The sequence below is a fragment of the Meles meles genome, chromosome 19 (genome assembly GCF_922984935.1).
Source record: "Meles meles chromosome 19, mMelMel3.1 paternal haplotype, whole genome shotgun sequence".
NCBI lineage: Eukaryota > Metazoa > Chordata > Mammalia > Carnivora > Mustelidae > Meles > Meles meles.
Genome location: NC_060084.1, coordinates 21,252,156 through 21,324,244, shown reverse-complemented (window position 1 = coordinate 21,324,244; position 72,089 = coordinate 21,252,156).

The following is a 72,089-nucleotide window of genomic DNA, read 5'->3' as shown; positions in this document are numbered from 1 at the left end:
TTCCATGAATTTATTATAAGAGACTGTGGAAGTCTACCCAAATCTATCAGATCTAAATGGCCTGGAATCTTTTATGCAGATAGCAGTTGAAAGGGTGAATACTTAAATTTGAACCAAGTCATAGCCATGTAGAGACAACAACCCAGTGAGAACAGAAATAAAACTCTTACTAATAATTCTTTCTTGTCAAATATAACAAATAAGACTGATTCTGTGGTTAATCAATTTATGATTAATTGACAATTATGATTACTTAATAATGATTGCATATAATTAATCAATGGGTGCTGGAAATACCTGGGAAAATTATCTATTTGACTTAAATATAGGTAAATATTTAGTGTATAAATATATATAAGTATTTATTTATAGATATTCATATAGATATTTATATAGATATCACCAAACCCTCCATTAATTAGTGACTTAGCAAATCTATACCTTCCAAAGATTCTACATCTACAGATTCCACTAGTGTAACTGAAATCTTTATTATGATATGTGTTTGAGGAACAAAGGAGATAATATCAACACATATATTCTGTCCCACATTCCACTGTTTCTTATAGAATGGATTATTCCAGGAGTAGGGAGTCCATTTTGCTCATAGGAGCTCATATATTACCCCAATATGTTACCCCAAAAGTATGGCTCAGAAACCTAAAAATGGAGGATATTAATTAAGTCAAATTATGGCCTTAGAAGTTTTAGATTAAAGTATCAATCTATCTATATTATCTTTGTAGGAAATTCATTTTCCAAGCCCTTCAAGCTGTTTTACTATTATTCCATCCTCTCTTTTATTTTAATTGTTTTTGATTTGTTTATTTGGTTTTATTTTTTGTTTGTTTAGTCTGGACTACCTCAGGCACGCCCTCTTTATTTTCCATCCTTTACACTGTTGTTACAAGATAAGACAACGTGCTGATATAAAAAACATGTATAGGTGCCCATTTGCCACAGTGTATATTATTATCCACCTAGGAAGATCTTTGGCCACTGTAAGAACTAAGGACGTAAGAACCAGGGGAAGGACCCAGCATCTAGAGACCTTTTCATATCTGCAATATTGACAGGGGTAAGCTTCTTCTGTGGCTAGAATGTGGAACTCTAGAATGCCAGTAGATTTTACCTCATGTATCTACTTGGGGCAAAAATCTGTTGTGGTTGCATGTTGCACTAGCTTGAGAAAGGTGTCAAGGCTCAAGCATATTCAAGAATAGAGTGCCAAGCACAGTTAACAATATTTGCCATGTTTGTGCCAGATATTTGGCAATCCTCAGATCTTCACTCTTAGGTCCTGGTCTCTACCTTTATGCCCTTGAGTTCTGCCTTGAGTTCTGACCAGTAGATCAACAATTACTACCCTTTCATTTTAGATAATTTCTCCATTGTTGTAGAGTCTTGAGTTACATATTGGCTCACATTTCTTGTCATATCAAGGTGTGTAAGGACTGCAGATATTTGCGGTGCCCAGTCCACTGTGTGAGTACTGAATGTTCATGTAATCCGGCCTAGGACAATTAAGGATTATTTTTCAAGATCGAGATTTGGGTCACACAGATTCAATTAATCTTATTTTGAGGCTAGACTAATCCTGTGTTTGAGACTAGTGCTATAAGGTGTGTGAGAGACAAATCTGAAGACCCCGTTGCCTAGGAGAGTATTGGTTTAACAGCTCTAAGTTATCTAAACTAAGGAAGAAGCTGACAGCAGCCCATGAACTCTAGAAACTTCCTTTTTTAGTAAGCATTCATTTTGTTTTGCTTTGTTCCTGTTTTGGTTTTGTGACCAATGAGTTTTCATCACCACATAGGCACATAAATGTTCCCTGATTCTTGTCTTTGTGGCTATAATGTATAAGCATCAATGGTTGAATGAAGTTGTGGTTTAATAAGAGTTCATATGGATTGTGTACACCCTGTTATTCCTTTACGCTTATGTAAAGTACCAAAAAACCTTATGGTGCTAGTGATGTGTATCAGTGACCATGGGGTCTTATGGAAATAGGGCTATGGTAGGACTTTAGGAAATGCAGAGTAGAAGGATGGGTTGGAGAAAGAGGAGAAAAAGGAAAATTATGAGGTAATATTGTAGTAGGGGAGTCTTGATGGAAATAAATATAAATTCTCTTAAAGACTGAAACATTAATAGTTTTTCCTTCATTCCAAATTCCATGAGGACTGCTATCCTTGCCCTTGGGGTCCATGCAGTTCCTCATGCACACCATCTTTACTCTCATTCTCAGATTATTAGAATATGAATATGAAGGATGACTTCATGGCTAAACCCAAATGTCAATGCTGCTGAGAGCCATCCCCTAATCTCTCAAGCCCATATTAATCATTCTTTTATTTACACTCAGAATTATGGTTATGAATTGATTAAAGATTAATTTTACTCTACTATAATTTATTACTAAGAAATTAGTCATCACCATACCATAAAGTTCCATTAAGATAGTGATTAGTTCTGGCATACATTTGTGTATACTAAAAATACTTTACATGATAAGATAAAAATTCAAAAAATAAAACTTTACTCTTAAGCACATTGGCAGATTTTTAAAATGTACCTTGACACTGTTCATACAATTATGCTATGAGAAGGTTCTAATTCTCATTTTATAGATAAGAAAACAGAATTTGGAAAAAAATTACCAGTTAACCATGGAACTCAGATTTAAATCAAGATCTTTCTGATGCCAGTGCCCAAGTAACTCAGTAATTCCTAAAATGAATTTTTATTCCTGGTGTGATGGTCTAACCAAGATGAAAGGCTGACCTTGGATCACAAATTCTGTTTAGATTAACATGAGATGAACTAAGCCATGGTTTTATTGATGATTGTTAATAAGACTTTGATAATCTCTGTAATCTTCCTTCCTTAGCAGCTTGGGAAATCTTTGCTCTAAGTATTTAAAAGGGAGTGAGGTTATCTTATCTTATAAACAATTCTCTGAATATCTATCTGAAAGAAAGAAAGGTCAAGTTAAAAACAAAAACAAAAACAGAAGCAGTGACATAGACATTGTGTTATGTCTCTGTGAGATCCTGTGTGTCAAATACTCATTGAAGAAACTGAAGGTGATATATTTATTCTCACAGTAAAATCAGAGGATCAGAGTTCATTGCATGTTCTTTGAGATTCCATTAATTTATTAATTGTGACCATTCAATTCCTGGCAATATGAAATCCCCTATGTTAACAATGTCAGAAAAGGAGAGAGAGAGAAAGAATAATAATCAAGGATTTCAGAAAACAAATTTAAATTATGCTTCAACCACATTTAGTAACCCATACATTCTGTACAAGCATCATGCCTTCCTACTTTTAATACTTGGTTCAAATGATTCCCTGCTGCTAAACAAAATTTATCCTTTCAAGCACAACTTAACACCTTTGCTACTCTGAGGACTGTCTCTACTGCAAGATCCAGCCCAAACAGTTAGTCCTCCAAAAGCATTTCCTTCTTTAAGCAGCTGAAAGGAATCATGTCATCTTTTAAATTTCTAAATCAGTATGTCCCCCCCCCCCTTTCTTTGAACTGGAAGGGAATGAGCACAGTTTAAACAAATACCCTCAGCCTGGAACTGACTTTAATATTCCTTTTGACCATTACCCACTTTTCTGACACTCAAATAGGACCGAGTGAGATAACACAATCATCCAAAACACACTTTTATTTTAATGCAAGGATTGAGATTTTACTTCAAACACTGTACATTTTAATTTTGCCATCATGTTGCCTGTGGGCTAGAACTATGAGCAATTGATTTTTGTATCTAACTAAAGCACTTATCACATGGCCCTCTGCGTGGCAGATCCTAGATTAAAGCAAACAAAATGTTGAAGCATATTATTGCTACACAGAAATATATGTGGTTGGTTTTACCTGTTTAGTAAGGCAGCCTCACAGTTTTCATCTAAAAATTAAAGCTGATTCTCAGCACATGCTAGCAATTCACTGGAGTTATTACATTGTTGAGAGAAATAAAACATCATACCTTTCCAAAACAAAATCCATATTTAAATATTTTAAGATATTAAATAATTTAGCTATTTTATTACTTCTTAACAGCCAGCTGTTAAGACACACTTATTCTAAATTAGTGAAGTTGATTCAAGTACCTGGGAGCAATCAGTTAGCAAGAATCATTCATGACCTTGCTGAGAATCAACTAAATCCCACCAATGATAGTATGTGTCAGAGACACACCAGGCCACCCAGTCCTTCTGGTGCCCTTTAAACCATATGCTTATTTGTGGACGATGTAAAGACTGTAACGGGAATGTATATCCAGCATGGATAGCACAGTAGTCTCAAAATGCCAATGGCAAAACTAAAAATCACAAATGCTTTGGAGCTTTTGGTGAAGTTACTGACAGTGTTAAACTCTACGGGGAGGTGGAGTCACCGTGCCAGGCAGTTAAGAAACCACTTCTGGGGTCCAGGGAAGCCTATAACTGGTCTAACAAATCTAAGGTAGTAGAAGACTGCACTTCTGAGACCTTCAGGAGTTCTGTACATATTTTCCATGATCCAAAAGAGCGCTGCTTAAGGTTTACCATACACTAACACATGCCCCCACAAGACCACAGGCAAACACCTTCCAGTGTTCACTTTTTCTCCCTCTGTTTTCCTCTTCCTCTTCCCCTCTTTTTCAGCATCTCTTAAGGGCCAAATTTAGATGGAAAAGCACACAAAGTGAAATCCACAGAATTTCTACAAACAAAAGAGGGTTATGTTTTTAACAAAAACTATTAGGATCCACTGAAAATGGGACTACATAAAAAGCTGGCAAAGATGTTTATCTACTGGATTCACAAAGGTACTGAAGAAGGAAAAATATCTAAAGACAGAGTACAATGCCTAGTACAGCATAGGATATTCAATAATTGTTCAATAAAGAAACGAATGAATGATGATACAGTATTGATGGGGTTTAAGTGTAAAGTCTTGTGATTGATTGTTTTATGAACTATGGGTGATTATATAACAGTTTAATCATATTATAAAGGCAGAGAATAATTTGAATAGTCATATTTGTCTGCTTATAGTTCTCCTTCCTTTGAGAACTGTGTTGTTTAATTACTACATTACAAAATGTGTAACGAACAAAAGCCAAATTTTATTTTCTTTCAACAGATTAACAAACAGAAAAACCTAAATTCCTAAGACAAAGTTGCTGGTTTAACAATAACAAGATCTTCCATCTTCCTGAATCATGACAGATATATTAGCACTTTCAATTTAATGTGATATATAACTTGTAAAAATGGGGTAAATAGACAACACGTTACTCTCCTTTTCAACCCAGGCCAGACAGCTACAAGCAGTTTCTGTCTGATGTGGTAGGTCTGTTTAGGTCTGATGTGGTAGTTACCAGAAGACTTCAAGAACCTGACTATGGATTTTAAGTTCATCACTCAAGGTGACTATTAGAGCTCCAAACATCATATCCGTGTTTTCAGCAGCATAATTGAAGAAGGAAAAAACAAACAAATATGACAAATAGAGGTCAAGTATTTCCCTATACAAGAATCAGAAACCCAATGACACTTCCATTTTCATCTCATTAGGGAAAACTCAATTACTGAGACAAAATTAGTAGAGAGATGTAGTCTTTGTTCATGATGAGCCTATGGCCAGCCACATATTAGTGCTTTTTCTTTAAAAAGATTTTATTTTTTTATTTGACAGAGAGAGACACAACAAGAGAGGGGACAGAAGCAGGAGGAGTAGAAGAGGGAGAAGCAGGCTTCCCACTGAGCAGGGAGCCCGATGCAGGGCTCAATCCCAGGACCCTGGCATCATGACCTAAGCTGAAGGCAGATGCTTAATGACTGAGCCACCCAGGCACTCCATATTGTGGTGTTGTTTTTTTTTTTAATTTATTGTTATTAAAGAAGAAGAGCAAAATAAATCTTGAGTCAAATAAATGTCTTGGTAACAGTAGCATTGCACAGAAGTTCTGCATCTTGGGCATTCCCTCCTACCAGGATAATACCTTAAGACGTAAACCCATAACTGGTTTTCCCTTGAATGAGAAAGATGAAGATCTACACAGTGAATCTGTGGTTGATGTGGAAGTTTTCATAACATGCCTTCTATTAGCCTTGTTTATTCTACAGGAAAACATCCTAAGGTAAAGCAGTGTGCTTCCCTTGGGCAAAGAATGGGAATAGGCAGCTGGTAAATCAGTGCAATTTGTGTCTTTTCTTCTTTGCCTATAAATCAAGTATTTGTTTTCTTGTTTTTATGCCTATGGGTAGAGCATGCTTATTTTAGTTAAAATGTGTAGTTTTGGCAACAAGATTTAAAATTGAATATTAATTCGTAATTTACTTATATAATCATTCCCCAGCATTAGGGGCACACAACAAAATTCTCAGAAACTCTCCACCCCTAACACACATACATATTAATTCCTTGAATGTCATAACCCCTTATTTGCCAAGGATGGAACTGAATGTTATTCAAAGAGAATAAAGTTCCCAGGTATTTGAGGTAATTAGCATCATTTAAAATCTTGTATATAAACTTTATTATATCTAAGAAAACAACTATAGGCTTATACTTCTACACAGGAGATAATTTGTGGTAGTGGAACACCCTGTTAAACAGTACTCCAAATTGCAGGCTTCTGGACTTGCCTCTGCCTCTAACTTATTCTATCTCTCAGGCAAATTAGATGAACTCTCTAGTGCCTGTTTCCTCATCTGTAAAATCAAGGGGTGCGTTAGTTTTCTTTGTGGCCTCTCAGCTATGACACTACATGGATACATGGACTTTTGTTGTCACATTCAGCCAAGTTTAATTTTCTTCAAGAATATATCTCTTTGCTTTTGGAACTTTGTTTCACTTTGTATGTCTTAAATTTATGTCTACACCTCATGGTCTCAATATTCCCCAGTCCTTATTCTTGTTTTATACATAGTATCAGCAAAGGGTCTATTTTTAGCAATTTCCCAGAAGAATGAGTCTCATCTTTGGCTCATTACCTCTGAGAGCCTGTTCACTGAAGCCTGCTGTTTTTACACTGTGTGCCCAGCTCCTGCCTGTAATTGTCACCAAGGTCAACACAGGTTCATCACTTCTGTCAAATGGGGGAATCAAAATGAGTTTTCTCATGTTGAAAACTGACTTGGATTTGGGTCCCTAGGGCCTGAGGTTATTCAACACTGACTAAGGAAATGCTACACTAAACAGCTAAAAAACACACACACTCCCACACAGAGACACATACAGGGGCTTAGTAGTTACACTTGCATTTCTACCTCTTTCAAATTAAAATTCTTAGGAAAAGGAACTCAGTGCTGACTCCAGATACAGGGTTTCATAGTACTTGTGCTTATATTGGAAGAGGCCAAGGAGGCACACATGTTCTTAAATGCAGGTTGTCTTCCATGTTTATGAAGTCATGAACTTGATCTCCTAATTGGAAGCTCAACTGGACAGCACAGGTGGAAATAAGAATGAATTAAAAGCAGAGGTCCCCATCAATGGATCTGCTGTTTGTTCTGTAGTCAAGACAAAGTAAACTGTGTAATCTATTTTATAGATATTAGACTATACATCCATAATAAAGCTTGATATACTCTCAAGCCATGCATACAGACTGACCATGCCATAGGCACTCAGCTGAGATCTTAGCAACCATGGTAACACCCACCCTCCCTCTTGCACCACCTTATATCTCCTATCTCTGTGAGCCCCAACTTATGTCTGCTTCTGGCTTCTAGATTTGAATTGAAGACTATTCTTTCACATATTTAACCTTGATTTTATTTTTTTTTCTCAGAAGATGTTGCTTTCTACTTGTGGATATAATCATGAGAAAGCTTTGAATATTCCGAACTGTTTTAGTAATGAACAGACATTGCACTTTGTAATTTGAAGTTTTCAAAGTGATGTTCTAGGTCAAAATATAAATCTGTGAGAATCTCTTTTACACAAAACTTTTATTGCCCTTTGCAGTAAAAAATATTTATTTAAGATATCTTGTGTTATAAGAATCAGCCAGATATACAATAAATATTCTTTCTTTAATCTTCACATAAATAATGAACCTGCTTTGCAGGTGATGAAATGAAGATGCTGGAAAATTATAAAGTTTAGGTTACTCAGCCCATAAAGGAACAGAACTGTATTTCAAACTAATGTGTGACTTAAAACCTGGGGTCTTGGCATCAGCCTGGTTATGGCAATTTTTTTTTTAAGATTTTATTTATTTATTTGACAGACAGAGATCACAAGTAGGCAGAGAGGCAGGCAGAGAGAGAGGAGGAAACAGGCTCCCTGCAGAGCAGAGAGCCCGATGCGGGGCTCGATCCCAGGACCCTGGGATCATGACCTGAGCCGAAGGCAGAGGCTTTAACCCACTGAGCCACCCAGGCTGGTTAAGGCAATTCTAACTTGCTCATCCAGTGTCACTTAGCCATGAAGTGATGGATACCATCTTTCTTTGACAGTATCACTAGCCACCTGCCCCACTGCTTGTTCTCTATGCCAGTCTACTATTACTAATCATTCTAGGGACTCTTTTCACTGATATCAACACACTGAGGGTTCTGCATTGGATTCTGCCTGTGATGTTTGGACCAGTATACTTGGCTTCTCTCTCTCTCTTTAAGATTGTATTTATTTACTTGAAAGAGAGAGAGAGAGAACACAAGCAGGAGGAGGGGCAGAGGGAGATAGAAGCAGACTCCCCATCAAGCGGGAGCCCAGTGCAGAGTTGGATCCCAGGGCACTAGGGTCATGACCTGAGCTGAAGGCAGATGCTTAACCAACTGATCCACCCAGGTGTCCCAACATGGCTTCTCTTGAAGACATGGAATCATTTTGCATTATTGGTATTTTGTGCTATTTCACATAAGAACTCCTGCTATCTCAAGACTTCTCACCATGTCATGACTATGACCTAGATTTCATTGGCCAGGTCTTTGCTGAATCAAGAACTGCACACCTGAAAAAGTGGGACAATTTACACACTGGCCCTACACCTTTTCTCCTTATCTATTTTTATTTATTTTAAAGATTTATTTATTTATTTGACAGAGAATTCACAAGTAGCAGAAGTAGGCAGAGAAACAAACAGAGAAAGAGGGAGAAGCAGGCTCCCCACTGAGCAGAGAGCCTGATGTGGGGCTCGATCCCAGGACCCTGGGACCATGACCCGAGCTGAAGGCAGAGGCCCAACCCACCGAGCCATCGAGGCGCCCCTATTTTTATTTCTTTTTTTTTTTTTTTTTTTTGTTCTGCTTTTTTTTTTTTTTATTTATTTTTTTTCAGCGTAACAGTATTCATTCTTTTTGCACAACACCCAGTGCTCCATGCAAAACGTGCCCTCCCCATCACCCACCACCTGTTCCCCCAACCTCCCACCCCTGACCCTTCAAAACCCTCAGGTTGTTTTTCAGAGTCCATAGTCTCTTATGGTTCGCCTCCCCTCCCCAATGTCCATAGCCCCCTCCCCCTCTCCCAATCCCACCTCCCCCCAGCAACCCCCAGTTTGTTTTGTGAGATTAAGAGTCATTTATGGTTTGTCTCCCTCCCAATCCCATCTTGTTTCATGTATTCTTCTCCTATCCCCCTACCCCCCCATGTTGCTTCTCCATGTCCTCATATCAGGGAGATCATATGATAGTTGTCTTTCTCCGATTGACTTATTTCACTAAGCATGATACGCTCTAGTTCCATCCACGTCGTCGCAAATGGCAAGATTTCATTTCTTTTGATGGCTGCATAGTATTCCATTGTGTATATATACCACATCTTCTTGATCCATTCATCTGTTGATGGACATCTAGGTTCTTTCCATAGTCTGGCTATTGTAGACATTGCTGCTATAAACATTCGGGTACACGTGCCCCTTCGGATCACTATGTTTGTATCTTTAGGGTAAATACCCAGTAGTGCAATTGCTGGGTCATAGGGTAGTTCTATTTTCAACATTTTGAGGAACCTCCATGCTGTTTTCCAGAGTGGTTGCACCAGCTTGCATTCCCACCAACAGTGGAGAAGGGTTCCCCTTTCTCCACATCCTCGCCAGCATCTGTCATTTCCTGACTTGTTAATTTTAGCCATTCTGACTGGTGTGAGGTGATATCTCATTGTGGTTTTGATTTGTATTTCCCTGATGCCGAGTGACGTGGAGCACTTTTTCATGTGTCTGTTGGCCATCTGGATGTCTTCTTTGCAGAAATGTCTGTTCATGTCCTCTGCCCATTTCTTGATTGGATTGTTTGTTCTTTGGGTGTTGAGTTTGCTAAGTTCCTTATAGATTTTGGATACTAGCCCTTTATCTGATATGTCGTTTGCAAATATCTTCTCCCATTCTGTCAGCTGTCTTTTGGTTTTGTTAACTGTTTCCTTTGCTGTGCAAAAGCTTTTGATCTTGATGAAATCCCAATAGTTCATTTTCGCCCTTGCTTCCCTTGCCTTTGCCGTTGTTCCTAGGAAGATGTTGCTGCGGCTGAGGTCGAAGAGGTTGCTGCCTGCATTCTCCTCAAGGATTTTGATGGATTCCTTTCTCACATTGAGGTCCTTCATCCATTTGGAGTCTATTTTCGTGTGTGGTGTAAGGAAGTGGTCCAATTTCATTTTTCTGCATGTGGCTGTCCAATTTTCCCAGCACCATTTATTGAAGAGGCTGTCTTTTTTCCATTGGACATTCTTTCCTGCTTTGTCAAAGATGAGTTGACCATAGAGTTGAGGGTCGATTTCTGGGCTCTCTATTCTGTTCCACTGATCTATGTGTCTGTTTTTGTGCCAGTACCATGCTGTCTTGATGATGACAGCTTTGTAATAGAGCTTGAAGTCCGGAATTGTGATGCCACCAACTTTGACTTTGTTCTTCAATATTCCTTTGGCTATTCGAGGTCTTTTCTGGTTCCATATAAATTTTAGGATTATTTGTTCCATTTCTTTGAAAAAAATGGATGGTATTTTGATAGGGATTGCATTAAATGTGTAGATTGCTTTAGGTAGCATAGACATTTTCACAATATTTATTCTTCCAATCCAGGAGCATGGAACATTTTTCCATTTTTTTGTGTCTTCCTCAATTTCTTTCATGAGTACTTTATAATTTTCTGTGTATAGATTCTTCGTCTCTTTGGTTAGGCTACTTCAATTTTTTTTCTTTTTTCAATTTTTTATTTTTTTTTCTTTTTTCAATTTTTTTTTCTTTTTTCTTTTTTCTTCTTCTGCTAAATTTTTTTAAAAACTTTTACCCTTTTCTTTTTTAACGTTTTTTGACTAGTTCATCTAAATATATATTTTTTTTCTTTCTTTTTTATATTTTTTTATTTGTTTTATTTTTTAATTTTTTTTCCTTTTTTTTTTTTTTTCTTTTTTTTCAGAACCTGTTTTTTATCCCCTTCCCCCCCCCACAATTTGGGGTCTCTTCTGATTTGGTTACAGCGCATTTTTCCGGGGTCTTTGCCACCCTTTTAGTAGTTTATTTGATCCTTCATATCCTCTTATCTGGACAAAATGACAAGGCGGAAAAAATCACCACAAACAAAAGAACAAGAGACAGTACCGAAGGCTAGGGACCTAATCAACACAGACATTGGTACTATGTCAGATCAAGAGTTCAGAATGACGATTCTGAACATTCTAGCCGGGCTCGAAAAAGGCATGGAAGATATTAGAGAAACCCTCTCTGGAGATATTAAAGCCCTTTCTGGAGAAATTAAAGAACTAAAATCTAACCAAGTTGAAATCAAAAAAGCTATTAATGAGGTGCAATCAAAAATGGAGGCTCTCACTGCTAGGATCAATGAGGCAGAAGAAAGAATTAGTGATATAGAAGACCAAATGACAGAGAATAAGGAAGCCGAGCAAAAGAGGGACAAACAGCTACTGGACCATGAGGAGAGAATTCGAGAGATAAGTGACACCATAAGACGAAACAACATTAGAATAATTGGGATTCCAGAAGAAGAAGAAACAGAGAGGGGAGCAGAGGGTCTATTGGAGAGAATCATTGGAGAGAATTTCCCTAATATGGCAAAGGGAACAAGCATTAAAATCCAGGAGATGCAGAGAACCCCCCTCAAAGTCAACAAGAATAGGTCCACACCCCGTCACCTAATAGTAAAATTTACAAGTCTTAGTGACAAAGAGAAAATCCTGAAAGCAGCCCGAGAAAAGAAATCAGTAACATACAATGGTAAAAATATTAGATTGGCGGCAGACTTATCCACAGAGACCTGGCAGGCCAGAAAGAGCTGGCATGATATATTCAGAGCACTCAACGAGAAAAACATGCAGCCAAGAATACTCTATCCAGCTAGGCTATCATTGAAAATAGAAGGAGAGATCAAAAGCTTCCAGGACAAACAAAAACTGAAAGAATTTGCAAACACCAAACCAGCTCTCCAGGAAATATTGAAAGGGGTCCTCTAAGGGAAGAGAGAGCCTAAAAGTAGTAGATCAGAAAGGTGCAGAGACAATATACAGTAACAGTCACCTTACAGGCTACTAATGGCACTAAATTCATATCTCTCAATAGTTACCCTGAATGTTAATGGGCTAAATGCTCCAATCAAAAGACACAGGGTATCAGAATGGATAAAAAAACAAAACCCATCAGTATGTTGCCTACAAGAAACTCATTTTAGACGCGAAGACACCTCCAGATTGAAAGTGAGGGGGTGGAAAACAATTTACCATGCTAATGGGCATCAGAAGAAAGCTGGGGTGGCAATCCTTATATCAGATCAATTAGATTTTAAGCCAAAGACTATAATAAGAGATGAGGAAGGACACTATATCCTACTCAAAGGGTCTGTCCAACAAGAAGATCTAACAATTTTAAATATCTATGCCCCTAACGTGGGAGCAGCCAACTATATCAACCAATTTTTATTTCTTTTTAAATCTTTTAGGAAAGTTTTTATCTCTATTTATTTAAGAATGTCAACTTTCAAAAAAATTTTTAGTCATTGCTTTGGAAAGCCAAGAAATTTTGCAGATTCGAATACAGCTGAATATCATAAACTAGAAATATCATTTTGTGGAAGAAAATTTATACATTTCACTCCTTTTTTTTTTATCTGTGTTGAACTGCAAAAAGTGGAAAATTGAATCATATGCTACTATCCGGTCAACAAATGTGCCCATGCTAGCAATGCTTTATGATGGCTTTTCAGAGCTGTAGCAAGTCCAATCCATGATTAAATACAAATTTTAACCTTCTTGCTTCACACGGAAAATGAGATTTGTGCCGTGGACTTTTTTCTAAAATGTTGAACCCAGCAGAAAGTCTCATCTTGCCATCCAGTTTTCCTTTCTACAATTTCTATTTGCATTCCATTAACATAATGTTGAAAAATGGAAGCTACCAGTTTTTTTTTTTCATAACTGAGCACTGAGAGAAATGGAATATTCTGCACACTTTTTAACTGCCTAGTACTTTAGGATGGGGTGGTGTGGTGTATTAAATGATTACAAAGTGATTTTCCTTGAGCTTACAGTCTTTCTATATTCCCCATTTCTAACCATACATATTATATGAGGAGCAAAGCATTCTGAAATGTATATTATCATTATGTGTAAACTCATATATCATTGAAAAGTGTGCACATGACATCTAATAAGTATCTTGCCTCTTTTGAAAGTCTGCTACTTAATAGGTCTTATCTAACATTCTATGTAGACATATTTTCTTGCCACAATTCACACTACATAGAGATTAATGCCCTAATCCAGCCCCAAACAAAATTCATTTATAGTGTTAAGACATCCTGATATGAGAACAGACATTTTAGAAAAGTCACATTTAAATAGTTAATGTAAGCTATAACATATCCAGGCTAAATAGTGGTTCCTTGATCATAAAAGCCTTTTAAAAAAAAAATAGTGCACTGTATTGACTAAAAATATCCAGATATTCCAAATGGATATATTCAGGACTTAGAAGGAATTTTCTTTCAGGATTACAACATTGAACATTTAATGAGTTCCTAATGGATCATAATAGTATGGCAGCATCTAAATTGTGTTGTGTCAATGTATAGATTTGCCCAAAAATGTGTATTAAAATTGAATATGTAAAATGGTGTGTGTGCACTGATTAGAATGCTAGTAGATATATGAGTTAATTTATGTGAAATGACCCAATGAATGTGCTCAATCTTCTTAAAAAAGAAAGAAAGAAAAACAATTGGCCATGATTTTATCATTAACTCAGATGCCAACATGTGATCAGTGCATTGTTCCTTGATCAATCATGAATACATTTACGTACTGAAATAGCCCTGTGCAGCTCCAGGTCTTTATTTGAAGTGGAATAGTCTTGTCTGAGCCTGAAAAGAAAGTAAGCCACAGCTCTAGCAGCTTCGCTGCAAGTGCTGTTTTTTTGTTGTCATTTTGTTTTCATTTTTGTTTCATTTCTTTTAACATATGTGAGTGTCTTGGGACTAAGAGATATGCAAAGAAGCCCCTTTTCCCCAGAAAACAAGTAAATAAAGCCCTATGAAATAGTTCTGGTAATACATCTGGTAATGGCTCACATCCTCCTAGAATGGGCCTCTCCAGACACAGGTAAGTGGAACGGTCTAGTGCTAAAGGCGGGGTCCCAGGAGCCAGAGCTGAGACATGCCACCCTAGTATTCATCAAAGCCAGTGTGGATTGGAAAGATTTGGAGGGAAGAAAGTAATCAAAAGACTCTGACTAGAATATGAAATAAAGTAACTGTAATAAAAATGAAAGGGGTTCTCCAAAGACAATGTCAAAGCTAGAAATGGGAGACAAGAACTAGAACTTGAAAGAACTAGAACTTAGAACTAGAAGAACTAGTCTCTCAACATTTTTCTAAGACTACCACACCTTTTTGCTGTATCACGCAGTCATCTGTTTGAGAATCACAGAGTGTCAGGACACCTGGGTGGCTCAGTCAGCTAAGTGTCTGCCTTCAGTTCAGGTCATGATCCCAGGGTCCTGGGATCAAGTCCCACATCAGGTTCCTCACTCAGCTGGGAGCCTGCATCTCTCCCTCTGCATTCCACTCCCTCCTTCTTGTGACCCCTCTAACTGACAAATAAATAAAATCTTAAAAAAAAAAAAAAGAGAATCACAGAATGTAAACAAAAGCAACTGGTTTCGAATGATATTCCATCCAGAAAAGGATAAGGCCTATTTAAATACAAGTGTTTGCAGCACTCTTTTTTCACCAAGGCCAGTATATTCCACATTGCCCTGGATAAACACTGACAAGTTCTTATTTTCTGACTTCTACTTGGCTAGTTTATTATGGTTAATGGAATCTTTCTAAACAGGATGACTGTTTTTCTGCTTTCCTACTCCCAATCTCTTTCTGGTCCAGCATCATCTGCTAAGACACCAGAAAACAGGCTTGGAAATTTAGTCACTTGTGTCCTCAAATACGTTGTTTAACAAGAGCCACTCATGAGACTAACACTGGACATTTCTATGCATTGTAGTAGGCTGGGCTCTATCAGAAGCAGATTCTGGTTGAAAAATTCAGGTACTATTCAGATGTATTAAGGAAATGCTCCCAGTAGGAACTAGAAAGGGGGTATGGAGGACCAGAATAGGAAGGGGAGAAGCAAAAGGTAAGTTTTTAGGGAAGTCCCAGATGCAGGGTGACCCCCAGTGGGGGGTTGAAAAAGAAATTACACCAGACTGTCCCACTTTAAGGCAAAGTAGATGGGCTTTTGTACTCTCCCACCAGACTTTGGTTATGAGATATCCTGAATTGGGGGAAGGATAGTAAAACTCAGATACTTCTGGGTCTTCACTTGATTACATAGGTTCATGATCCTAAGAGCCAGCCTCACAGGTTCTAGGTGCACGCTGTTAACAACAAGGCACACAGAAGCTGAGTGATGGGTTCAGAGGTGAGAGAATGGTTCTCATGGATGCAAGTGGGGTACAAACCAATTTTTACTATTAGGTATACTGACTTCTCAGAAAATTAGTGGTGGTGGAGGAGTAAACCATACTACAATATTTTATGCAGTTATTATATTATGATCCATATTTTCCAGAAGGTGGCCTATGTTTCAAACTGGGTAGCCAGTTTCCTAAGTCACACAGCTTAGGTCAGGAACAACATGCTGGACTGAATTAAGAACATGGAGGCTTTCCTCCAGGTCCCTGGGCTACTCTCCATATATGATGCTTGACATTCAACAGATAGCTATGTAGCTAGCTGTCAGAGATACCATTTAGAATCCTGAATGTCAGTGATATACATATGGTATAAGTAAGAGTTAACTGTGTCCTGATCTTCTGATTAACTCCCACTCTCTTACTTCAGTGGAAAATGACAACATCAAATCAAAGTGTATGTCAAAAGAAGGCAGTTGATTCTTGGAGAGCAGTTGATTCTAAGAGTGGTGGATTCTGAAAGCACATTGACTTTTTTTTTTTTTAACATCAGAAGTTTTAACATTTGGATCAGATTGCATAATAATTGACACAGTCTTTTTCAGATCAGAACACTGACTAATCATACCCTGTAAACTATCTTTCCTAGTGAAAAGAAGCACTTTAATTACATTAAACATTGATAGACAGATATCTTTGTGCAGAGAAGGTGACTTTGGAATGACAGAAGATCAGAGCCTGTACAGGTGGATAGCCAAAGCTGTCTTGTGCAGTACTGGAACCAGACTGGTTATTTTAATTAGGTTTGCAGGCTCATGTCTGTCTGTGAGGCGCTTGGGATTCCCCTCACTCCAGATGCAAAGGTTCAGAGAGTCATTACCATTTAGAGGAGGAAGATTTGGGGCCTATTTGACCCAGCTGATCCCACAGTCCCTGTAGGCAAACTGAGATTCAGAAATTAAAAATAACTTTACCACAGGCACATAACAAATGTGATGTCATCATCAGAGGTTCTTGCAAAGAGTGAGCTTTCCAACACTTATTTCTACTACGTAATGGCAGGCTTTACCATATTGCATTAGGATTCCTAAAACTTCAAACAAATTTCAAGTTCATTATCCTCCAATCCATTCTCCATATTGTACTAAGTACTAATGCTGGTCCTTTGGCTTAAATACTTCAATGGATTTATTTTATTTACTGTGGCTCTTCCATATCATGTACTTTTCTACCTCTCTTATCTCTCCTCCTAACACTACCTCCCTGTCTCCACTCCAAATACACTGATGTACAAATATATATCACAATTTTAATTTCCTTCCTGCTTCCAATCATAAACACTCTCTACCCTCTCTCTGGTTTTGTCTAGCTGAGATAAATCTACTAGGTAGAGAAATGCTTCTGCCTTTCATGTTCTCACAACTCCTGTGTATATTTCTACCAGAGGGCGTATCACTGACTATTGTGATATTCCATCAACATTGCTGTCTCCCTCAGAAGGGTGCATTTATTTTCAGAGCAGAACTCTTGTTTAATTCGTCACTAGAACACAGTACCTGGCATATACGAAACATTCACTAAGTGTACGGATTGTTAAAAACATGAAAATGATTCGCTTATGGTTCGCCATAAGAGACTATGGACTCTGAAAAACAACCTGAGGGTTTTGAAGGGTCAGGGGTGGGAGGTTGGGGGAGCAGGTGGTGGGTAATAGGGAGGGCACGTTTTGCATGGAGCACTGGGTATTGTGCAAAAACAATGAATACTGTTACGCTGAAAAAATAAATAAATTTAAAAAAAAAGAAAAAAAAAAGAAGTATTCCATTGTGTGAATATACCACAGTTATTTATCCATTCACCAGTTGATGGATATTGGGGTTGCTTCCAGTTTTTGACTATTATGAATGAAGCTACTAAAAATATTCTTGTACAAATATTTTAAAGGACATGTTTTCCATTTTTCCTGCATGAATGCTACAAAGGGAATTGTTGGTCATGCGATAAGTATGTGTTTAATTGCTTAATTTTAAATATAATAAATAAATAAAGTAAATAAAGGGAATTGTTGGTCATGCGATTAAAAAAAAAAAACAACAACATGAAAATGATAACACATACTGTTGACATACCATTCCTCTCTGGAGAGCCCAAAAGAGCCATTTGAAAGTGACAATGAAATGTGGGGGTCATGGATAGTAAGTTTAATGATCATCTGTCTTCTCTAATTCATTCTTTTTGGGATACAGTGATAGAAGATTCAGATTAAGAATCTCAATGTGATGCAGTTAATATATACAAATATTCCCCCCAGTAGACTGAAGGTAATAAAGGAAGGAAAGTAATGTTATCTAACTTTGTATCCTACATTGTTCAGGATATTTTTGGTCACAAGCAACAGACAATTTATAAAAGCAAAGTTCTTGGCTCATCTGACGAGGAAACCCAGAGCTGGCACGAAGAAAGTCATTGCCATATTGAGCACCTAAAGTAGTATCTCTCATGCTTATTTTCCCCTCTCAACTTCGATGCTCTTGGTTCACCTTATTGCTTAAATGGATTCTTTTCACATGGAAGAGAAGATATCCCTCAACAAACCTATATTCACCTACTCATAGTTTAAGAGGTCCCGTAGAAAAATTCAGTTTCCCTGTTATCTATGGTACAGCTTTCCAGGGAAAATCTGGTTGGCACAGCTTGGGGCTAAACTAACTTTAGAAACCATATACTAACTTCAGAAATCAGAAACTTCAGATTATGTACCTATCCCTTGTTGTATAAGAGGTTGAGATAAGGCACTTCCTTTAAGATCACAATGGTTGAGATGAAGAGAGATTCATCTTTGGAAGGAATGAATGGTGGTGTTTCACCAGGTATCTCTGGTGACTGATAAGGCACCTGACATGTGTGTTACAACAATATGGAAGGGAAAAAGAGGAAATAAGGCCAAGATTATCACTCTCTTAGTAAATAACTATTTAGGACTTTGTCTGCAAGCAGGTCCTGAACTGGACACATGGATTAGAATGGTCCTAATTTCAAAAGGACTATCAGTGAAGAAAAGGAATTGGAAGGCAAAAGATGTTTTGTTCCAATTAAAAGTTTCTGAGGCCACAGTTGGGTGCATCCTACTTATAGAGGGCATCCCCCAGCACACTCACATGAAATCATGAACACAGAGTGAATTTCTGTACACATTCATAGCTTTACATTATATCAGAGAGAAAATGCCCTATCATGAGAGATTGTTCAGTTTAAAAACATATGGCATCTTGGTGAATATTCAAGAGACCTGTTTGGGCCTATTATCATCTTTCTACTTAGCACATATGGGCATGTCATTTTATTTTTCAAGATTGTGATGATGTCAGTGAAAGGTACCTAAGGACATATATTCAGTGATTTAATACTGAAATATATGTAGTATGTCAGATTGTGAAATCTTGGTTTGGAAGCAGGTGAACTAGAGGATATAAAATCTTGGGCCAGTTATTAAAATGAAGCCATGTCTCAATTCCTCCTCTTACCAGTTATGTTACCATGAGAAGTCATTTTAACTCTTACTGGTATAGTTCTCCATCAATAAAACTGCCTAATGGAGTTTCTATAAGAAAGGGATAGTACCAGTAAAAAAGTGAAGAGAATTATAATACTGTGTGTATAGATTAGTGATATGTTTATTAATCTCAAGATTCTGGGGGAAATTTTTAATTCATACCCTCACTGGTTATTTATGTCTTGAATAATTTGATGAGCCTAGTGCAGATTTACCAATGTCCTTTACCATGTTTCTTTTTCTGGGAATAAGTTAAACATATTTAGAGAAAGAAAGAGAGGAGGCAAAAATACACAGAGGGGATAACTCTTTATGTATCTGGGACGCACAAAATTGCAAATATTCAACCTCATTAATATGATTTCCACTGAAAGCTCTTAGAAATGTGACAAAGTACTAATCATACTCACAGATTAACCTAATCACAACATGTTTGTGCTCAAATGACATTAAAAGGATCTAGTATAAGATAGGGAGAATGCGTAATATACATCTTGCTATTCTATTTTCTTCTCATGGCAGACAGCTCATCCATCTTTACATACTCTCCTTAATAGCTAGTTTTTACTTCTCCATCCAGTACTTCAGGCAATGTGACTCCTCCTTTAGAAAGCCAAACAAATAATACCAATCTGCTATACCAAACTGATCCAACCAGCACATGGGAGAGTTGACAATTCCAATAAAGGGACAATCCATTCTCTAGCTGCAAACAGCAAACTACCACTAAACAAAAGCAGAGTCAGAGTTAGAATATAGGCTTCCTGATTCTCAGTTATGAGTGAAAGGATTTAAAACAACATCACAGAACCAAAATAAATGTTAGGAACAAAAGTTCATGTGGTGACCTTCAGACATTAGCTCCTTTGGGCATCAGAAAAAAATCCTAGCCAGCTGCTATATTAGCGTACTATAGATAACAATGTCTGCCCTAGTTATGGAATGAGGATCTAACAAAAGTCAGTGTATATACTGTAAATAAACTACAAAGGAAAGAAAATGTTCAGCTACAATATGGCGTGGAGGGAAGTAGAATCAACCTTTTTTTTTTTTAAAGATTTTATTTATTCATTTGACAGAGAGAGAGATCACAAGCAGGCAGAGAGGCAGGCAGAGAGAGAGGAGGAAGCAGGCTCCCCACGGAGCAGAGAGCCTGATGCGGGGCTCGATCCCAGGACCCCGAGATCATGACCCGAGCTGAAGGCAGCGGCCCAATCCACTGAGCCACCCAGGCGCCCCAGAATCAACCATTTTTATTTAATGTTAGAGTTAACAAGGGAGTTTCTCTAAGCTGAGGGATTTTCTGATAAATTAGAGATACGATTTAATTATAGCACAGAATTTCTAAGAAGAAAAAAGTGACCTTGATAATGGTCCAACTCAATATTATACAGTGACAATGTGACTTAACTTTTTTTTTTTTTTTTTGAGCTTGTGGTAGAGATAGACACTGGGTAACAAACATATACCATATATCAACCTAGCAATTGTTATAATTCTAAAAATTTATAAATCTTACAAATTACTAGCTCTTGGGTGAGAAAATTATTCACCCAAGGTTACATAATAACTAGTGGAAGGGGCAGAGCATTGATTTACCTGATTCTGCTGCCTACACTCTCCCAATAATGGGAAAACACTTAGTCTTCCTTTCCTTCCTACTACGTGTGGTTCTGATGTCTGACTTGAAATATCTGTGGAAAATTCATACTCATTTACGGAGAGAATCTTCCAAGTCAATCTCATTACTACAGAGATAGATGTGGGGTTGAAAAAATCAACAGAATCAAGACAGCCTCAACCTAATACTGTGGGCAAATAAATAAGTATAGGATCTAGAATCTAAATCCTATAGTGTCAATAAACTAATTTATTTAAAAAATGCTCTCTAAAAAAATGATCTTAACATTAAAGTCTCTCTCTCTTTGTTTTTTGGGGAGAGAGATGGAGAAAAAATACCAAATCCAAGAGGGCAAAGAGAATTCTGCAGTTCAGTTAATTATTCTAACCGTCCTTCAGCCTGTTGACATATCTACTCAAATCCATCTCAGAGCTGAAAATGACAAGGCATAGTGCTCTTTGAAAATAAAATATTTCTAGATAGTTATATAACTGCTCACTCTACAATTTCATCTGCTGTATGCACTAATAGCTCTCTCTAAATATTGCTGAATTATTTGCTAAATTGGAAGGCACAGTAAGGCTTTATCTTCACTCCCTAAACTACTGGTAAAATGGCGGTGCTTTGAAAATATTTAACTGTCAGTTTTTATCAATTGATCAGCTGTAAGCAGTTTCTTAGATTAAATAAGATCAAATGGGATTTGTGGCTGTCAGATTTTCATTTGGCTTGTTCAATCATTATTTAAATTGGATATAACAATATGTTAATTTGTTAGACAATGCAGGCAGAAGTGATTTACGTTACATTTTAAAAATCAATTGAGTGAGGTAGTTCAATGTTGTATTCTCTTAAGTTAGGTATAAACTTCATAGTAAAATCTCCAAATGTTGTTAATGACAAATGGAATTCAACCCGATGTAGTTGTGCTTCTATAAACATTTTGTGCTTGCCTGTGCCTCAGTGATAATAGATTTTTAGCTCAATAAACATATTCATTTGTAATCATGGAAATGATTTTATGTCACCCATATCACGCAGTACAGCTCTACTAAAAAGAAGCATCTTTCCATTCTTAAAGCCAAGTTTAAACATTTGCCTCTCGTCTCTGCTATTCAGCTCGCCTGAAAGATGCGTTGCCCTCCTCTGAACTTTCACAGTGTGTTTCTCCCTCTCTTTTACACAGGGCAATTGTTATCTTTGGAGATAGTTATTTGTTTGGCAATCTTCTCTCTCCTACTAAAACATACAAGAGTCAAGGAATGCATAGCTCTAGAATCCTGACCATTGGATAAACAACTTGGATACACAGAGAGGTAATTTAAGGCTCCCCTTATCTCTCTCCCAACACCATGTACACAAATATAATTTATACAATTTCCCTTTAAATGTGCCAATTCTCAGAAACAGAACTAAATGTATTTAGACCACACTAACCCTGAGAGATTATCCTCAATTTGGAATAGTATGAATTCACTTCCTCAAAAGGTATTTTGGGTTCACCGTGGTTTTAGCTAGCATTCCCCTGGATTATCCACTTCCTAAAAAAAAGGCAATAGAAATATTCTTCAAGATAAAATAAATCTTAAAAATCACAGCGAAAAAATGAAAACAACAAAAACAAAGTCATATATACTACATTAAAGTTCTAGTTCATCCTTTAAAACAATGCACCGAGTAAAGTTCAAATATGAAAATACAGAACTATATTAATAAAATATTTTTTTAAGTTTTTTTTTTTTTTAATTTGACAGAGAAAGAGAGATCACAAGTAGGCAGAGAGACGGGCAGAGAGAGGGGGGGAAGCAGGCTCCCTGCTGAGCAGAGATCTCGATGCGGGGCTCGATCCCAGGACCCTACGACCATGACCTGAGCGGAAGGCAGAGGCTTAAGCCACTGAGCCAACCAGGCACCCAATAATGTTTTTATAATATGTTGTGAAGTTAAAAAAGCATATTGCAAACAGAATTGGTAGAGTGCTTAAAAAAAAAAGAGAACTCTGAGTATGTGTAAGTATGAACATTCACTGGAACGTGGTAGTTAAAAGCACATATTGGCATACTTAGGTTAGATATTTACTAACCAGAGAAAGTTACAGATCTCCCCTGACTCATGCTGATATTATATCTTGATAAACCCTTCCTACCATGAAAATTTCAGAAGTCAAAATACATTCAATACACCTAACCTACCAAACATCATAGTTTAGCCTAATCTACCTTAATTAAATATACTCAGAGCACTTATATTAGCGTACAGTTGGGCAAAATCATCTAACACAAAGCCTATTTTACATAGGGTGTTGAATATCTTATGCAATTTATGTATAAAATTTGTGTATAAATACTTACTGAAAGTGAAAAACAGAATGGTTATATGGGTGCAGAATGGTTATAAGTGTATTCGTTATTGACGCTCATGATCACGGGGCTCCCAGGCACCTGCAGGGAGCTGCTGCTGCCCAGCATCACAAGAGAGTGTCATGTGGTATATGGCTAGTATCAGAAAAAGATTAAAATTCAAACTTTGAAGGACAGTTTTTACGGAATGCATATCGCTTTCCCACCAGGGTAAAGTAAAAATTTGTAAGGTGAACCATAAGTCAGGGACCTTCTATATTTACTAACTAGGTATTGCTAACTAGAGAAAGTTACTTCATCTCTCTTTGCTTCATTTTTTTAAATTAATTTTAAAGTGGAAATAGTAAAGACAGCTAGCTTTGCAGGTGGAATGAAATTGTGCATGCAAAGTTTTATGAACAGAAACTTAGCCAGAAGAGCATTTAGTAAAAATTCAGTATTTGATAACTCATATATAAAAACTAAAAGATTATTTTATTAGTTATGGCTGTCAATAGTTATACGTAGGTGGTCATTTTTGGTATTTACCTTTACTTATATTTTTCCTTCTGGGCTTTCTTTTTTTTTTAATATTTTATTTATTCATTTGACAGAGAGAGAGGTCACAAGTAGGCAGAGAGGCAGGCAGAGAGAGAGGGAGAAACAGGCTCCCCACTGAGCAGAGAGCCCGATGCGGGCCTCGATCCCAGGACCCTGAGATCATGACCTGAGCTGAAGGCAGAGACTTAAACCACTGAGCCACCCAGGCGCCCCCCCTTCTGGGCTTTCTAACACTCACTAATAAATAGGCATTATTTTTCCAACCACAAAAATGTCTATAAAACACAGCCCTTTTAAATTTTTCTGATTCCATCTCAACTTAGGACTTTCATTGATTTCTACCAGGGATATATGCGTGTACCTGGAAAATACCTGTTACTCACAATAATATAATGCAATGTTCTATGGTAGATGACTAAGCTAATATGAGAGTCAAGTGACCTGCCAACAAGTTTAACTTTAGAAAAGATCAAGAATATCTAATCTGTAGATATTATCTAATGAACACCAGATGCCACAGTGTAAGTGAGCAAACTGAGTGTTTCTTAGGGAATCTACCAGGTGGCAGGCAGACAATATCGCTATTTAGAGCAATACTAGCTTCCTAAGGGGAAACATCTCAACACACTTAACTTTCCCACGGGCAATGGGTCATGTTTTGTCCTCTAACACCAGCAACATCCCGCACTATAAGTTCACTAAGGACATATTTAAGGAATATTTGTTGAATGAACAACTATTAGAAGAAAATCATACAAATGTGCATTACTTCAAAGATTTAAAGGGACATCAAATCTGTAATGCTGACATTTAGACCTTTATTTTTTTAAAAAATCTCTTCCAAGAATTTTAAATGATTTTTTAAAAAGATTTTATTTATTTGACACAGAGAGAGAGAGAGCATGTGAGAGAGGGAATACAAGTACAGGGAGTGGGGAGGGAGAAGCAGGTTTCCCGCAGAGCAGGGAGTGTAATGCAGGGCTCAATTCCAGGACCCTGGGATCATTACCTGAGCTGAAGGCAGACCCTTAATGACTGAACCACCCAGGCACCCTGGTTTTTGGATGATTTATCTAGTAAGCTATCTATTTCCTATATGGCCAAGTACATGGTTCTAGAAGAAATATGACTAAGGTTAAATAGCAGTTTTCAATTCTACAGTGTAGTGAATATAATGCATCAGGGAAAGGATGATGGTGAGAATTCAGTGATCTTGACCTTCCCATCACTAAAGCAACCACAAGAGAGACTTTCCCTGTAGGAATTAGTTTGTAAATATGAAATTGTTGGAAGTGTTTCTTTGTACCCGTGACTTTAAAATGCGCACAGATTAGGATGCCTGGGTGGCTCAATTGGTTAAGCATTAAATTTGATTTCTGCTCAGGTCATGATCTCAGGATGTGAGATCGAGACTTGCCTGTAGCTCCACGCTGGGCATGGAGCCTACTTCAGATTCTCTCTCTCTCTCCCTCTGCCCCTTTCCCTCTAAAAAATGCAAACACAAACACATACTAATCTGAAAGTATTGATAAATCGTGTTAAAATGTCTATCGAATAACTAAAGATGTAGGTTCTATGAATGCTTAATTTTATGTGTCAGCTTGACAGGCCCAAGAGGTGCATGAATATTTGGTCAAACATTATTTCTGGATGTATCTGTGCCCTCACAGATTTCTTGACTAGATTAACATTTTAAAATTTCTCTGGTTATTTGATGATGAGATTAATATTTGAATGGACAGACTATATAAAGCAAATTGTTTTCCTCCATGGGGACGGACTGCATCCAATTCATCAAAGGCCTAAAAACAGTCAAAGGCTGAGTAAGGAAAAATTCTTTCTTTCTGCCTCTCTTGGAACTAGGACATCAGTCTTCTCCTACCTGTGGACACAAACTCACATTAGAGTTTACATCATTGACTCTCCTGGTTTCAGTCCTGGAATTCAGACTGGAATAATACCATTGGCTCTCCAATTCGCCAACAAAGATCTTAAACCCCTCAGCCTTTATCACCATTCGAGCCAATTCCTTATAGTAAATCTCTTGGTATTTCCAAGATGTTTTGTAAAATAGATCGTATAATGCTAATTATTATGGACCAATCCCAAACTAGTCTCATATTCAGACATGGACTACAATTTTTTAACAATGGTCAAAAGTGCAAATAACACATGATTAATGAAATACATTTAAATTTCTATTTTATTTATTTATTTATTTATTTTAAGATTTTTTATTTCTTTATTTGACAGACAGAGATCACAAGTAGGCAGAGAGGCAGGCAGAGAGAGAGGAGGGAGCAGGCTCTCCGCTGAGCAGAGAGCCCGATGTGGGGCTCGATCCCAGGACCCCGGGACCAGGACCCGAGCTTTTTTAAAGGCAGAGGCTTTAACCCACTGAGCCACCCAGGTTCCCCTAAATTGCTATTTTAATTGAAAGAATAATCAAGGAAGTCCAGAGTCCTAAAGTTCATTTCAAGCTTTATGTAACAATTGTAGTTATTTTCCTCTGTTTAGAGGAATAGCATATTTGGGCTTAAATTTTCCTTATTTACATACTCTCTCCTCCATGGAATCCCTAGATATACATTCTGGGTCCAGATGCTCAGAAAGTGGGGTCCTGGACTGTTTTTGAGCCTATGGTCTATCTCATTTATATACTCATCTCCATCCCTTCGAAAAGATTTGGACATCACATATGTACTGAGAAAGCATTTGTTGAAGAAATAGACAAAATAACTCTCTTTACTAGACAAACATTGTTGAGAGCACTTGCTTAGCAACATAAAAGGTAATTCCATTTTCAATAGAATTTAAATAATATCTTGCATTATGTTGCATTTCTGGTTTAACCAACAGCTCTACTAAATGTTTTCTGTGTATGCCTGTTGTAGTTTAATCCCTTCATTCTAGATACATAACACTCCTACCCCCAACCAGGTTATTTGCTATTGAAATGGTTTTCTTTCTAAATAGCAACAACAACAACAATAATAAGTAAATTGCCTTCAGTGACTTAACTAGTGATTATGTTATTAGTCTTCATTTATTTTAGGTGACTTCGTCCATTTCAGGGGCTAGGAGACAGGCAGTAATTTGGTAAAAGAAAAATAAGCTCTCAATTCTGTCACTTACAAAGAGAATTATCATTGTGAGCACTCACAGTATGCCAGATAATGTCTTAGAGACATTTTAACATGAAACATAATAGCTAAACTATTGAGCACTGTGACCTGATACAAGACACCTCATACATGTGTAACTATCTGAAATTCTCACCCCAAATCATTTTAATTCTTTTTTAAAAATTTTTTTTAGAGCTTCCAGCCTTTACTAATGAGGGTTTTGAAGGGTCAGGGGTGGGAGGTTGGGGCAACCTGAGGGTTTTGAAGGGTCAGGGGTGGGAGGTTGGGGGAACAGGTGGTGGGTAATGGGGAGGGCACGTTTTGCATGGAGCACTGGGTGTTGTGCAAAAAGAATGAATACTGTTACGCTGAAAAAATAAATAAAATGGGAAAAAAAAAGAAAAAGAAAAAGTAAAAAAAAAAATTAAATTAAATACCAAAATAAAAAAAAATTTTTTTTAGAGATTTTATTTATTTATTTGTGGAGAGAGAGAGATCACAAGTAGGCAGAGAGGCAGGCAGAGAGAGAGAGGAAGCAGGCTCCTTGCTGAGCAGAGAGCCTGACTTGGGGCTCGATCCCAGGACCCCGAGATTATGACCTGAGCTGAAGGCAGAGGCTCAACTCACTGAGCCACCCAGGCACCCCCAAATCATTTTAATTCTTACTCTTTTGATGAGTAAATAGAAAAAATCATAGTAGTTACTATAATGTTAAGATCATATGGCTAGAAGTTGGTAAAATCATCTTGGGATATATATCATTTTGTTGTCAAAAGCCAGTTTCATTACATCATATGAACTTGTTTTGGCACTTGCTCAACTTGGATGCTCTAATGCTTTCAACAGGATAAAGTCTTTGTTTGAATTCCTGGCAATTTTCTTATTGGAAAACTACTAGGATGATGTCTTACTTGCATAGCTTTGATGGGGAATCTTTCTTTTATATCCTCTTATTTTTGTTTGCTAAGCAATTAACAGACTGATCTGCTAGAAAAATTCAAGACACAAGAATGCTAAAAAAATAAAATAAAATAAAAAAGTGCTGTGTGTTCCTCTTCCAGAGTTTCAAAGTAATTTCATCTCTATAGGCTGTTTAGGTCCATCTACTTAAATGTTTGTGTCAAGAGAATTAGAATATGCCCAGAGGTTATACCTTCACATCTTTCCTCTGAGAAGAAAGCCTGTGGTTTTGTGATTGTGAAGCAATATGCTTAATTATTTTGCCCTCAGTTTCCTTTCTTGCATCAACCTCACAGGCTATTTAAGAGGATACTTTTATTTTATTCTGTTTCAGTGTTACAAAATTCTTTGTTTATGCACCACACACAGTGCTCCATGTAATACGTGCCCTCCTTAATACCCACCAGGTTTACCCAACCCCCCACCCCGCTCCCCTCCAAAACCCTGTTTGTTTCTCAGAGTCCACAGTCTTTCATGGTCTGTCTCCCCCTCCAGTGTTTTGCATATGATAGTCACTTAAGAAATATCACTTTGCTCTTTTTCCTTCTTTGTAGGACAGTTAGTTAACTATCATTGATAGGCCTGCTTTTCTGTGTTTTTTGTTTGTTTTTTGGGGGGGCACATCACTATTTATGTTACTATATGATACAGAATATTCACTAAAATTATTCATTAATTTTGGAAGTAATCCTTGATGACAAGTGTCATACCCTTCATTTTACAGAGAAGATGGTTGTCACATAGTTGATTAGTGACACAATCAGGTTCAAAAGCACATGTCTGACTCCAAAGCACTTATTTAATATACAATATCACTCTTATGGAAAATGTAGTCACAGTTTTTTTTTTTAATGCCAGACCATAATTAACATGTTTCTTGATAAATAAATCTTCTAGAACTATTTAAACAGAAAAAAAATTTTTTCAACAAATTCTATTAAGAATGCCACATACTTGCAGTGAAGTAGCCAGGATCCATGTGCCTGCATAGACTTCTTTCTTATGCATTAGGAGCCAATAGTTTCACCCATTTATATCGTTGTTTTTTTTTTAAATACATTAAGGAGTGATTGACCCTTAATTACTCATCTTAATTAATTTCAGTGAGAGACATGTTACTTTGCAAATTCCAGATCCACTCTCAAAGGAGCAGAAGCTACCCAAATTATAAAAGACCACTTAGTATGTACCAGACCCTCTACATATATTATTTTACTTAATTCTGAAATATTCATTTGCTCATTCAATCAATATTCATTGAGTACCTTCCTTGTTTTCAGCACTGTTTTATGTCATAGGGATACAATTATTAGCAAAAAGAAACCTGGCTTTAACTTCATTCACTAGTAGTTAAATAGTAACAAAGACACTAATAAAATAATTATATACACAAGTGTAAAATTCAACTACAAAAGCCTTGTGATGATGGGGATGTTGGTGTGAGTGCCTTTTAAGAAAGGATTTCCCTAGTCATAGAGATCAGGGAGGATTTGCTTAAGGAAGCAGTGATGGGACTGAGATTAATAATTAGCAAAGTTAATTCACTGAAAAAATAGAGGGGGGAATTTTCAGAGAGTGGGGAAATAATGGGAAAGAAGTCTGTATAAGAGGGAACAAGTTGAGCTAAACAAAAGAAAGAGGATGGAAGGAACAACATAGGTTGGCATGACACAGTATAAGAGGAAGAAAAAGTCTATTCTCTTGGATCAGAAAAGGTTTCTTTGTGGAAATACCATTTAAATTGAGAAGCAGCATTTAATGATAACTTTTCCCCCCTATTTTACTTTTTAAAAAAAAGTACCTATAAGAACAAAACTGAAAACTAATTTCAATACACAGTGTGTAAGCAAATTAATTGTGCCATGAAAAAAGTCATAAGAATAATGTAATAAAAATGTAGGTGTTCATAAACCATTTAATAATATACTATTCAAGTAAAAGCCCTGGGATTTATGTGACATTAGGTATTCTTAGAAAGCTCAGACCAGCAAATGGAGAGACTTAGAAAGAGAAAGAAAGAAAGAAAGGAAGAGCCTTAAAAATAAATCCCCTTCTATGTCGTCTACCAAGACTGCTGGATATTTTACTGGTCAGGAATACACACCTTCTAATGGCAGATGATGGGAGAGAAAAGCTCCCATTCAGCAAAGGCAATTAATTTCATCAGTACAATAGAAGGAAAAATTGAGCCAGAAGGACAAAAACTTTTGTGTTTCAACTTGGTGAATCTCTCTCCAAGTCTCTTTATTCACCTGAGTATTGTTTATGTGGCTAGTTCTAATATTTTATGTTGTGATATTTCCACTGATATAGGTGAATTTAAAATGTGAAGTAATATAATTAGCATTAAACGTTGAAAATTTGGGGGCACCTGGATGGTGCAGTCAGTTGGGCATCTGCTTCATGGTTTCAGCTCAGTTTGTGATCTTGGGGTTGTGGGATTGAGCGCCGTGAAGGGCCCTATGCTCACTGCGGAGTCTACTTGGGGATTCTCTCTCTCTCTCTGCCTATCCTCCACTGCATGAATACTCTGTGTCTCTTTCTCTAAAATAAATAAATAAATCTTTAAAAGAAAGGGAAAAAACTTTAAAATTTCAATTTGAGGAGAGCCTGGGTGGCTCAGTTAGTTAAGCATTTGCCTTTGGCTCAGGTCATGGTCTCAGGGTCCTGAGATCGAGCCCCACATAAGGCTCCCTGCTCAGTGGGGAGTCTGTTCTCCCTCTGTTCCTCCCCCTTGCTCATGGTCTCTCTCTCTCTCTCTCTCAAATAAATAAATAAAATCTCTGTAGGCCAGGTTTGGCTCCATTTGTCCTTTACTGACATGAGAGAAAAACATACATGTGTATAGTTGGGAATGTAACTGGTCACCTGGTATAAGAAAAATGGCATCCTTAGTCTCTGGAGCATGACCAGGAGTTGAAAAAAGATGGGCTGTCAAGGCCTCACTTCTAGTTTCTTTCTTTATAAATAAATCCTTTACAGTAACAACCATATAATTGCTAAAAAAAGGAGAGAAAACAAGTCACCTTCAATCCCTCCACCCAGTCAAAACCAAGACAAATAACAACAACAATAGCAACAGCAATAATAATAACTGGAATTCACTGGGTACTGGTATGGACCTAGTGTTTCAAGCAAATTATTTCCAATCATTATAATGATGGTCCAAAGTATGTTGTAACTAATATCCTCCTTTTACAGATGAGAAAAGCAGCTCAGAGTGGTTCAATTACTTGTTGTACCATAGAGCCATTAAGGGCAGAAAACCAAGATTTAAAACAAGAACTACTTTACTTAGGCTTTTACTGAAGCAGGTGGCTTTTCAGTCATTTTTCCTCACTAAATATGTATTTTTTTATTTGCACGTTTGTTTTGTTCAGTTTTAAGTTTGCCATGACATTACATACTGATTTAAAAACCTTAATTTTTTCTTAAATCATCTGCTATTTAATTAACTGTGTTATTATATTATCTCAATCATTGTTATTAATAATACACACTAAAAACTCAAATGTATATATTCTAATATGTTTAACCAGTAATTTATATTTTAACCATTTTGCTTATTTTCCTTTCGTTTCTATATCAGGGATAATGATATAATAATAATATTTTTATATAAAGCTTTTTCTACATTTTGGATATTTATTTTGGATGGCTTTCTAGACAAGAATGACTTAGTAAAGGTGTTATTATTTATTTATTTATTTTTTTTTTTGAGAGAGAGAGAGAGAGCAAGCGCATGAGCCAAGAGGGGTAGAGGGAGAAGGTGAGAATCTTAAGCAGGCTCCACACTCAGTGCAAAGCCTGACATGGGGCTCATTCTCACAACGCTGAGATTATGACCTGACCCCAAATCAAGAGTCAAATGCCCAAATGACTGTGCCACGCAGGTGGACTTAGTTTTCTAGGATGCTTAAAATGTAAGGCCTAAGCATAAGACATATGTACATGTATATAACAAATTAATATTTAGTCATATTGATTAAACTCTATGATTCCAGGTTTTAACAATCCATCAACCACTCAGGCTATAGAAATTTACCTGATCAAAATAGATTCATATTTTATTATTTATTTATTTTTTATAAAGATTTTATTTATTTGACAGAGAGAGAGAGAGACAGTGAGATAGGGAACACAAATAGGGGGAGGGAGAGGGAGTAGTAGGGTTCCTGCTGAGCAGGGAGCCTGATGCACGGCTGGATCCCAGGACCCAGATTCATGACTTGAGCCAAAGGTAGACGCTTAAGGACTGAGCCACCCATGGGCCTCTGGATTTGCATTTTTACATGTCTATATTATTAATCTATACCGGGACTATTAGGGTTATCCTGTGTAAGTCCTTAAATTCAAAGCTACTCATCCCTTTATGAATCTAAAGAGATGGGCTATGTAACAAGCTGTCTGCAAGAACAGATATTCTATGTTCATTTGCATTTCCACTCGCCCATTTCTTTTTGCTTAATGACATTTTAAATTGCTTGAATTAATATGGGAGAATGAAAATGAACTACTTAGCTAAAGTCAGTAAAATATATCAGATCTATTTCTATATATCATGTAAATAAATGTTTTGTCCTTAAGTATGTTTACCTTAAATATGATAGCCTTAATTAATTTTAATACCTACTTAAGGTAGACAAATATTAAGTATATCAAACTACAGGCATTGCTTAATTTTAAATATTTTTAAAGAACATTAGACTTTATATGCATAGGTATGAGTATCTGTGTGTGTATGAATTCTCCCTTTAGATCAGATTCTTGTCTTCCTAAGACCACCCTGAATCAGTATTAATCTATCAACTGACATCTATTTTCTCATTCATTGCAGTACCTATTCTGTACTAGATACCTTGTCATTTCCTTAGAGCTATTAAGATAAAAAATAATTTATAATAACAATTATATTTTTGTCAAACTTGTTATTTTTACAACATTCAAATGCTTTAGTCCAACCTTCATATCACCACCACAGTGCAGGAATATAGTTACCCATCTCACAGGTGAAAAAAAACAAAACAAAACAAAACAAAAACACAGCTGCCCAAGATAGCATAGCCAGTAAGTCTGTAAATAAGGATATTCAAGTTAGAACTATATGGATTCACTGTGTGTGGTGAAAAAACAATGAGTACTGTTACGCTGAAAATAAATAAATAAATAAAATAAATTTAAAAAAAAGAACTATATGGTTGCAAGTGGCAGAAATATAAACTCAATCATGAAAGAAGTTCATAAATATCTGTATGATTGGGAATGTCAATAAAAAGGCACCTCAAAACTTAGTGGATTAAAATAGCAACCATTTATTATTGCTCAAAAAACTGTTGTAGCAGTGGCCAGAAAGGCCCTGAGGCAAGAAGTCGCTGTTGCTGGTAGCCACAAGTCAGGCATGTGTGTCCCAGAGGAATAAATGCTGAAGGGTTAAGGGAAAGTACAAGAAGCATTTGTAATTCATAGGACTGATTATTCTCCTATTAACTTCAGTCATTCAACACACTGTGTTGAGTATGTATCTTTTAGAATATTAATAGAGGTCAAAAATAAAAATAAGGATCAACAGAAAAATAAACTAGACTTTATATGCATAGGTATGAGTATCTGTGTGTGTATGAATTCTCCCTTTAGATCAGATTCTTGTCTTCCTAAGACCACCCTGAATCAGTATTAATCTATCAACTGACATCTATTTTCTCATTCATTGCAGTACCTATTCTGTACTAGATACCTTGTCATTTCCTTAGAACTATTAAGATAAAAAATAAAAAATATAAGATGAAAATTTGCTATTAGAGATTCAGGAAAATAGTGGCATATGGCTTTGTGATTAAACACTGGATGGTTCTGAGGACATAGAAGTCTTGGCTTCTCTCACTCATTCTTACACAGACAGGAAATGGGAAGCTTCACTCTTTGACACTCCAGTAGGAAGTTTACCTTGAAGAGGCTGCTTCTTAGAAAGCTCACAGATAACCAATGAAGAATGTTGGATGCCTCTCCACTTTGGAAATAATTACTGAAATAATTTTTAGTATTACTAAAGCCTAATTTTCACTAGGCTACTTTGTCACTTCAAATGTTAACTTCCCCTGAGTTAATACTTGAATGTATCTCTCATCAATATTATTTTCTATCCTCTTGAAAATAATTATATTGCAAAACTACTCAAAAGCTGTTAAAACAACTAGTAAAACATTTCAAACTAAATGCATGGGACCGTTTTATTTTCTTGGCACTGTATAACAGTAAAACAGATACTAATGATTGTTGATTCGTGGTATACTAAGTAGTTCTGAAATAGTTATCACAGAAAATATATAGAGGAGATATCTTCTGAAGGGTATTAAGCCTAAAGTCCAATTTGCTAAATCTTCCCTTCAGAGGGAATATAGGAAGCAATTGCAATGGACGCAGCAGGATGCAAAGTTTTACAGAATTGTTCTCACTATTAAAGAAACAATCCAACTAAATGGTTCTATTAAAGTAAGAGGCCAGGCAGGTTGCACTCAATTTAGGACCTGGATTCTTAAGCATCTGGACCTGTAAGAAAGGGAGTTTAAATTGCTTTTACTTGCCGTGTTTTACATATAAGAGAAATTTTTCAAAGTTGCAATAGAAGTCAGAGGTAAGACTGAAAAGTTGCACTGAGCTTCATCAGGGATTCCCTTTGGATGATTTTAGGGGTCTCAAATTTTGTTAGGAAGTGCAACAGTGACATTAGCTACTTGGTGTTTCATATGTAGTTGACAAACAACATATTAACTCCTGTGGGAAGAAGTGACATATTAAAAAGTCAGGAAGACTACAGGCGTTATACTGTGCAGCAGATTCCCAGAATTTATTCCTCCAGCATAATAGAAACTTGATATCCATTGAACTCTTCATTTCTCCCACAAAAACAAAGAGACATAAGGGAAATGAGTGAGATATTATGTCCATTCCCTTGATTATATGGCAGTATCACAGGTGACTGCATATGTTCAAACTCAAAATTTTATCCTTAAGTATGTGCCGTTCTTTGTATATCAATTATACCTCAATAAAGCTACTTTAAAAGTCAAGAAGATGGGGCGCCTGGGTGGCTCAGTGGGTTAAGCCGCTGCCTTCGGCTCAGGTCATGATCTCGGGGTCCTGGGATCGAGTTCCGCATCAGGCTCTCTGCTCAGCAGGGAGCCTGCTTCCTCCTCTCTCTCTGCCTGCCTCTCTGCCTACTTGTGATCTCTGTCTGTCAAATAAATAAATTAAATTTAAAAAAAGTCAAGAAGATGGCAAGTATAATATTGCAGGAAGAACAAGACAGTCTTCATTGAATATGCCTACTTATTTAAACAAACGAACAAATGAAGAACCTACGAAGTATCTCTCATTGTTCCTGATAATATAAATGATGCAAAGACAGTTATTGTTCCTATCTTTATTATTCAAACTGTTTTTTCTGGAGTTAGAAAACAAAAGTAAACAAAGTTGATCTCAGCATTATTTTGTTCTGATATTTTATTAATCTTTTTTAAGAAATTGAAATTAAAGCTACTGCTCTTTCAATTTCCAATTTAGACTCTGCCCTCAAGTTTTTTCTCACCATACTATTAGAAGAAATCACTGACTCATTTGATCTTGACATCTCCTTTATATTTTTCTTATATTTTTAGTCTTTCTCAGTCTGTTTTACTTCTCCAGATATTCAGTCTCTCCCCCCCCCCCTTTTTTTTAAGATTTTATTTATGACAGAGAGAGATAGGGAAAGAGGAAACACAAGCACAGGGAGCTGGAGAGGGAGAGGCAGGCTTCTCGCTGAGCAGGGAGACTGATATGGGGCTCCATCCCAGGTTGCTGGGATCATGACCTGAGCCGAAGGCAGATGTTTAACAACTAAACCACCTAAGTGCCTCAATATACAGACTCCTAAATGGCAGACAGCCATGCTTGATTTGTGGATGGGATACTTGCAAAATGCAGGATAGCTTTATTTTGCTTCTAGCTTTGTTTTGTTTTTACACTCATGGTATCTTGAGCTTGAATTTAGGCGATTTACTACTTGGATGAATCTTGGGCAATTACTTTTTCATAAAACTTAGTTTTTTGATTTGTAAAATGGAGATTATAATTTCACATAATCCATTTTTAAGTGTAAAATGAGGTTATACCTATGATGTGCTTTAAACGATATCCAGTACATGTTGGTCATTCAAAGAATGTTAGGCGTTTATATTAACTTGGTAACAGTATTATGAAGCAGCACTGCATCATGTATGGAACGATCATAATAATCATCGTGAAACATGTGGGCCATATTTTAGAACACATTTTGGAATGATCATAACGCTATTAGAGGTATTTTTGGTGCTGAGACTAAGGACTATCCAAAATGAATATACGAATGTTTCATTTTTAGTGACTAAAGTAGCATTTCTTTCTAGGACCAATCCTCATATTCTCTTTCCACGGTATTATTGAAACTCCAGTCATACCATAATTTGTCAGCCCTGAAGCAAACACAGCATCTTAATACCTCTAGAATCTCCACTTACACTGTTCTCCTAGTCTTCTCTGTCCTCCTTTCCCCCTCCTTTATTAAAATCATTTAAATCTTACCCTCCCTCTGTTCTCTTTTTTCTCTCAGAAGAAAGAAATCCTTCCAGTGAGCATTCTTAAATTCTTGCTTCTTATTAATACAGGGTGCTTTCACATTTGCCTTATATCAGAGTATTATTTACATAATAGTATTCTCCCATTAATCTTGAGCTCATAGGAAAGAAGGAACAATGTCTTATTGGCCCTGTTTCACATATTAAACCACACAGCATATATATGTATATATATATATATATATATATATATATATATATATATATATATGGTGCTCCACACTTCAATAAATTGAATAGATACCCAGTTCATAAAGGTGTCAGAACGTGTCAGAAAATGCGGCCACTGTGACATTACCAGCTGGCATTTATTAGCTTTTAAGCATGGAGAGAAAAGGAGATAGCTCTCTTAGTGTTACTGTTATGTGGAATCTCTCAAGAATTGTGTGCCTGCTTAGCAGCAGCACTGTACTACCTCCCATCTATGTTGCTGTTATACACTAACAGATTAATTCCTGTCTGGTGTTTGAGCTTCATTAGATTGTTTTTGATGACTAAACTAACATAGCTTGGAAGACCTTTTTATTGAATTTCTCAGACACTTAGAAGACTTGCCAAGGGGATTTTTGTACAAGAGCCAAGGCTTTTATTATAGTGGTAATTTCTCTCATGGTCCGGTGAGAGAAGACCTTTAATTTTTGCTTTGTAAAGCCACTATACAACAATATGAGAGGATGAGAGGTTGAATAATTTCTTTTGACATTTTTTTCTTCTTTTGCAGCACATGTTGGGATATTCAATGGTGTTTATCAAATGCCTACTAAAAGCTAGGTACTGTGCTATCTGTAATTTCATTTCATCCTCATATGGACCATAAATAGTAAATAATGTTATTACAGTTTTACATTAGAATAAAGTGAATCAATTAAATTATTTGAATAACATGTTGCATCCCAAATCTATGCTTTTGAGTTATAGGTGAGATTTTCCAAAAAGAAGTCTTTGAATATTACGAATGGTAAGATTTAGTTAAGATTACTGGAAAAAAATAAATACAATGAATCATTTGTCTATGTATGCTAATGTACTTATTTTCTTCTTAAGGGCCTAATTTTAAGAATATGTAAAATGCATTAATACATAAAGATGAAGGATGATAATCACTCAGACTCTACCACGCAGAACTAACTAAAGGTGATCCTTACTTTGTATGGCTTCAAAAGGCAGAAATTTTAGTTATAATGGTTTATTCAATAACCCACTAGTATCCCAAAGCATAGTTCAAATGTCAGTTACCATGGTATATTCCTAGGAGCAACTGCAAAAGGTACATACTTCCTTTTTTTTTTCTTAAGTCCACAAATCACTACATAAAAAAATGTGCACCATGATCAGTGATCAATCACATTACTTCTTTTAAAGTCCGTCAATGATTGGACTCAACACATCCATTTTTACTTTATGCAAAGAAAGCAAAGCATGTAGTTGTTTTGCCTTAACTGAAAAAGAGAAGTATTCAGTGAAGATGGATGTACAGAAAGGAAACAGAAAATGATAATAGTGAAAGGGAAACTGGGTATGATTAGAACACATGAAAAGATTGACATAGAAGTTAAGAGCACCTTATAAAGAAGTAACATGTGGTACACATATAACAGGAAACATTTAATATACTGTATAAATAACTTGAAGGTCTTGAACTGAACATAAATGGAGTTACAGAATAAATAGCTGACCTTGGGAACACTGGCATTGCCACTGTTCAAGAGAGTCTGGGCATGCAGCCTGAGAATTTAGTGAAAGTGAAGTTACTGACACAAATGTGGAAAGATATTGTGAAGAAAAAGATGAAGATGACCCAGAGGAACGATAATGGCACAAGCTTCGCATTAAAGGAAATCTCCGAGATACTTCATGACGTTGGAAGTACAAAAGGCAAAGTGTTGGAAGAAGATCTAAACTAAGGTTTATAGTACACCCTGTATGGTATGTTATACAATGAGAAGAAATTCTGCACTTTGTAACACTACTCCTGCTGATACTTTATATCAAGAGATCAAAGATTAAAATAAAGTTCTAATGCTTTAATCAAAGTATACTAAATAAATAATCATTTGTATTATCTAATTTTTATTTCCCCATACATTTGTAATTGACAATGAGAGAGTTTTTAATGTTTTGATGAAAAAAATTAAAGATTATGGAACAATCATTAATTTTTCCAATTGATTTTTCAGATCACTTTACAGTTTCTGTGTAGTTATGCAGACATGTTTATGGCTCTGCGTTACTGTGCAAGTGAGGGTTGACTTACTAGTTTTTTTTTTTTAATATGTCTTTGTTTATATTTTTTAAAATTTCTTTTGCATGTAACATTTGTGACTCATTGCTGCTGAGAAATCTAACTTAGGTCAAAATTTTCAAGAGAGTTATTCAACTTGAACAAGTTACTGTCATCAAAACACTTTGTCTCATAGAGTTTTAAAATATCTACACAGTCTGGGAATTTGAACATGGAAACTCTTTATAACACGGCAAATAACTTATTCACTAAGAATAAGTGAACCTCTACTGTGTGAATTCACTAAAAATGTATTCTATATACCTATATTTAGCAGTCACTTCACCTTGCTCTACCCTATACTGAATACATTCACATTCTATGTTAAGTATAGCTAAGAGATAAGTTTCAGTTGATTGATTGCTAGAATATTATGTATTTTAGGCACTTGATCACCTATTTTTAAATGAATACAATGTCATATTTCCAAATTTGGTGCCCTCAGTTTTATTCTGGCCCTTGAACAGTTTGTAAGCCTTCAGTTTTCAATACATCTAATGGATAAAAATGACTCAAGGCTAACTTTAAAACAATATGGTTCTCATGACCACTGACCGCTTAATTTTACTGAAGAAGCTTTAATCACTACTAGCATGCTGTTTTAAGTTATGGCTATACAACACAGACTTTGGTTTAAATGATCTAGATATAGGTCTCTGATACTTAGACTCTGAATTGAACACAGAACTATAATATCATAAAACTACAATAGCTACATTTCCTCCACTGTGAGAGTGAGGGGCATTTTATATTTCCCTTGATGAAATAATTACTTTCTTTGTGGTTCCAAACAAGAAGTGAATCTCTCTCTTTTTTCAGTGCTACATGACCTTTCCTGTACAAAACCACTGAGCAATAATTGGTATTATAAATAAGGAAGAAAACACTTGTGCAAATTTCTTGTAAAATGGATATAATTACATAAACAAGTAACACTGCTTTATCCACTACATATTATTCCATAAGCATTTATTTTCAAAAGAATCACTCTTTAATATAGATATAGTACTGGCTCTATGATACAGTACATGGATACATTATAGTTTGCTTCTTGTTGGACAAGATTTTAGCAACTTTTAACATAGCAGCAGGCATTTATCTTTAAATCTGTGTTCATATTTCAGATTATTTGCTAAAAGTGAAATCACTAAATACAAAAATAATAAACATTGTAAAGGATATCTATCTATCTATCTATCTATATATTATATATTATATATTATATATTATATATATATATATAATATTATATATATAATATATATGATATATGAATATATGATATCATATATGATATATGAATACATATATCAAAAATGATAAACATTGTAAAGGATATCTATCTATCTATCTATATATTATATATTATATATTATATATTATATATAATATATATAATATATATATAATATATATTATATATATTATATATATAGATAGATAGATATCCTTTACAATGTTTATCATTTTTGATATATGTATTCATATATCTAGGTATCTAGATATATATATGAATATATATATCAAGATATCTATCTATATATAAAATATTCTTTGATAGGATATTTGGTAGGATATTTGGTAGGATATTCCTCATTTACTTAGATTTTAAACAGTTTCTGGATGAATTTATACACAAAGGATCTGAATCCCTCAGGTCATAATGGCATGAGTTCATGAAAATGATGTAGCAAGATTTTGTTTCTTCTTTCAACCTGTACATGGAGTACAAACATGAGCAGTGAAAAAAGTTCAACTTCATGTTTCTATTTGGTAAAAGGTTATTTACCCTGGGCCTGGATGGCCCAGTGGGTTAAGCCTCTGCCTTCGGCTCAGGTCATGGTCTCAGGGTCCTGGGATTGAGCCCTGCATTGGGCTCCCTGCTTCCCCTAACCTCAGCCTGCCTCCCTGTCTACTTGTGCTCTCTGTCAAATAAATAAATAAATAAATAAATAAATAAATAAATATCTTTAAAAAAGCATAATACTATTTTACTTATATATTTGTATTAAAGGCAAAAATCAGATTTCCAAGTGATGTGATTGGTCATATATGCTATGGCATTTTTACTGTCAAATTCAAGAAAAAAATGTAATATTTGCTCTTTCATTTTTATTAGTTGAGGAAATAAATCTAGGATTATTGGTAGATTAAATCTCTCTACAAAGATTTCTCCACCTAATAATGGAACTGGTTTATCTGCTTTTCATTAATGTATAATCTATATAGCTTCTAGGTCCAAAAAATACCTATACATCACTAATATGTCATTGATTCATTGAACATTGAACTGAGCCTGAGGATCAATATAAGAAAGACACTGAAAACAAAACAAAATATCCTACAGTAGTAATTGGAATTTAAAATAACTTTTATGGATATTTTGAAGACCTCTGTTGTCTTGAAGCAAAAGTATTTTTCCCTAAGATTTGATAAGTATTTGCTATTTACTATGTATCTAGGGCATTTATCAGGACTCCCCACCCTGAGTAGCCTTTGAGATCCATTTATATTTCTCTTCAACACTATGTCACTGCTAAAACCTCCACTTAGTTTTCAACCTCTAAGTGATTACTTTCTTTTCATCTCCTAATCTTTTTGATCTGGGTGGAATAAATATGAATTACCAAAGAATTCAGAGAAAAAGCCAAGAAGTGGACCTAGAGGACCTTAATAATCAGATTTAATTTTAATTAATTTTAATATTTTAAATTTAAATTTTAAATTTTAAATATTTAAAATTAATTTTAATATAAAGGTGTTGAGTAAATGACAAAATGGAGACTTGAATCAGAAAATTTTAAGTAATTTAAAAAAGGAAATTTAAACCCCAAAAATATAACAGGTGAAAATAAGATTCAAATTGATAGATTTCCCAACAGAGAGGATAAAACATTTAAAAAAAATAGTGAACTTAAAGATCTGGCAAAAGAAATGTTCAGATTAAATCATAAAGAGCAAAACTGACAAAAAAACATGGAATACATTCAAAGAAATGAAAGGGCGATTATTCCAGGGACTCAACAATAACAGCAGAGTCACAAAAGGGGGAAGGAGAAAGATTTGTGAAGATAAATTATTTGAAAAGATAACACAAAAAACTTTTGCAACATCAATAGATAATGACAAACCCTCAGTTTCAAAATATTTTCAGAAATCCAAACAGAGAAAAAGAAAAAGAAAAGCATATGGATATAACTCTACTAAGTATCAAAGACAAAAATTGGAATAATGAACAAATACAGCAAATAGAAAACAGTAACAGATAGATATTAATCCAACTATATCAATAATCAAATTGAATGTCAGTAAAATGATGTGTCAATTAAAGACAAAGATTGTCAAAGTGGATGAAAAAATAAATAAGACTAAACTACATTTTGTCTACAAGAAAAATATACCATGTTAACACACTAACCAAAACAATGCAGGAATAGTCATATTAATTTCAAATGAAACAGATTTAAAAGTAAGAAAATTTATTAGGTAAAAAGAAGGGCATTACATAATGATAAAGGGGTCAATTCTCCAAGACAACATAGCAATACTTAGTAAGTATGTACCTAACAACAAAATGTCAGACTGCATGAGACAAAAAAAAAAAAAAAAATGGTAATACTACAAGGAGAAATAGATGAATCCGCCATCATCACTGTAGAATTTAACACAGTCATCATGACAGTCTATGTAGAAAATCTTAAAAAAAAAAAAGTTAAAAAACTCTAATGAATGAAATTAAAGAACTAATAGAAATCTCACGTTCATAGACAATAAGACTCAATATTGTGAAGATGTCAGCTCTTCCCAACTTGACCTATAGATTCAATACATCCGAAAAAAAAATCTCAGTGAGTTATTTTGTAGATATTGATAAACTGATTCTAAAGTTTATACACTGAGGCAAAAGACACAGAAGAGCCAATGCAATACTGAAAAAGAAGAAACAAAGTTGGAGGACTGATACTAACCTAACTTCAAGACTCACTATTAAGGTATAGGAATCAAAGAGTATGATATTGGTGAAAGACTAGATCTACAGAACAGAATAGAGAGCCCGGAAAGAGAACCCCACAAATACAATCACCTGATCTTTGACAAAGGAGCAAAAGTAATACTATGGAACAAAGGCAGACTCTCCAACAAAGCATGCTAGAACAAGTGGACATTCACATGCAACAAAACAAATCTAAGCACAGACCTTATATCCTGTATAAATATTACTTCAAAACAGATTATACATCTGAATTTAAAATGAAAAATGTTATAAGATTCTTGGAAGATAACACAGGAGAAAACTTAGATGACTTTGCATATGGTGATGCCTTTATAGATCTAATACCAAGGGTGTGAACTCTGAAATAAATAATTAATAATCTAGACTTCATTAAATTATAAACTCTGTTCTGCAAAGTCGGTGTCAAGAAAATGGGCATTGAGGACACAGCCCTCTATAAAACACTTGTTTTATCAGAATTATGCAAAAGATAATTCTGATAGGGATATTATACAAAATGTACAAAGAACTCTTAAAGCTCAACAATAAGAAAATAAGTAACACAATTTAAAAGTGGGCCAAAGACCTTAGAAGACACTTTCTCAAAGAAGATAAACAGGTGACAAATATGCAGATAAAAACATGTTTTACAGGGGCACCTGAGTGTCTTGTTGTTGGCTCAGATTTTGATCTTGGGGTCTTGGGACCTGGTGCCCTGCATCAGGCAGCCTGCTCAGTGGAGTCTGTTTCTCCCTCTCCCTCTGACCCTTCCCCATGCTTGTGCTCTCACTCATTCTCTCTCTGACATGAATAAACAAAAAAATCTAAAACAAAAACAAAGCAGTCTATATCATATGTTATCAGAAAAATGGAAATAAAAATAATAATGAAAAACACCCATGTACATCTGTTGCAATGCCCCAAATCTGAAATACTGACATCAAAATCTAGTGAGGATATGGAGCAACAGGAACTCTTATATATTGCTGATGGGAATGCAAAACTGTACAGATACTTTAGAAGACAGTTTGGCCAATCCTTATAAAACTAAATATATTCTTATGCTTGATCCAACAAACACACTCCTTAATATATATCCAAATGAAATAAAAGCATATGCCCTATCTGTTTATAGCAGCTTTACTCATAATAGACAAATCTTGGAACCAAGGAACATGTCCTTCAGCAGGCAAATGGATAAACTATTGTAACTCCATACAGTGTATTGTCTGTATAGTATTATTCAGTATAATATATATTATAACATATATAATAATCCATATTATATGATATATATAATAAAGTATATATAATAATATAATATATAGCATTATTCAGCACTACAATGAAGTGAGCTATCAAGCCAAGAAAAGAGATGGTATAATCATAAACTCATATTAAGAGGCTAAATTTGAAAATGCTACCTTCTGTATGACTGCAACTATATGACATTCTGGAAAAGGCAAAATTTTGGACACAGTGAAAGGATCAGTAGTTGCAAGGAGTTGGGGGATAGAGGGAGGGATGAATAATTGGAACACGGATGATTTTTAGGCAGTGAAAATATTCTGTATGTTATAATGATGGATATGCCATTATACATTAGTCTAAACCAAGAGAATGGACAATACCAAGACTGGACCCTAATGTAAACTCTGGACTTTGGATAATAGGATACATTAGTGTAGGTTCATGCCTGATAACAAATGTACCATTTGATGTTGATATTGGGAGAGGAGGGGCTATGCATGCAGCAGGGAGTATAAGGAAAATCTCTGTACCTTTTTTTCATTTTACAGAGATCATCATAATTCCCATGAGATCAAACATATGGTAGAAATAAAGGACAAAAATCAACTAAAAAAAGTAAAGGAAAGACAACCTATCCAGAATGCCACAAAGCAGTTAAATATTAAAAATGATTCATTTTATTTTTCAAATATACTTGCTCTAAGTAATGACTTACATATTACTAAAAAGCTCTGTTTGGTGCAACGAATTATCAGTCGTAGGTTGATGATCATTTCACTAAGCCAATTTCATTCTTAAATGAGAAGCTACTCTGTGGCCCATTGAATAGCCACATCTTCTCTTGTGCATGATTTTGTTCTGAGTCCTTTTTGGTAAATAGAATATATATTCTGACTTTTTTTTTTTTTCCTGTCACCATCTGGCCTTGGTGTAAGAAATCAATTCCACAGCAGCCATCGAACTCTGGTGCACTAAAAGGCATGTCCAAACTGTGCTTCTCTAAATATCTTTAGCACAAGTGACCTTTTGTTCTTGCAGAAACAGACTCAATTGGAACAAGAAGGAACCTGTCATGCCATTTCCCTGCTACAATATTCATTAGTTGGGGGCCATGATCTTCTGTGTCTCTACAGAAGATTCTTGTTAACAAGCCTCAAGTCAGCAATCTGCTCTTTCCCCGTGCCTCAGAAACATTTTTTCAGGATAACTAATTCTTAAATGAGCCTTTTCTTGTGGTATAATCTTCTAACAGTTTTGGACACTGTTCCCTTCAACAGTTACTCTTTGATGACAGAAAAGACTATACTCTGTAGCTTAACATTTAAACCCCCCACAGGCCCACCTTCACTGCTGACTCTGCCTTCTGGGTACAGCAATTACTACAAAGTAGTTTAGTCACCAGGAACCTCTGCAGCTCTGGGTCTGATGTGTTTGTCCAGCAAAGTCAGTTCAAGGTCCTCCTAGATCCAAATCTTCTGGGATAAAGACTTTTACTTTTTTTTTTAGACTCACTAAATATTTTGAGAAGGGGCTTTAGGCTCTTCACAAATACGCAAAAGAGAGTATCAAAGAATACATTTCAGGTCTATAAATACTTAAGAATTAGTACACAATTACATAATGGGATATATAATGCACATATATTATGTCTTATGGTTATGCATTTCTTGATATTATGTTTAAATAGGCTACATCAAGGGGAGAGAGTAGGAACACATCTGGCTTGAAGGAAGATCATTGATTAAGTTATAAGTTACCAAGTTTTAGAAAATAATTCAGCTGACTGAGGAAATACTGACCACTGGGTTAAGGTGTTGGATATATAAACAGGAAAACATTTTTCTGGAATGTTTTGGAAAAACATTTTTTTTTTGTTTTTTTGTTTTGGAAAAAAAAATTATACAGCGATAGACTCTCAAATCTGAGAAACTAGAGCTTGGGGAATCTTAATGTGTCTTTTTGGAAAGTACAGCTTATATAATAAGAGGTCATATCAGTTATAGAAACTAATAGGACTAGATTTTCTCTATTTCTGACATCCTTCCCTTTTCCCATGTCCACATGTTCTGTTTAGCTCTTAATTTTAAAAGTGACTGAGTGGTGACACAGAGAAGATAATATCCAAAAGAAGATTTTTATTATTTGTATTTCCAAAGAGATATGGGCATGCCATGCATTGCAGGGCCATAGAAGAAGCATCATAATCTAGTCAGGAGGCAGAAGCAGGAAAGGGGAAAGGAAAGGCTAACCCCTTTATTGAGGTTTCTGCAGGAAAGGCAAGTCAGGACAAGGTAAATAGCTTAGCAATAGGCAGTCTGAATAATGTTGGTGGGGTCTGGGCTACACAAGTGGTCTCTAATTATCTGTTACCTCACCTGATTTGGTGTGTGAGAGTTAGATAGAGCGGTCGTAGGGTGTATACACTTTGGGATGGTTGATTTATACATGAAAGGCATACCTCCTGAGCCCTTTGCTTTCTCTAAGAATCAGCTAGTCCCAGAAAGGGCAGTCTCTTCCCAATCAGAGAGGCCACGAATGCCACAGCATCAAGAATAGAGAAAATAAGACAATAGAGTCATAATAATAGTAATTAGCCCTGTAAGTAATAGATGTCAAATAGACAAACACAAAATCTAAGAAAACACACTTAGAACATAAAACCTCTGGGGGTAGGTATATAGAACAAAATTTAGAGATGATGTTAATGTAATTAATCTGTATTATAATCTAGAGTTTGCCAGTATCAGAAAGAGAAACATTTGTTGTTTTTGGATAATCAAGTCTAGTGAATCTGGAATAAATGACCATTTTGGTCTGTCTTTCATGATAGAGCCACAAACCTTGAGAAATCAAGAAAGAGGCACCCCAGGTATTGAGGAAGTAACAGAAAAGAAAGAGGGGAGCAAGGGAAAAGAACAGGAGAAAGGGGCATCAGAGAAATAGGGGATCCTTAGACATTCATTATAAGCAGAGTAATTCTCCCCAAAGTTATTCATGCTCTGCACCATCTTAAACCATGAGTGCTCATAATTAGCTACAAGCAAAATTTTTATCTTGGGAATGTACCACCCGTAGATACCCTGTAGAATTAAGGAAACAGTGGCATCTTTGAAAAACTATTAGAGTGTTATGTGTAGCCATATTGGACAGTAATAAGTTCTGATGGAAAAGTCTTAGAAGGTGTTCATTTTGTTGACTTGGTGGTTTTAAAAGGAAGCAGTATTACTTTAGGAGAAGGAAAAGTTCTAATACCTCCTTCTTTATGTGTTCCAGAGTTACTCAAGCTTGAACTGAGACATTATATAGAATGCCCTCTAAGTTTTGACTTTTTTATCAGAGTTTTGACCTGAATTTAATACCTTTTTTTTATGATAGTATGTGAATCTTCTTATTTATTAAGAACAAAAGAAGACATAACTAAAATTCTGTGGGCTTCTGGGTCAAGAAAGTAATAATTATTGCTCAAAAGTATTCTATGCAAAAGGAAGAGCTATGAAAATGTCATTTTTGAGAATTAAAGAAAAATCCAAGATCTCTTTCTCTTAAGAAAATATCTATAATATCAGCCAGCCCTGTTAATTTCCAAAGGCAGTTAAAGTCCATGAGAATCAGTAGTGCCAAGCAGCTGATTAAGGGCAAAGTTAAGTGTCTTACTACCTATAAAAGGTGTCCTTTTATTATGCCTCAAGAAAGAAATATAGTATTTCTAGTTTAATCAAAACTAATCAGAATGTGTTCCTCCTCATTAATATAAGTCAGGTCCTTCCAGGGTTACAGCTCTTTAAATAAATCTGGTATTTGGGTTTATGTACTAGAAATAGAAATCCTAATGGGAGGTGATATATATATATTTTTAAGGATATAAGAGCTATTAGCAATTGATGTAAATTTTTAGCTGAAAATCCTTGGATTTTTTTTTCTAATGCCACATAATAACTATAATTTTACCTGATGGAAGGTAGTTTTGTGCTCACAAAATTTCAGCATAGAAGTAGAAACTAGACATGGGACAGAATCCAAAAACCAGATACCTGCTGTTAAAGAAAAATTACACCCAGGAAGACATTTTATTCAACCTACCAATTACATGCAAAAGATTTGGGTCAGATACTTCCTGTCTGAATTAAGTACCTGGATATGACAGACCGCATTCAGGCATAATATTGTTCTTTACAAAATAACAATAACAAAAGTGTCTTAAATTTAAAGTACCGCAGCTTAAAACTTAAGATAGCAATGTCCAGGAAAAATGAAACAAAAGGATGGTTTTCCTAAGCATTATTTGTATTTTTATTTTCTTCATCCTTCCACAACATTGTGTCCCAACCTCTACCTACAAAAAGACATAGAACTGACACAAAAGGAGAAAACATGGAATTATTTAATCATTCATTAAGGAGCACTCATTGTGTTCTAGATATTCAATAACGGATTATCTCACTTAACTTTCACAATTTTTCAAGGTAGTCTTTTTTTTTTTTTTTTTAAATCAACCACCTCTTTTGAAGATGGAAGGAATTAAGAGTTTGAAGCACTAGTTCAAGGTCACAGTATTGTGTGGATTTAACAAAGTTTTGGGAGGCTCCAGATTTCCACTAGAGCTGCTAATGAGTTTCCATAAGTCCTCCTTTGAAACGAAAAAGGTGAAAACAAAAAGGAAGTCAGAGAAGAGAAAGCATATGAGAACAGAATACAACCTTGCGACTTTGTCATCTAATTTTCAGCCAGCACAGAATCCCTCAGTAACTCTGAAACAATTATTCTGTACTTAACTATAGTTAATGCCTAACCTGAAACAATTCTACTTGTAATTATTTTTATTTTAGTCTCTTTGGTATTTCCTTAAAATAGCTGGGGGACTTGAAGCTGCTCTTGATGGAATAGCACATCTACATTTTACTTTAAGCCCTAAACTTTATCATGGTCATTTTAAAAGTGATGTCACTCAAGAACTAAGTGGATACTTTTAATGTTATGTTTCCTATTCTTATCTGATGGCTGGCTTCATCAGCTGACCTAAATCCTAAGGCAGTGGCCTGGTTAAATACATCCCTAAGGTAGGTTATAACTTTGCCTACTGCTTGAGTTCTCCATGCATTTGATAAAATATAGACTTAAAATCGTGCCATCAACTCTATATGTTTCTTTTTTACAACAGAGAATAAAAATGCTACACTTCTAAGGTGAGACTCAGGAATTGCTGTATATTGTGGATTTCCACTGCTAAAAATGGAATTCTGGAGGGTAAGAGTCATTTTCCAATTTGGGGGTGCTTGCACAGACACAGCCATTAACTTCTTCAATTCATCATATGTTAAGTGAGAATAATATAACGTACCTCATGGAGTGGTTGGAGGACTGAATTACTTAATGAAGTAAAGGACTGAGAATAGTGTCTTTGACGTAAGTGCTATAGAAATACTGAACATAATTGTAATTCATGGTACACAAAAGTCTATGTGTGAATTCAGATGAGTATTGACTACTAAGAATGAAACAGGTAAGATTTGGGTTCACCTTGTCATTTACAGAATAGTTACTGAGAGGTTAGAAGAGTCTTGTTTTAATGATTCAAGTTGAAAATGAAGTCAGGAAAGCAAAATTTCAGGTTGATATGGTAAACATCCTATTGAAAACATGGAGTCAGTTCATGTTATTTTACGCACACAGGGCTTTAAAGCAAAAAAAGCTGTGCCATCTCTGCTCTAATCCAACCTATTTATATCAATTCCATGTTTTACAAACTCCACAGCCTCACTGTATAAAACCGTTCAATGGCTTCCTATTTCTCTTAGAATAAAGACCCACATGTTTAGTGTGGCCGCCAAGTCCCTACACAATTGACTTAACTTCCCAGCCTCATCTCTTAACGTTCTCATGGTTCCTTGGCTTCACCCACTGTTTTCTCAGGTTTTTATGAACACCATGTGACCTCCCTCCATAAAGCCTTTGTTTCTTCTCTTCACTCTATGGGGAAATCTTTCCTCCTTTTTGTCTAGTTACTTATCTTTATTATTCATATTTCAGATCAAATATCATTTAATGAAGGAAGACTTCGCTGATACCTGAAATAAAGCTAAGGTCCTATGTTCTTATTAAATGTTGACACTTTATTTTGTAGCAGTTAACCATAACTAGAAATTATTTTTTGGGTGATAATTTGAATAATATGTTTCCCCAATTAGTCTCTAAGATCTCTAAAGGCAAAGTAGCCTTGTCTGTGTTTGCTCAACATTATAATCTCATTATTGTGTTTTCATATAATGGATGCCTAATGAATAAAAAATTATATATAATAGATATATAGTTTATATATAATGTATATATACTATTAGAATTATTTTATTAAGATTATTTAATAATTATTAATTATAAATTATTTTCTTTTATAATATTTTACTATTAAAACCACTTATTCAAATATAAAAATATATTATATAATATATACAGATATGTATATGCACATGTATGTAATATACACACATATATGGGTTTATATGAATACATACCCATAACATATATATATATATATGTTATGTGAATATATACATCAACCTTCAAGTATGTAGGATTTTTTATTTAAAAAGTATGAACTCATAGGGTACCTGGGTGGAGCAGTTGGTCAAGCATCTGACTCTTGATTGCCACTGAGGTCCTAATCTCAGAGTGGTGAGAATGGAGACTGGCATCAGGCTTCACACTCAGTGTGGACTATGCTTGGGATCCTCTCTCCATCTCTTCCTCCCCCCAAACTCTCTCTCCCTTTCTCTCTATCTTTCTCTAAAATAAATAAATCTTTAAAAAATATTCGTTCATCCAGTGGGATATAAATATGTATCAAGCACCCAACACCAGGTTGATAGTCCTCTATATGCAAGGAATAAAGTCACAAAAAGGACAAGCTCCCTATTTTCATGGAGCCCATCTTGCATATAAAGTGAAGGTGAGAAAAATATATATATAAATTAAAATCTGTAGACTATTGATATGAAGAACACTTAATCATATAAGGGAACAGGCAAAGAAGCAACTGGAGAGAGCACTTCTGAGCAGATGGCATTTGAGCACAGATCTGAATAAAGTGGCAGAATATGCTTGTCGAGATTCCACTCATAACTATCTCTACATTCTCTGATGTTTTTTCTCACCTTGACTTCTAGGTGCTATAACTGGCACTGTAGCCCTAAAAGCACTCAAGCAGGCAAATTCATCTACATGTATGTGTGACTTTGTTGTTGGCTTTTTCAAAATGACTAAAGCCAGTCTCTTCGCAGTATCTACTTTTATCCAAAGATAAACCTTAATATAAAAGTGAAATTACCAAGAATGGAATAAATTAAATAAGGGGTTGAAATAATTTGTATGGCATCAGACTTTCCATTTAAGAACAAAACAAATATGTGATGAGAGTTCTGGTTATTTAAATTGATTACTGAAAGGTCGACTACACATTATTCATGAAGGCTCAGTGCAGCTGTATTGGGTGCTTAATACATATTCAAATACCCATTGAATGGATTAACTTTAAAATAATAAGTCCTGCATGTTGAAAAGTTGATATGCACATACATACATACAAAGGTATATGTGTATATATGTTTATATGTGTGTTTGTGTGTAGATATGTGTATTCTCCAGTGGAGAAAGTGTCCCTTTATAACAAAAATGAATTTTCAACTACAGTCTGGAAATTTTCCTTCAGTATAAATGGTTACAGTCATTCTCTGTAACAAAACACATTTGAGGTAAAATATTTTATAATTGTAAATATTGGAAAGTTAATATTTGGGACTAATCAATTATGGCCATTCTATTAAGTCCTCATAATTTGACTATGACAATGTACTAAACTGCCACCACTCACTTGAAATGTGCATTGTGTGCCTGAAGAGTTGAGTTTCTCATTTTATCTTTATTTTAATTATTTTAAATTTGCATTTGGGATGCCTGGGTGGCTTAGAGAGTTAAGCATCTGCCTTCTGCTCCACTCATGATCTCTAGGTCCTGAGACTGAGCCCTGTGTTGGGCTCTCGGCTCAGCAGAGTCTGCTTCTTCCCTCTCCCTCTGCCCCTCCCCTCCACTTGTGTTTTCTCTCTCTCTTCCACAAATAAATATATAAGATCTTTACTTTAATTAATTAGTTAATTAATTTTCATTTAAAAGTAAAGTAGGATAATTTCTTTTTTTTACTGAAACATTCACTGGAACACTAAACATCACTTTATTGGTCTATCAGGACTACATTACACTTTATCAAAAGCAACACATAAGATATTCTTTCATTTAGGTGTGCATGTTAAATAAGTATGCCATTTCACATATTACACAAAACACGTCGCTGATCTAGTTGGTGTAAACAGATTGACTCAGTTCAAATGACTTTCTATGTATGGATCTAATGTGCTGTAATATGTTTACTTGCATGCTTTATGCAGACAACAAGAGTTACAATGACGCCAGTGCAATTGTTGCTGGTAATCAAATTGAAATACTTTTATTATAAAAAAAAATTTCTCTGGTATAATATAAAAGCAAATTTTTACCTAAAAACAAAAGCAGCCTAATGATGCAGAGTTGAATGTAGATGCAGCAGAGCACCTGTAATACATCAAGGATGGTGAAGGGGGAAAAAAAAGGAAAGTGGAAAAAGGTATATCAAAAATTTCAGAAACTTTTTTTACGAATTTCACAAAACAAATGTGACTTACTGTGATAGAGCAAAGAGAAAACTCCATTAGTTTGTTGTATAAAAGATTTTTTAAAATACTATTACAAGATCTGTTTCTTTTCAGTGATTAAAAAAAGGGAGGGGATCCATAGGGTCTTCTGCATAGGGTCTTCTGGTTTCTTATACGTCATGTTAAACATGTTAAGGAGCTTGGAAATTGTCACTCTGTCCTGAAAACAAGTAAATGGCTGAATAGACTAAAAAATCAAAAGCTATTCTTAGATACATGGAAATAATGCATAGGGCAAATCATTGTTCCCCAAATTGGAGAGATGGACAGGTGAGTGCAGGGAGTCCTGGCTTACCTGAGCTGAGAAACAATAGTAGAAACCCCCATAGGAACCAGTGCAGGGGTAGAAAAACTTGAACTGTAATTGATGAATTGCTGGAGGCTCAGTACAAATAGTCTGACAGTTAAATATTCCAGGGGGACCTGGTCAGAAGGGAACTCCCATATTTTTGTGAGTTTTATCTGGTTTTATCAACCAGGTTCTCACAAATAAGCAACAGAGAAAATAATTCCCTAATGCTTCCAGCAGAGTAAGGATAAAAGAAATTTTTAAATATGCCAGAACTATGTTCTTCTTAACAAGGACTGCACTCAGGAGAAACCAGTTAACCAGAATCTCACATACTGGGGTTTTATCAGAGCCTAACTGCTTGGCAAAAGGTTAAGTCCACTCGCTTCTAGCCTTCCACATAGAAGGGAAATACCCAACTCCAGCCCACTCCTCATGGGTCAGCCCATCCTGACCCAACTCTGGTAGAAAAAAAGAAGGAAAAAAAATAAAAAAAAAAACACTTGAAAATGTTATAGTCCAGAGGCACAGGCTCACAAAAAAGACGGAGACTAATCTAAGACTAGAGAATGCCTCCTCTTTCCCCACAACTGACCACTACAATATTAAAGGCACGTTAAGCTCAGTTCCTTTTACTTAGTACATCATACTCAGATATGAAGAGAAAGTTAAAAGCATACCAAAAGGCAAAAAAGTACAATTTAAAGGGACAGGGTAAGCATGGAAGGGATGTTGGAATGATCAGACCAGGTATTTAAAACAACTATGATTAATATGCTAAGGGCTCTAATGGATAAGGTAGACAGAATGCAAGAACAGACTGAACAGTGTAAGCAGAGTTGGAAATACTAAGAAAGAAGCAAGAAGAAATACTGGGGGGGGGGGGTTGCAATAAGAATGAGTAAGGCGTTTGATGGGATTATTAGTAGACTGGAACTGGCAGAGGAATGCATCTCTGAACTTCAGAAAAACCACAACAGAAACCCCCAAAATTGAAAAGCAAAGAAAACAAAGACTGAAAAAAAAAATACAACAGGAGATCCACAGACTGTGAGACAATTACAGAGGGCATAGCATTAAAAATAAAAGGTGTGGCATACATATAACGGTAATACAAGAAGAAGAGAGAAAGGGACAGTAAAAATACTTGCAACAAATATGACTCAGAATTTCCTCCAAACTAGTGTCAGACACTAAATCCCAGATGCAGAAATTTCAGACTATACCTAGGCATATTATTTTCAAAATCCAGAAAATCAAAGATTAAAAAAAAAATTCTAAAGGAAGGAAGGGAGAAAAAAATAAAACAAAAACAAAACTTATCTACAGAGAAACAAAGATAAGAAATACTCCTCATAAACCACGCAAGTAAGAAGAAAGTGCTATAAAATATTCAAAGTGTTGGCAGAAATAAATGATAAGCCTAGAATTCTGTACTCTGAAAAATTATCCTTCAGAAGTATAGGGGAAAAATATGTTCTCAGGCAAATAAAAATTGAAGAAATTTGTTTTGCATAGATCTGCCTTGCAAGAAATAGTAAAGAATTTCTTAAGGGAAAAGGATACCAATATATGTCAGAAGCTTCTGTCTACATAAAGAAAGAAAGAACATCAAAGAATAAATAAGTGAAGGTAAAATTAAAACTTTTATTTTTATGATCATAAACTGTTCTAGCACATAAAAGTTTGTTCAAAATACTAATAGAAATAATGTATTTGATCATACATATTTTTGTATACGTGTGTGTGTTGCTTATACTACCCATGAAGCAGTACATGTTTAGAATGGACTTATCATAAATGTATAATGCAAACTCTATAGCGGCCATTCAAAAAATAGAAGAAGTATCACTGATATGCTGAGGAAAGATAAAAAATTAAATATAAAATACTCAAAACCACAAAAAGCGAAAAAAGAGTAGAAAACATAAACAATAATAAAGAAAAAGGGCAACAAAAAGAACCAGTAACAAACTCAGCAGTGATGCACCCAGTTATATATAGCACTTTGAATGTCAATGAAACACAATATGAGTTAAAAGATGGAGACTGTCTCCCTCCCAATCCCATCTTGTTTCATAAATGACTCTTAATCTCACAAAACAAACTGGGGGTTGCTGCGGGGAGGTGGGATTGGGGGAGGGGGAGCGGGCTATGGACATTGGGGAGGGGAAGCGAACCATAAGAGACTATGGACTCTGAAAAACAACCTGAGGGTTTTGAAGGGTCAGGGGTGGGAGGTTGGGGCAACCTGAGGGTTTTGAAGGGTCAGGGGTGGGAGGTTGGGGGAACAGGTGGTGGGTAATGGGGAGGGCACGTTTTGCATGGAGCACTGGGTGTTGTGCAAAAAGAATGAATACTGTTACGCTGAAAAAATAAATAAAATGAGAAAAAAAAAAAAAAAAGATGGAGACTGTCAGACTGGGTCAAAAAACAAGACCCAATCATATGTTGTCTACAAGAAGACATATAAATATAAAGGTACATATAAACTGAAAGTAAATGTATGGGCTAAGAATACACCATGCTAGCATAAGTCAAAAGAAATTAGCCTGAGCGGACCTAAAGCAAGGGAAAATAATAGGGTTAAAAAAGGTTACTACATCATGACAAAGGGGTCAATTTTCCAATAAAATATAAAAATCTTTAAAATAGAATGTCACATTACTTGAACAAAAACTGGGGTGCCTGGAAGGCTCAGTGGGTTAAGTACCTGCCTTTGGCTCAGGTCATGATCCCAGGGTCCTGGGATCAAGCAGAGCTCCACACTGGGCTCCCTGCTCAGCAGGGAATCTGCTTCTTCCTCTCCCTCTGTCCCTCCCCCTGTTTGTGCACACACTCTCTCTCAAATAAATAAATATAATCTTTATGAAAAAAACTGATAATATCACAAATAGATTCTATCAGAAATGGACAGATGTAGCAGGCAAAAGACCAGTAAGGACAGAGTTGAACTCAATAACACCATTAATCAGATACATAAAGGATATCTACAGACTACTTTATCCAACAGCAGAAAACACATTCTTACAAAACTACATGGAACACTCATGAAGATAGAACATAATCTGTGCTATAAATCACACCTTAACAAATGTTTAAAAAATGCAAGTCATACATGTGCTCTCAGACAACAACAGAAACAAACTAGAAACTGATAACAAAGAGATAGTTGAAAAGTCCTAAAATACATGGAGATTAAATAATCCACTCCTAAATAGCACATGGCTCAAAGAAGAAATCTAAAAAATATTTGAACGGAATGAAAATGAAAACAAATCAAAATTTCTGGGAAGCAGCAAAAGCATTGCTTTATAGCACTGAATACATATAGTAGAAAATAAGAAACACTTAAAGCTTAAAGTCAGTCATCTAAGTTTCAACCTTAGGAAACCAGAAAAAGAAGGGGAAACACACACACACACACACACACACACACACACACACAAATTAAAGCAGGAATTAACAAATGGGAAACAGGAAATTAATGATCAACAAAAGCAAAAGCTGATGCTAAAAAGATAAATAAAATGGATTAGCCTTTAAGTAGGCTAACTAAGAAAAAAGAAAGAAGATACAAATTTTACCATCAAAAATGAGAAGGCAACATTACTGAACCCATGGAAACTAAAAGGATAACAAAGGAATGACATGAACAACTCTATGGCCACAAATTTGATAACCTAGGTGATGAAATGGACCAGTTTGTTAAAAGATACAATTTGCCAAAAGTAACACAAGAAGAAATAGATGATCTGAATAAGCTTACGACGATTGAAGAAATTAAATCCTTTATGAATAAACTTCCAAAACAGAAACACCAGGCTTAGAAGTGTTTGCTGGTGAATTCCAATAAACATTTAAGGAAAAAATTATGCCAGTTCTCTATAATTTCTTCAAGAGGACAGAATCATAAAAGCATAACACATTTTATGAGGCCAAGATTACCTGAATACCAAAACCAGATAATATTACAAGAGAATTATAGATAAATACTACTCACGGAACATAAATGCAAAAGTCTTAACAAAATATTAGTAAATTGAATCTAACAGTGTAAAAAATAATTATATACCATAACAAAGTGGAATTTATTCCAGGTATGCATGGCTGGCTCAACATTTAGAAATCAATTAATGTCAAATTATATCAAAAGTTTAAAGAAGAAAAATCACATGATCATATCAATAGAAGCAGAATTTTTTTTAACACAATTCAACATCTATTCATGAGAAAAACTCTCAGTGTAATAGAAATAGAGGGGAACTTTCTCCACATAATAAATAATATCTACAAAAATACCTAAAATTAACATCACACTTAATGGTGATAAACTAGAAGCTTCCCTGTGAAGATCAGAAACAAGGCAATTATGAGGACATGGAGAAGCAACATGGGGGGGTAGGGGGATAGGAGAAGAATAAATGAAACAAGATGGGATTGGGAGGGAGACAAACCATAAATGACTCTTAATCTCACAAAACAAACTGGGGGTTGCTGGGGGGAGGTGGGATTGGGAGAGGGGGAGCGGGCTATGGACATTGGGGAGGGGAGGCGAACCATAAGAGACTATGGACTCTGAAAAACAACCTGAGGGTTTTGAAGGGTCAGGGGTGGGAGGTTGGGGGAACAGGTGGTGGGTGATGGGGAGGGCACGTTTTGCATGGAGCACTGGGTGTTGTGCAAAAAGAATGAATACTGTTACGCTGAAAAAATTAATAAAAAGGGAAAAAAAAAAAAGAAACAAGGCAATAAAGTCCTCTCTCACCACACATTTTCAACATTATACTTTAAATCCTAGCTAATGCAATAAGAAAGGGAAATAAAATGCATACAGATTGGACAGGAAAAGATAAAACTATCTTTGTTACAAAAGCCATAATAATTTCTGTAGAAAATCAAAAAGAATTGACAAAATCACTCCTGGAGCTAAGAAATAATTATAGCAAGGTTGCAGGATACAAAGTTAGTATATACAAGTCAATAATTTTCTTCTATACCAGACAGGAACAAGTAAAATTTGAAATTATAAAGAAAATACTTTTGATATAAATGCTCAAAAGAAGACATACTGAGCTATAAATCTAACAAAATGGAAAACATGAGGAAAACTAAGAATCTAATAAGCAAAATAAAATAAAAATCTTAGTGTTTTTAAAAAGTTTCACTGAAAATGAATGGTACTCTAGCTATATGAGGATAAGACAAACAAGAATTATTCTAATTTAAATTAGAAACTGAAGTTTCCTCTACTGTTTCGTTTAACTGTATGATACTTGATAGAAATATATGTGTTTAGATTCCTGAAAGAGACTTTGTGAAAAGCTTCACGGAAATAGTTGTTCAAATCTTTCAGCATATATATTCTAAGAAGAAAAAGAATTTAATGGTCTCATGTTCTTTACCAGTGCTCATTGGTTTAAATGGTAAGGAGTTTCAGAATGATTTACTATACTGTTAATTCAAATTCAATATTTTCTTGAAATAAAGGAATGTTCACTAAATATCCAATAATCAGACAAAATGGCAGCATGAATTATAAATTATGTCATAAATATTAAATAATATATGGAAGAAATAAATTTGAAGCTCCAAGAGGAAAAAAAAGTTATTTGTGACACCTAGACTGACAAGGGAAATTATGTGGAAATTGCAACTTTTCATAAAACAAATCATTCACAATGATTGATGACATTTTCTAAAATAAGTCAATATGGAGAAGATTTTAATTATAAACTATAGCACCAGACAAACTGGTCACAAAATTCAAAAAAATGAAGAAAACTTTTTGATATTGTTAGATTTAGTGCTGTTTTTCATTTTATACAAGACCTCTTTGAATTTGATGTTTAAAATAATAAGTTAACTCAACTCTTAGTCAATTTTCTTAACTTGTACAGATGTAATTTTAAAATTAATATGCTTTTGCTTTAAAGTCAAATCGATCCTTCTAAAAATGATGAACAAGTTTTGTCAATGTTTTTGTGAGTATTAAAAGAAAATTATTTTGGAGCACTCAGTTCACATATTGGAAAACTATTAAGTATGGCTGGAATACGGAGTGTATGAATTTACTTTATCAACTGTAAATCTGATGAAATTTAAATAGATATGAAGTGTTTTCAATAAAAATACAGCATCTTAAGATTCATACAAGTTTAAAGGATATACGTATACTCAAGAATATGAATAAAAATAAAGTATTTCATTAATACTTTATATAATGATTATATGTTAAAATTATAATTATTAGATATATTAAGCTAAATGTAATATATTCTTATAATTAACTACATTATGTTTCTTTTTACGTCTTTAGTGTGCCTACTAAAATTTTTTAAATTGCACGCAATTTGCATTATTATTTTTATTGCTCAGCCCTCATCTAGACCCTATCAAAACAACTGTCTGAAAAAAGACAATTCATACTTAAATGAATTTTTGGCAATTGACACATTAAAATAAATTGTTCATTTATAAATATTAGTCTCCGTTGCAATTAAATGAATCTATATTTCTGTCAACATTACTAGATTGCGAATTATTTTTATTTAATTATTTTCCTTTTTAAAATATTGATCCTGATTATTTAACCCTTTGCTTCACCTGTTATAATTTTGAAAAACAATTTGAAGGGGATGCAGTAGAAGGTGAATTTGTGAATATGTATATATGCTTGTATATAATTTAGAAACTTTTAAATTTTATAACCTACTTACCATTGCAACTAGAGGTTTAATACAGCATATTCCATAATAACCTTTTAACTTGAACTTTTTTCATGCATATACCTGTGTTTTTCTTTTTCCTTTCTATTTTTTTAATATACATATAGATATAAGCTTCAAGGTAATCCTCTTTCACTAATCAATACTATCCTTATATATATAAACCAGTTTTAATCTCCCTTTATCTCTGGAAAGTTGAGTTCTTTAACAAAGATATCAAGATACACACAGGAAAAATCAAAATAAACTTCCTCACCCACATGGAGGATGTATAACCACCCTCCCATCTTTTTCTTCTCTCAGTGTTTCTGTGTATTTGTTTTTGTTCTTATATTATATAAATCTTATCCTTGGGGTTCATTTTGGCTAGTTCTTTTTTTTTTTTTCTTGTCATTTACTTTTGTCGGTCTTTTTGTTTGTCCATTTTTGTTTGTATACCTTATAAATCTTACTTTTGGGGCTCATTCTGGCAGGGTCTTCTCTTTTCTCTCTTTCTTTCTTCTTTTTTCTTTCTTTTTGGTGGTGACTCCCAATTGCTCTGAAGCTTTCCAGGGTGCACCTTGCCTGGATCATGGTTGATATATTCAGGTATACATCCCCTCAACTACCTCTTACCAAAATGACTAGGAGGAGGAACACCCAACAAAGGAAAAATTCAGAGACTGTTCCCTCTCCATCAGAACTATTGGATATGGACATAAGCAGTGTGTCAGAAAGGGAATTCAGGGTAACAATTATCCAGGCAATGGTGAGGTTAGAGAAAACCATTAGTGACAACATAGAATCTCTAAGGGCAGAAGTAAAAACCGCCCCAGTGGAATCAGTTTAAAATGCTAACAATGAGATCCAATCTAATCTAAATACTCTAACAGCTAGGGTAACTGAGACAGAACATAGAATTTGTGATCTAGAGGACAAACTAATAGAGAAAAAGGATCAGGAGGAGGCATGGAAGAAACAGCTTAGAAGTCATGAAAACAGAATTATTAGGGAAATAAATGATGCCATGAAATGTTCCAACATCAAAATTATTGGGACCCCTAAGTGGGTGGAGAAAGAGAGAAGATTAGAATATATAGTTGAACAAATTCTGGATGAAAAATTTCCCAATCTGGGGAATGGAACCAGCATTCATGTCCTAGAGGCAGAAAGAACATCCCCTAAGATAAACCAATCTAGAGAGACCTCGAGGCACTTGATTGTGAGACTGACGAATCATAATTTTAGACAAGAGCTCCTGAAGACAGCTAGGGGGAAGAGATTCCTTAACCTACAGAGGAAGGTCCATCAGAATAACGTCAGACCTGTCCACAGAAACCTGGCAGGCCAGAAAGGGCTGGGAAGACATATTCAGGGCACTAAATGAGAAGAACATGCAGCCAGAAGATTTTTTTTTTAATATATTATTTATTTGACAGAGAGAGATCAAAGTAGGCAGAGAGGTAGGCAGAGAGAGAGGAGGAAGCAGGCTCCCCGCGGAGCAGAGAGCCCCATACGAGGCTCGATCTCAGAACCCTGAGACCATGACCCGAGCCGAAGGCAGAGGCTTTAACTCACTGAGCCACCCAGGCGCCCCCAGCCAGAAGATTTTTTCCAGCAAAGCTGACATTCAAAATGGATGGAGAGATAAAGAGCTTGCATGACCGGCAAGGCTTAAAAGAGTATGTGACCACCAAGCTGGCACTACAAGAAATATTAAGGCGGGTTCTATAAAAGAAGAAAGAACCCAAGAGTGACCTAGAACAGAAATTTACAGAGACACTTTACAGAAACAAGGACTTCACAGGCAACATACCAATAAAAACATATCTTTCAATAATTACTCTCAATGTGAACAGCCTAAACACTCCTATAATTTATATACATTTATAAACTTGACAGAGTGGAGAAAGTGACACATATCTTGTTCACTTCTAATGACAGGGCAAGATGGAGACATTCAGTGTATCTTTAAAGTAAATAAACAAAGTGAATTGGATATGGGATATTTCATTGTATGACATCAGATTTTGGAAATGGCTAGACCTTCCTTTCCTGGGTTGAGTTTGAGAATCAGTTCCCCCCACATCCCTGAACAAGAATAGGAGATTTGATTGCCATCATCACCATCATTTAACTCCTACTAATAAATTATCAAGTAATTTTTATGTATTGGACTCAGTGTAAGTACTTTAAAGGAATTTTCTCATTGAATTTTTACAACACTTCAAGGAAGTAAGCTCTTCTATTACTCTCATCACAAAGATTAAAAAAAGAAAGAAAGAAAGAAACAGACTGTTAAGTCATTTGTATAATAACCAAGCAGCTGACAGTATCAGTGGTGGTGTATGTGGACTTACTAAGGGAAAAAAGTGCATAGATGGTACTATCCATAATTTGCAGGCCACACTCTTGGCACTACTGCTTGCTATTTAAGATAACCATGCTAAATATTCTTTCACCTACACCTAGCAAAAGATATTGAAAAGGAAATTGGTTAAAGAAAAGAATTATCCAATTGTGACTCTAATCTTTTTTTTTAAAGATTTTATTTATTTATTTGACAGACAGCAAGCAGAGAGGCAGGCAGAGAGAGAGAGAGGAAGGAAGTAAGCTCCCTGCTGAGCAGAGAGCCCGACATGGGGCTCCACCCCAGGACCCCGGGATCATGACCCGAGCCGAAGGTAGAGGCTTTAACTCACTGAGCCACCCAGGCGCCCTGTGACTCTAATCTTAAAAGGAATAATAAGGCAAATGCCTTCAAGAAAGATGGAGCTCAATTCTGCTACTATATTATTCACCAAATTCAAGGAAGATAGAGACCATTTTGTTATGTTCCTCTCCTGAGCTCCCTACCTTAGCTGGAATGTTTCTTCATTGCCAGCTACCATCAATGGATAAGAGTTAACACTTAAGTTAGCATACACTTGCCATTTTTGACCCAATATGACAGGTCCATTAAAAGAAAAAAAAATCTGGAACCATTTAGAAGAAAGGAAAAATAATGTGTAAGTAGTTGGAGCAGTCAGAAAAGTCAACTTGTAGCTTGCAAGGCAAGAGACCACTGCATGGTTTCATGACACTCTTTTTTCTTCTTGGAACTTGACAGATTAAAAAAAAGATATGATAGGGCAGAAGTCAATAGCCCAATGCACTGCAGAATCTGAAATGCTGAGGTATCCTAGCAACTCAAAAGGATTTCTCTTCTTTTTTTGGTGAGACGGTGTTAAAGGCTAAAGCCATGGCATTTATGCTGCTTGCCCCCTGGCCCATATGCCCTATATCTGCAAGTATGAGAATTGGCTGTCCTAAGTTTAAAACCCCAAAGCCTCTGTCTTTCCCAAAGCAATTCAACAGTTTAAACCCTATTCCAATATCCCTCGTCTTCTGTGAATGTGTATGCATATGTTTGTGCTTTAAGCCAATATCAATTATGTTTGGGATTGTTGTATTTGTTGTTTCTTCTGCCTAAAATCCATTCTCTGTATGGTCTTTACAGATCCCCGATTACATGTCAAAGTAAAGGTAATTCTGAGCTCCACAACACTAAAGGTCTTATTTTTCTTGCTTATTGATAAATTGCCCTGTAGCTACACCAGTGCCTGATATACTGTAAACCCTCAACTACTCCAAAATAGATTAATGACTGTGTGAAAGAAGGACCTTCATCTGGATGGTATTTTTTCAGGTTTCAAAGCTCTTTTAATGTATGCAAATTATCAAAAAAACCCTTAGGAGATTAATGCTTTCTTGTTCCTTAATTTTCAGTTGAGGAAATGAAGGCTCAATTTAGAAGACTAGGAGTCCAAAGTAGTTCAGCAGGCAGGTGGGAGTGCAAGGCTTCTAATTCCAAGCCCTGCGTTCTTTCTATTACACCAAGGAAGTAGAAATAAGGATTTTGTTTGGGTCTACTCTGGATATGAGTTGATAAGAACTGGATGTTGTATGACCTATGTCCATGTTTTGGTCCTTGCTTGCCATTTTAATACTCTCATTTCCCCATGATCCCTGAGTTCCTAAAATATTAAATACTTGTAGTTCCAGAAATGTACCTTGTATCTTTCATGTTTTCATTATTTTGCATATGCTATGTCCTCCTTCCAGAGTACCTTTCTTCCCTTTGCTTGTCATTCAGTACTATCTTAAGATATCTTTCTCTAGATAGGCATTTTGAGTTCATCAGGAAGAATCAATAACTACCTTTCCCTATTTATCTTTGTTTGCTGTGCCAGATACCTATTCCTACTATGGGATTTACATGTTTTTTTTTTTTTGTTTTTGTTTTTTTTCTTATTTGTTTATTTATTTATTTGGAAAGTACATTTTCTTGGCTACCAACTTCTAATATATGCAGATGTCTGGACAAAAGGATATGAAGTATTACCATTAATATGTAATTTAGGCAGCTATTCAAACAAACAGTGAATAAAGTTACACAAAAGTTGGCAGAGTAACTGACTCAGTTAGTAGGTAAGCTCTTTTTTTTTTTTTTTTTTTTTTTTTAACCACTGATCTATTTGGGATTTACATGTTTTATTTTGTCCATGTACCAACCTGATCTCTTCACTAAACAAAATGCATTCTTTAAATGGTTGTGAACACAAAGTAACTAGCATTTCATGTTAGAGGTTTGACCTTGGAAGAATGGCAAAAGCCCAAAATGTAACTATGATCTGTGGAAGTTCTTTTTTTCTTAAGTATTGAGAGAACCAAAATAATTCTCAGCACTTGAAGGAAGAAATCTAAGACTGCCTCACTGAGTAATGAAAAGGAAGAAAAAAAAGAAGTCTGGATGCTGTAAAATAGAGAAATATATAGGATATAAGGTAGTAATTAACCTCTTCATATGTGTGCCCAACAGCAATCTTCTACAAGGGTCAGATAATTTGCAATAAAGATGAAGTTTAAGACATAAAAGGAAGAAAGATTGATCTCAGAAAGCTCAGTTTCACAAACACCTTTGGGCATTTCCAAACAACACAGGTTCTTAACATAAGCACTTAAAATTTTTATTTCTTTTTTCTAAAATGGAAATACTTTTAACAAGCCATTTCAAAAAATAGAAGAAAATGCACCCAACTCTTATTTTAAGCAAGGTTATAGTAGGAGCTTTATCTATTATAGTTATTGCATGAAAATATACTCTGGAAATGCATAACAAAACAAGAGAAGAGTGTGAGAGACTCAATGGCAGGGAAGATATTTAGAGTTCATCTGAATTCGTATCACAGACAGAAGGAAAAAAGAGACAGACATAAAATCATAGTTGGTTGAATGATATATCAAGCAACCCTGGGTCAAAACACTAAACAATACTTACAACTCATACAAACAACCTGATTCTGTAAATTTCTTTCTAAATTGAAGAGCAGATTCCTGCAGGCTTTGAAAGGGAATTCTTTTCTAAATTACTGGGTAATTTTCTCCACTCCAATTGAGCTATATAATCAGACGTGGTCAAAACATTGTACTAGGAAGCATAACAGAAAATGAATTCAACAAAACCATGACTTCATGGACCTACAGCTGCAGAAAGGGGTCAGAAATTAAAATGGTGAATGTACGAGCTGGACTTTAGCTGGTTTTTGGCTGAAAAAAAATTCATTGTTGTACTGTATTCATGGAGCTTTCAAATTACAGTGAGTAATTGAAAAAAAATTAAATGATATATTTTACCATATTAGACTCTTAGTAATCTGGACCCTTACCGAGATGTGTTCCACATGCTCTGATTTCTCACCCCTAATGCTAATTAGAACAAAATGAAACCCATGAAAACTGAGCAAATTACTATGGCCAAAGTGTCCTTCATAGTAAAAAACTAAATCTTGCGTCCCACCCATGCTTAAAACAGAACTAACAATTCCCTCCAGATATATTTTGCTTGATGTCAGCTATCCTAAAAAATTAAAGTACACAACCCCCAACCCAGCCAAAAAATGACAATCGATTTTCATAGTGTGTGTTTATTTCTTTTTTTTAAAAAGATTTTATTTATTTATTTGACAGATAGAGATCACGAGTAGGCAGAGAGGCAGGCAGAGAGAAAGAGAGGAGGAGGAAGCAGGGTCCCTGCTGAGCAGAGTCTGATGTGGGACTGGATCCCAGGACCCTGGGAATATGACCTGAGATGAAGGCAGAGACTTTAACCCACTGAGCCACCCAGGCGCCCCTAGTGTGTGTTTATTTCAATGCAAATCAAGTGTATAAACAATTTTTGTTTTTGTCAAAAAATGTATGTTTGTTCCCAAATCTGCTGTCTATGAAACTGGTTAGTGATGTGGGGATAGAGGGCACATACCTCAATATTATCAAAGCCATCTATGAAAAACCCACCGCAAATATCATTCTCAATGGAGAAAAACTGAAAGCTTTTCCGTTAAGGTCAGGAACACGGCAGGGATGTCCATTATCACCACTGCTATTCAACATAGTATTAGAAGTCCTAGCCTCAGCAATCAGACAACAAAAAGAAATTAAAGGCATCCAAATTGGTAAAGAAGAAGTCAAACTATCACTCTTCGCAGATGATATGATACTATATGTGGAAAACCCAAAAGACTCCACTCCAAAACTGCTAGAACTTGTACAGGAATTCAGTAAAGTGTCAGGATATAAAATCAATGCACAGAAATCAGTTGCATTTCTGTACACCAACAACAAGACTGAAGAAAGAGAAATTAAGGAGTCAATCCCATTTACAATTGCACCCAAAACTATAAGATACCTAGGAATAAACCTAACCAAAGAGACTAAGAATCTATACACAGAAAATTATAAAGTACTCATGAAAGAAATTGAGGAAGACACAAAAAAATGGAAAAATGTTCCATGCTCCTGGATTGGAAGAATAAATATTGTGAAAATGTCTATGCTACCTAAAGCAATCTACACATTTAATGCAATCCCTATCAAAATACCATCCATTTTTTTCAAAGAAATGGAACAAATAATCCTAAAATTTATATGGAACCAGAAAAGACCTCGAATAGCCAAAGGAATATTGAAGAACAAAGCCAAAGTTGGTGGCATCACAATTCCGGACTTCAAGCTCTATTACAAAGCTGTCATCATCAAGACAGCATGGTACTGGCACAAAAACAGACACATAGATCAGTGGAACAGAATAGAGAGCCCAGAAATCGACCCTCAACTCTATGGTCAACTAATCTTCGACAAAGCAGGAAAGAATGTCCAATGGAAAAAAGACAGCCTCTTCAATAAATGGTGCTGGGAAAATTGGACAGCCACATGCAGAAAAATGAAATTGGACCACTTCCTTACACCACACTCAACCTCCAGAAATGGGAGAGAATTCCAGTTTAAGTCCCTATACAATCTCTTGGCCTGGTACCCGTGTATTCTTTGTATTCTTGGCCTTGGATAAGGATAGAATAGCCAGATTAAGTAAATTTAAAAAAAAAAAAAGCTCTTAATGAAAGAAAGTCCTCTCCTCCATCCCCTTACTGGGCAGGGTAATGTACTTAAGTGTCTAGGGTACCGAGCTGTTGGCAACGTCTCAGGGTGCTAGAATACAATTGGCAAGTGGCATTACATGGGACAACTTTCATCTATTCATTCGTTAACTATTTTTTGGGCACCAACTGTCTGCCAGACAATATTCTAAGCCTTAGTAGCGCAAAGGTGAACAAAACAGAGAAGTCCTCTGGAAACTTGCGTCTTTGTTTGGGAAACAAACAGTGAAGAGTTAAGTCTGCATCTTCTTTTCTTTCCTTTCCCTTTTTCCTTTCCCTTTTTTTTTTTTTAACTAGATTTCATTCATTCATTGATTCAAGTAATCTCTGTACCAAATGTAGGGATCACAACCACAATCCTGAGATCAAGAAATGCACGCTCTTCTTACTGAGCCACCCAGGCGCCCCTGATTTTCTACTTATAATATTTTCTCCGTAACATTTATAAGAGATTGGTATATGAGGGAGGAGTAGTTAGAGCACACTTCCTGGGAAAGTAAACTCTGCTAACAACTGAAAGATGAGACAAGAGCTGGCCATATGAAGAGCAGAAAATGGAGGTGGACAGGCTGGGGGTGAACGATTTCAGATAGATTCGTATCAAAGCAGACATTCTTCATCAGGAAATTCTTATATGTCAAATGCCAAAACCTTAATGTATTACACAGATATATGTACATTGAATTTGCTTCAATATCTTTATTATACATACTGTTTTACCTCTAGAACCATGCATGTATTATTTTGTTGGCTTTTTCTTGATAATATATTTTCATACCTGCTTACACCTTTAGTTTTGGCTAATATCTACTACTCTTTTTAAGCATAAATTCAACTATCATGCACTCTGGAAGGTTTCTATGGCTCTTGAGTACAAGGATATAAGAGTCTTCTTTTTCTTTTACTGACCTCATTTCTATTTAAATTGTAGATAAATATGTATCACCTTTCCAAATAAGAAAGGAAGAAATAATAGTAATCCCACATTCATTGCAGCACTATTCAGAATTGCCAAGATGTGTAAAGAACCTCAATGTCTATCAATAAGTGAATGGATAAAGAAAATATGATATAATTATAGAATGCAATACTATTCAGTCTTTAAGAAAGAAGGGGGTTCTATAATATGCAACAGCATGGCTAAATCTTGAAGACATTAAGCTAAGTGAAGTAATTCAGTCACAGAAAGACAAACACCGAATGCTTCCACTTACATGATTATCCAAATCACTATACTCATGGAATCAAAGTGTGGAATGGTGGTTGGCAGAGGTAGGAGGTAAAGTGAAGTTACTAATCAATGAGCATATGGTTTCAGTTAATCAAGATGAATAAGTTCTAGAGGGCTGCTATACAACGTTATACCTATAATTAATAATACTGCACTGAACACTTAACATTTTTATTATATAAATCTCATGCTGTGTTCTTAAAATAATAGTAATAATGACAAAAATGTAAGCAGAGGATAATTAATTCTAGGAAGAGTAGAAAACCTACCAGGAGCAGAAATAAATCACCACATGTGTTTATAGAAAATAACCTTATAGGAAATGGTTCATAGTGGAGTATAGAATAAAACATTTATGAGAAGTCTGGGGAGAAAATATGATAGCATATCCCTGTTCTCTGTCTCTTGGAATCTGACAACACTGGACAACCCTACTGGTGATTAGAATGTTGTGATCAGTAAGAGAAAAAGAATAATTATGGCAGATTAGATGGTGACCAGGCATTGAAATAATGGTATGTTTCGGGGAGGAATTTTAGTAAAGGGGCTATAGAAAGGCAGGAGGCTTCCTGATACCATCTGCAATGGAATTGCTTTGCTGCACTGGTTCTCTGTTCTTTGACATGGTGAGTCAGGTATAATAATTGGGAAGAAAAAAAAAAAAGGTGTCTTAATGGAAAACTTTGAAATGCTCCCCTTTGGTCACCATAACCATCAATCCAGAATAACAATGTTCCTGAGGTCTTTACATAGAAAACCTTATTTGGTCTTCATAACATACCTACAAATTAAGTGTGATTATCATTCCCAAATCCAAATGAGGGACCTAAAGCAGGAAGGGTTTGAGAACTTGCCCAAAGTCATAAAACTAATTAATCATAAAGCTGGGATAAAAATGTAAGCAGACTGGCACTGATTTTAAGTTCTTAAACATATCCCAAAGTTGGATTGAGGAATAAATTAATTATTGAATATTTGGGAATGATACAGCATGCAGCTGTGAGGCTACTAAACTATCTGGATTAATTTATTATGACAGAAATGTATAGGCAAATAGTTCTCAACTGGGGGCAATTTTGTCAATTTTCCCTGGGGGTATTTCTTTTGGTTTTCATATCCCCGGTCAGGAGCGTGTTTCTGGCATAGAGTGAGAGAGGTCAGGGAAGGTGAAGAACATCCTACTGTGTCCAGGACAGTACCTCACAACACACACTCATTTGACCTAACAGGTCAATAATGCTGCCGGAAAACCTTGTTGTTGATTTTATATGAACCAGTTCTATTTTTCTGAATCTTATATTTCTCCTTTGTTAAGAGGGGAGAGTCATCTCTACCTGAGAGTCACGACGATCAAACACAAGATAGGCTGTGACATCCGTAAAAATGCCTGACATGCAGTGAAGAGCTTTAACCCTTTAGACTTAAGCAGGCAAATTTATCGTTTGTTATGTTTTATTTTACATATTGTTTTAGAAAATCACTCACCAGATGGACTGGTGAACTTCAGAGAGGGAGAGGAAGATGATATAATAACCTAGGCAAGAAACAATGCACATTTGAACCTGGGGAGGGGGGTGAAAGAGTGTTCTTCAAAACTGTCTAACTCTACTGACTCATTGCATTGATTAGGATAGGAGGCCATTTTTCCATTTGTTTGGTTTTTGTTGGTGGTGGTTTTTAGTTTTCTACTTTTGCCACTTCATTCATCTCTGACTATGAACCTAAGGATAATGTGAATTTAATCTTTTCTTGCAAACAATGATTCCTCATTTCTTATCTAAAAAAAAGTTTTATCTATGAAATGAATTATACGTTCACAAATCAGAATGTGTTCAGGTAAGCTGTGTGTGCAAACATATTCACGTGAATACACACATACATGAACGCACATACACAACAAATCCAATTTGGAGCTGTGAATTATTATTTGAAAGGTGTGGGTTTCACATGAGAAATTTCATCATCTGAAATTGTCTTGTCGTGGAGGATAATAAGAATTAAATTCAGCTACTGAAAGGAGCAAAGACAAATATTGAAAGATGGGAGACTTTTATAATCCACTGCAGAACTGTAGAGTCTTCTGTAAGATTAGACGGAGGCACCATTTGCAGAAATCTCTAACTGTTTCAGTTTATTAAAAGATTAAGGGTAAATCTATTTGGGTAATATGTGGTTTGCAAGACAAGAAATTTCTCCAAAATCAATGCTCTTGCTTTTCTATTTCCTCTCAACTCATCAAGAGGTAATCAGCGTGGGAGTAGCTCTGATCATACTAGGAGAACATTCTGATCTTCATTAGTGCAGGGTCGATGCAAGAAATTTTATTTCACATCAAAATCTAGAGCCAGTTCCCCTAGAATTAAAACCCTCTTCTGTTTCAATACATCAAGCCTCAGGGTTTCATAATCCCCATAATTAATACACTACTGTGCACACAACTTTCAAAATCGGGTTTTGGAAGTTGCAAATAGAGGCTGCATGTTGAAAACCAATAAACTGATGTATTTCTCTTCTTTTCACTTTTCATTTTTTTCACTTCCTTTTGTGGGTTTGGAGAGGGGTGAGATGTGTGATGTTGGTAAGGAAATGTCAGGGAAAAAAGTTCCCTTTTCCTTAGCCTTTAACTAAATTTTAATGTTATCTTCTATATATGTAACATTTTATGCATGAAATGCAATACAAATTATTTCTCAGTGATTTTGTTTGGGTTATTAATACATTGATGAATCTGTTCTTTTGTTTACTTAGTCAATAAAATGTTACTTGAGCATACATTCTAGTCACTATGCTGGGCATAAAATATGAAAGCAACATAGGGTTGCTTTCATAAGTACAACTTACGATTAACATAAGTGTATGGGACTGTAATAGTAATAAGGAAGGACACAACCTGTCTCTTTCAGAGTGTCACTGAGAAAAATTTAGAAAAGCAATGACTAGGTTTGAATTGGATGTGCTCAAAAATCAATAGCAGTCCAAAACCAAATCAAACCAAACCAAGAGCAGTCCAGTGATTGGGTAACTTTTGTTTTTTATACAGAAGGTGGGAAAATTACAGTGGAGCTAGCATTTTCATTATGTCCCCAGAGTGTACAGAATTTCCTTTCAAGAAACTGTAAGTTGGTTCATCAAAAGACAAGGATGCTTACTTATTTTTGTGGTTGCATGGAACTGTTGTTCTCTCTCCTTTCAGTGGTGATTTCAGAGTTGAACTTATCTCTCTTGTTGCATCATGGCTGTTTAAGTATTGTTCAGATGCTGTAAAAGTTCTTTTTGTTCAGTAGGGAATACTGCTGTACTATCAGCTCTTAGCGGTCAGCTACCAGCTGCCAACTATCAGGTCCATTTTTCAAAATTTATTTTCTCAACACATTACATGTCATTGAATTACTGTTCTATACAAAGATATTTATATGGTCTCCATCTTATTGTTTTGTCATATGC